Source organism: Lolium rigidum, chromosome 7 (genome assembly GCF_022539505.1).
Source record: "Lolium rigidum isolate FL_2022 chromosome 7, APGP_CSIRO_Lrig_0.1, whole genome shotgun sequence".
In the NCBI taxonomy this organism is placed as follows: domain Eukaryota; kingdom Viridiplantae; phylum Streptophyta; class Magnoliopsida; order Poales; family Poaceae; genus Lolium; species Lolium rigidum.
The window spans coordinates 359,072,839-359,144,927 of NC_061514.1; the positions used below are offsets into that span (position 1 = coordinate 359,072,839).

General features: G+C 44.3%; 3 protein-coding genes and 1 pseudogene across 3 annotated transcripts; 2 read left to right on the plus strand and 2 right to left on the minus strand.

Moving 5' to 3' along the window:
* Window positions 1–11,446: 11,446 nt before the first annotated feature.
* On the minus strand, window positions 11,447–14,360 carry LOC124678320 (LRR receptor-like serine/threonine-protein kinase FLS2). Its single transcript, XM_047214225.1, has 2 exons — window positions 14,298–14,360; window positions 11,447–13,847 (listed from the first exon to the last, which is right to left on the minus strand). The coding sequence occupies exon 2, from the start codon at window positions 13,797–13,799 to the stop codon at window positions 11,538–11,540; it is 2,262 nt and encodes a 753-aa protein (XP_047070181.1). The 5' UTR covers window positions 13,800–13,847; window positions 14,298–14,360; the 3' UTR covers window positions 11,447–11,537.
* Window positions 14,361–15,834: 1,474 nt separating this feature from the next.
* On the minus strand, window positions 15,835–43,476 carry LOC124678319 (annotated as a pseudogene).
* On the plus strand, window positions 43,406–43,988 carry LOC124678321 (SOSS complex subunit B homolog). The gene has a single exon (XM_047214226.1). It carries the CDS (start codon window positions 43,411–43,413, stop codon window positions 43,828–43,830), a length of 420 nt encoding a protein of 139 aa, XP_047070182.1. The 5' UTR covers window positions 43,406–43,410; the 3' UTR covers window positions 43,831–43,988.
* A 2,530-nt stretch (window positions 43,989–46,518) lies between these two features.
* LOC124673650 lies at window positions 46,519–47,058 on the plus strand. Its single transcript, XM_047209690.1, has one exon. It carries the CDS (start codon window positions 46,519–46,521, stop codon window positions 47,056–47,058), a length of 540 nt encoding a protein of 179 aa, XP_047065646.1.
* The last annotated feature ends 25,031 nt before the right edge of the window (window positions 47,059–72,089 follow it).

Consider the following 72,089-nt stretch of genomic DNA (forward strand, 5'->3'; position numbering starts at 1 on the left):
CGAGTCACGAAACGCGACGTGCGTGACGAGGCGAGGCGGGGCGGGCGGAGGAGGAGGAGTGCGCGAGGGCTCCTTCTATTCTCACTCACTTTGAATGACTAGAACAGCAGCCCTTATATACCACTCCAACTCTCTCCCAACTTGCAATGTGGGACTAAACTTTGTCCCCCAAGGCTGTCCCAAACTACCAACGTGATGGGCCTTGAGATTTCAGGAATTGTAGATTATATGGGCTGCCTTAATTGGGCTGCAGCCCATCTACATTCAACGCTTGCTCCTACGCTGCTACCTACTCATGGTCCTGCACTGCCTTACAACTCTTCTGCTGAAGTAACATCATCAATTCACAAAATAAAAAGTAAAACTCCAAAACTTGTCGCGAGTCTCAAGTGTAATTAGTTGTCCTTTCGAGCAAGAACAATAGAAAAGTCAGTAGTTGGCTATATATTTGTGCCATGTCATTTATAGCCTATTTGTAGTCAGCTCATACAATAGTTAGATACAAGTATGAACTAATTTATATGCATATGGTCCACCTTGCAATCTCACAAAGTGCTTAGGAGCACGCGATGCAGCTGGCTATTATCTTGTAGCCTGCTTCTCTTCTCTCTCCTCTTCTCTCTCGTTCAACTCAATAAAACTATATTATTTTAAATCTTATAGGCTGCTGACCGTACCTTATTGTACTTACTCTTATGGACTGTGATATCCTTAAACGTACATCTCCTAGCTTTATATCTAGGCTTTCTTTCCATATATAATATAATAGGGAGAGTTTTCGTCGGGTTTACCCAAACGGGCCGCAACACGTATTATGGACCATGACACATATTTATAGGATGAATGCAGTGGGATGATACCAATTTTCTAAGTGAAGTTGTGTCGGACAATTGTGTTTTCAGAAGGAAAAAAAAAGATAGTAAAGTATGTACACTCTAAGAAATCGATTTGTTCGTAGGATTTTCATAATGCGGAGACATGAGAAATGTATGAATGCAATGTCGTGGTGTGTAGAATATTACATGAACTGAAAACACCAGAATTTATCATACTCCTGACAAGTCCTAGACATAGGTCTTTAGTGGCACTAGCATGGAGCCCCCGCTTTGCCATGGATAATGTCTAAGAAAGAAAGAGTTTGCTAGGGGAAGGTAAATCCTAAAGTAATATTTTGAGTTGGAGTGTCATCCCATATTGTTAACTGTTTCAATTGTGTCAGTTGCAACAGTGTTGGTCATAGAGAGAGTAAGAGTGTGTTTTTATATATGTGTCAGTATTGGTGGTTCCACAAATAAATTCAATAAAGTAGTGTATTTATTTGTTAGGTGTCTTATGTATGAGAAAGTGTTCCCTCCTATGAATATGATTGCATTTTTATTTGTATCTTTTATAAGTTACTGGTTCCACTTATATTATACAAGTAAAAAAATGAAGAGAGGGGTGAACTCACCACCAACTTCAATCTTTATGTTCTCTCATGTGGTTTGAATTCTCGTTAGGATTTTCATGTGTTTGCTATTACTCCCTCTCAAAGTTCATGTATTTTCCGGTCATCTGTTTTAAACATATATAACTATATCCTATTTGTATATTTTTTACTCATGTGCTTCTAGAATACATGGAAAACCAAACAAATAATAATCAAGTTTGCCAATCGTTTGACATATGGACGGCGACGGTCCTCAAATTCATATGCAAGGACCGCGGGAATGGGATGGTGTCATATACAATACAAAGGATAAGCGATAACGCCAGTACGTCATGTAGAAGGTCTACCGAAACATGCCACATGAATGCATTTATTTCTTAGAGCTAAAACCAAGAGCGCAGTTCTAGGGTAAATACTAACCAGTTCTTTATCGCATATGCATTTTTAAGAGTGAATGGTGTGACCTTGTGATTATGTTGTTGGTGCGATGAATTTGATACGTGCGAATTTGTGTCAACTTTTAACATTAAAATTGTCAATTACATCTGATGAGCGCATCCCTACTACACTACTACCTCCGTCATTGCCAGATGAAGACGATGCTGCTGTGAAGTTCAAGTCCAATGAAGTCAGGATTGTACCCATTACAAGAGCTCGTGCGAAGCTACTCAAACAACAGGTGAACTTGTTCCTAAGTGATACTTTGATCGATGAGAACTTTATGCTGCCTAAGTCCTTTTACTTATGTATGATCAGGTACGAAGATGGAGCAAGCGTCGCACGAGGAGAAGAGAAGCAGCTGGACGTGAAGCTGGACATGGAGCTGGACATGAAGCTGGACATGAAGACATCCCATGAAAGCGCGAGGGAGGAGAGGGAGGCATGTGCGAGGGAAGAAGACGAAGTCCAGGCCGGCGCCAGGCCCGGTCAGACCGGCCGCCACGCCGGCGCGCCCGGTCCCCAGCCCGGTCCAACCGGACGCCACGCCGGGCCAGCCCGGCGCCGACCGGATCCTCAGCCGGTGCCATCCGGGCGGGTGTACTGAGCCACCCGTCCCGCACGCGGTCACCACCCGGTCCCTGGCCCGGTTGAAACCGGACCACCCGGTCCCTGGCCCGGTCGACCGGCCCCCAGACCGACCGAGTCCGAGTCTGTCTCGACCAGATCCACTCTAGGTCGGTTTTCTATGTATCTTTTCGACCCCTGGTCATCCTGAACCCCTATATAAGTGCCCAGGATGCCCCCAAATTAGGTTTAGACCACGTTTAAGATAAACCCTAGTTCATAGTTGATTGCTTTGCAACTCTATCGAATTTATACACCATATTGCATTGATTTGGTGTTTACCCCTGAAAGTCTTGTGTGATCTGCTGTTCCATTGGGAATTATACGGTTGCAACTTACCGCTTCGTGATCGGCGGCTACGTGCGCAAGTGTGTGGAGTTGCGAATATCTTGCAGGGTTGAGAGCTGTTGTATTGGCGATAGGGACCAATCGAGAGACTTCATTGCGTCATACAAGTTATCATCCACTTCATCATCGTGTTATCTCCGTTGTGTTCATCACGTGATCATCGTCACCACCATGCTTACTGAGAAGATCGGGCAACCCCTTATCATCTTGGTATCAGATTTCAGTGTTTTCGCGGTAAGCCATCCATAATCCACCCCATAGTTGAGTTGTGAGTATTTTCCTATCCAGAAAAAGCCTTAAAATGTTAGGGTTAGGGTTTGTCATAGCCTTAGATTGCACTAATTTCGAGTTTTAGTTGCTTTTCGTAGTTGTTTTTGCGTATCTTTTTCTTCCATCTAGTATTGTTAGGGTTTGTTTTATTGGTGCAAATAGGTAGCCCACCTACAGCCCCACATATATCCTGCTTTGTCGTGTGATTGTTCTTATACCCTTGATATTCGCTTCGCTACATCCGTGCACTAGTTTTCACTACAAGAGGTAAGCAATACTAATTCAGTTTGGAGCGGTAAGATTTTCTTTTCTTATCAGTTTTGAGTGAGTTGTGAGAGTACCACCATATATATTTGTTTTAGTGCACTAATCTACTAACCATTTCTTCTGGTGATGAAAAAATTGTTAACCAGAAAAACAAGGATGCCGCTGATGTGATGACATGGAGGGAGTATGAGGCTCTTCGTAATGAGATGCGACGTGCATTCCGCAATCAGGACGAAGAACTTAAGGGGACCGTACAGGAGGTCGCCTAGAAGCTGGGTACTACTAATGAGACCGTCAACAAAATGCAAGATCAAATGACGGATATTCAACACAATATTCAAGCGTTGACTCTAGCTGTTGATAATCTGACCCTACAACAACAACAGGAAGATGAGGATGCTGAGCTTCAAGATGAAGCACCTGGTGTTGGTCGTGGTGCTGGACGTGGTAACCGTGGTCGTGGCTTTGTTGAACTCGAAGCTCGTCGTGTCCCTCCACAACAGCAAGACGATGGTTTGGGTAAGCCAAAGTTCTCAATACCCAAATTTGAAGGAGGTGCTGATGTTGAAGAATACCTCACTTGGGAGCTGAAAATTGAGAAATTATGGCGCCTACATGATTATACCGAAGATAGAAATGTTAAGTTGCTTCCTCTGAATTTGATGGAGACGATTTAATTTTCTTATTTGTATCTTTTGTAAGTTAGTGGTGTTGCATATAAACTCATCGCAAACTTAAAACTTTATATGTCGTCAATTATGCTCTTTCACATGGTTTCAATTTGACTTGATCATGTTTGTTATATTTTCTTGTGCTTCCTATTACTTTGAATTAAATACGCAAGTTTACAAAATTCTCGTATTTTCCAATTATCTATTTTCACATATATTTATGTCCTATTTCTAGATTTTTTTGGCAATCAACACCATGATATATTTATAGTAATAAATAATACATAGAAGAGATACATAACATGTCTACAACGATTACAACAACAAAATCAAGAAACAAGAAAATCTCAAGGTCTACAAAACTATTTCTTCTTTAAGACACAATCTTGTACTTTTCTGAAGGCAACCATAGAAAAATAAGATAAGTGCCACAACATAGACCTGAAAATGACGGTATTCGTAGCACAGAAAACAGAAAATCCTACTAGAAGCAAATAAAACCAAGATCCAATCTAGAAAGAGCCAAGATCCAATCTAGGAAGATGCAAGCAACCAGAGAGATGAGATCTACATGCCCTTTTTGATACGAGCGGAAACAGTATAATACCGTGGATGATGTATTCATTCCCTCCACGATCTAATCCGATGAGCACCACAACGAGCGGTACCTCCGAGATGTGCACACGTATAGCTTGATGATAGATAATGTAGTCATTCCCTCCACGATCTAATCCGATTAGCACCACAACGAGCGGTACTTTCGAGATGTGCACACGTATAGCTTGATGATGACTCCTCTCCTTGATTCAGCAAGGAAGATGATTTGGTAGATGGGATCTAAGACCATATATTCATACCTGGATAAATTTAATTTTCTAACACCACTAATATTCGAAAGAAGATTTTTCGTCGAACGAAGGACCGAAGATCAATTATTATAGACAATAAAATCTACATTGATGCTAAGGCCAAAAAAACACTAGTACCAAAGGCCTAACCTAATTCTTAAAAACACTACTTTTAGTGATAACTTCACCCATACGATCTCCGTTTTAAGGAATAAGATGCCCTCGTTTTACGAGCTTTTTGTTTGACCAATAATTACTTCAAATAGATAAAGATTGTTTCTAGAAAATTAGTATCATTAAAGTTATTTTCAATATGAATCCAACCATACTAATTACATATGATATAATAAATATATTATTGCTTAATTTTTATGATCAAAATTCGTCTTGAAACACGTGTGCGTTTTATTTCTTAAAACGGAGGCTGTAGATCATATTCCTCACCCTCGCGGGCTGGCCAGAGGAGGGAAACAAACGTGTGGTGGGGGCCAGGCTAGATTTTTCTGATGGCAGCCGATGAGGAGAAAGACTTGAGAATGGCTTTTTTTCCTTCTGCTTCTAGACACTCCAAGCCAAACAGGTTGCTTGCCAATCGTTTGACACAGCGTCGGCGATAGGCCTGGATTTCATAAGCAAGGACGGCGATCATGAGACGGTATCATTGTATGTACACGACACAGGATAGCCGATAACGCCAGTACATCATGTGGCAAGCCTGCCGAAACATGCCACGAGCAGAAGGCATTTAGGGCATCTCCAACCGGGCGACCCATCCCGCGCCCGCGCGTCCAGATGGGTCGAAACGGACAAAACCGCGGCCCAGCGCGCGGATCCATCCCTAAAACGGATGGCCGCGGCGTCCGGGACGATCCAAACCCGGCCTAAATTTTGGACGAGTTTGCGTGGCCGCGGACGCGAAAGGCTGGTCGCTCGCGTCCTCCCTTGTCCGCCCATGGCCCGCCTGTCTGCCTCCCAAAACAGAAAACACTCCACTGTACTCCCAAAACCTAGAGATGGCCTACGAAGCGACTGCCGCCGCCACCGCCACCGCCACCACCGCCACCATCGGAGAGGAGGCACCCGCGGCCGTTGCCGCTCCTGCCGTGGAGGCGGCTCCTGAACTGGCGGTGGCCGAGCTCCCCCCCGGGCCGCCTGGAGGCGGCTCCTGAACTGGCGGTGGCCGAGCTCCCCCCCGGGCCGCCGACGAAGAAGGCGAAGGCCGACCTCACCCCGGAGCAGAGGAAGCTCGAGAGCAGGAAGAGGGCCGACCGCCGCAGGGCGCTCGACCAACGGAAGAGGGAAACCGCTGCCGAGGTGGAGCGGCAGCGGGCGGCGGAGCAGCTTCTCCAACTCAAGACGGAGGCGAAGAGCACTCTCCTTCAAGAGCAGCAGGCCATGCTATTTTACGGCCACCCAGCGCTCGGCCAGCACATGATCATCCCCGGCACCGGCGCGGCCTCGGTGGGGAGCTCGGCCTCCTCCGTGACCCGGCCCCTTCCTCCAAGGTCAATTGCCCCACCGACCGCCCTATTTGGGCACGAAATGGGGGCGCATGGGCGGCGAGCGTACCAGTCACGGGATAGGTCACCGGAGGTGGGCGAGTCCATGACGGGGCCGTCACCTTCGTCCATTGACCTGAACCGTGCGCCGGCGAACTCCAAAGGCCCGAAGAACCTGGGAGCAGCTGCGACGTCCGGTGCACGCAACCTGTTCGACGATCTGTCGGCCGCGCGCGCAGTCACCGTCCACCGTGCAGGCCCCTCCGTCTTTCGCGCAGACAATGCCGACGACCCTGCCATATCCTTCGACACAGCAGGCTCCCCAGCCACCTCCCATTGACACACAGGAGGGCACAACTGCCTCGTCCCGGCAAGCATAAACATTGAGGAGGAGCCGTTGTTCGGTGAGGGCCTCACACAAGCCGCAGCCTGCACAAGCTCGAGGTCGCCGGGTAAGCAAACGAACCGCCAACTACACGGAGAAGGAGTACAAGGTGCTCGTCGATGGATGGTTGACCATCGGGCAAGATGCGTTGACGGGTGCCGAGCAGAAGGGGTCCGCATTCGGCGCCGGATCTATGAATACTTCCATGAACATCGCAAATATGGACAGGAGCCATTTGAGAGCGACCGCAGCGAAATATCGCTCCAAAAGAGGTGGGGAGCAATTCAAACGGAATGCAACAAGTTCCACGCGGCGTATGAGCACGCGAGGCGGCTCCCCGTTAGTGGCATGGGTGTGAAGGACTTGGTATGATTCATAACCTCAACTTATTCATCCGATGTTTGCACATATGTTTATCGTTGTTGTCTCGCTTTGCTCTAGGTGTGGCGAGCTTTGGAATTCTACAAAGCCAACAATGGAGAGAAGACCTTTGCCTTCCCTCATTGTTGGAAGGAACTCCACGGCACCCCCAAGTTCCAGGAGGGGTACGAGGGCTACATGGCGACCTTGATCGGCAACAATCCCGCCAAAGATGCCACGGTCATTGACCTTGATGGTGGGCAGCCTTGCGGTAGCTCCGCTTCTCGTGCAAGTCGTCCACGCGGCCACAAGTCAACCAAAGCCGACATGAAGCGTGATGCGTTGTCCATGCTATTGTATGGCACTTTGAAGGAGATGCATGCGGACGAGAGAGGTGTCCACGGACAAGAGGGATGAGAGGAGGCGCCGGGAGAAAGAAGAGGACAGGAAGAAATTCTTTGATGTCCAGCAGAAGAAGCTTGAGATTGAAGAGGTCAAGGCCAAGACCAAAGCTAAAGAACTTGAGCTCAAAGAGAGAGAACTTGAGCTCATAGCAATGACAAGGGCCAAAGAGGTGGAGCTGAAGGCGAAGGAAGTTGAGCTCAAACGCCAAGCCGAGGATAACCTCATCATGAACGCCGACTTGACCAACATGAGCGAGGCGAAGAGAGCTTGGTTCGAGAAGAGACAGAAGGAGATCCTCGAGCGCCCAAATTGAGTTAGACAATCTCAATTGTAATTTTTATATTTTTCTCAAACTATAGCACATTTTATTTGATTTATCATGGTACATTTGATAATATTTTATGGTATTTGATAATATTTTATGTTTATTATATATTATTCTATGTTTACGAGATATTATTATATATGAAACTAAGGATCTGTGGCCAGAGGACCTATTTTCCAAAGAAATAGGCCAAATGGCCAAATGACCAAATGGGTGGCCGCTGCGTTGGGCGCAGCACGCGACCCAAACGGACGCGCGGACGCGGGGCTCCGTCCGCGCGTCCGCTCGGGCACGCAAACGGCCCAAAACGGACGGCCCAGCGCGTCCGTTTGGGTCGCCCGGTTGGAGATGCCCTTAGTGCTAGGCTGTTGCGGGCGACAGATATATATTGACGAAGCATGGTTTTTAATTATCGTAGTAGGAGTATATCATTTCCACCAAATTCTTGCCACCGAATATATCCTTCCTACTACGAAAAATGATTTCCCGCGTTCATAGGATTCACGAAAGAATCTTAGGAGAGCCGAGGAGCAAATTAGTACTTGACCCATGCTGGGCTTGCTGGCAACATTAACTTGATAACTGACGATGGCCTCCAAAATCGGTGATCCCATAACAGTTGGTCTGCATCATTCGTCATGTTCGTATTCATTGCCGTGTAGTGCACCTCCAGGATTAAAGCCGGCCATAAGCAGACAATGTCTTTACTCAATCGATCAATCGATGTACCAGCAGCCTACGAACCAATCCTCAAGTTTTTTGCTTCTGTTTTGCCTTTTTTTTTTCATCAGTGAATTACTCATCTTGTGCAAAACTAGGCAGGCAGGGGTAATCTTTTCTTTTTCGCGGGTAATTTGTTGGACTATGGGCCCCTACTAGATTGTACTATACAAGAAAAACCTATTCCAGCTATTCTTCTTCTAAACCGTGATAACCAAAACATGATCACCAAGGCTAAGAGTTTGAAGGATAACCTGAAGTCATCAAAACATGTGAACAGTGAATCAAGCCTGTTAGTAGTCCTAGACAAACATGAGTGATCGACGCCTGATTGCATTTACGCTAACCTGACGGATCACTTTATGAAAGGGCTATCATGTTTTGTAATAGATGGTCATCAAGGGTGATGAGGTTGAGATCTTGAGTTGCCCGACAAAGGAAACCTTGCCTATGTGATTAGAGATCCATTGAGTTAGGAAAAGGGTAAAGAAGTTGCTGGAGCAATTAGAAAAATACATATTTATCTTCCATTTCCAGCTAAGATGAGTACTCTTACTAATGCAGGAAATACCCCCGACCTAACCCTCCTGTCCTCCTCCCGAGCCGCCCCCGCGTGGCGGCCGGGGGGCAACTCTAGCCCGCCGTCGCCGCCTCCCCCCTCTCCCCCTCCCCTCCCTCGCCACCGCCAGGGGGCGCGGTCTGGCAAAGGCCGGCCGACGCCGACAGCGGCGGGGATTGTTTGTCATCTCGCGCGAGGAGGTCGGGCGTGGGTCGTCTTCCTCGGGCCGGAGTGCGGCCCTTTCGTCGGGGACCTCGATGGCGGCGTCTGGCCTTGGCTCGGTGACGCCATGACGGACGACGAGGTGGTGGAGTGCCTTGCCGGCGGCGGAGGGAGGGGTGGGGGCGGGCTGCAAGGGGAAACCCTAGGTCCCCTTCTCCTCGCCTCTCGGCGGCCGGCGGTGGAGGGCTGGCTTTCGGCTGCGGCAGTGCCCAGGTGTGCGCGGTGTCTTCGGACTACGCGATCTACTTGGTGTCTCCGGCGGCAACCATGGCCAGCCTGGGATGGTCGCCGGCGTGGGGGCCCGACCTGAATAAAAGCGGCAGTCCTAGGGTCTCTCTTGGGCGAAGATGAAGACCTGCCGGAGGCCTGTCCTTCATGATCTGGCCGAAGTGTTGAGTTCTGGAAGGCGCCACTGACGAATGTAATAGTGCTTCTATTGCCTGGAGTTTGCTGGATCGGTGGTATTCGGTCGTGCGCGTCCATGCTTTTATTCCGACCGTTTGGTTTTGGAGGGTGCTACGCGAAGCTCTTTTCTGTATTGACACCAAGTGACAGCTGATCCATGGTGAATTCAGAAGAAGAGAATATCATGAAGGTCGGATTCGGAGGACTAGCTAATGGAGGTTCAAGTCTTTGCGCTGTTGAGGGGCTTGCTTAGTGTTCCGGACTTTGCAAGTGGTATGAAAGTGGGGGCGGCGGCACATGTGAAGTTCGGAGTCTTACCTTTCAGGGTGAAACCCCAAGGTCTGGCCTTAACTGGTTGTGCCTCGCAATATCCTTGTTGAAGCATTGTTTTGAGAGCAGAGATTATCTTCAGGGTGAAAACCTAAGATCTTTGATCGGGCGACGACGGTGCTGGTGCACTGTTCCCTTCTTAGAGGCGTTGCTTTTGAAGAGTCTGAATTGCAGGTGTTGTCTTGGTGGTGGATGTATTACTGTTGCTAGGGCTGCACTATAGCGGGACTTTTATTCTTAGTTTTCTTTTTCTCTTTTTTGGTTGTGTGCATCCGTAATGTTATTTGAACATTGCGTTGTTGCAGAGACTGGGTGTAATTGGTATGTTTTGATATTAATATATTCCTTTTTATTGAAAAAGATGCTGGCTTTCACCTTAATGTGTTCTATGGCCAAAATGCTTTTGAAAGATACCGTCCTACGAGGTATTCTTGAAATGACACATCCATGTGATTTTGAATATTTTGTCACAATCCTTGAGATACGGGGGTCTCTAATAAGCTCATTAAAAGACCAGGGGTATTTGTGATGCTCTTTTTTTGCGAAAATTCCACCGATCTATTAATAATCATCAACAGTAGTACAAAGTGGTCCAAAAGTATAAAAAATTACAAATAGGTCATTGGACCACCTAGCGATGACTACAGACACTAGCGCGAGCCGAAGGCGCGCCGCCGTCCTCGCCCCTCCATCACCGGAGTCAGGCAAAGCTTGTCATAGTAGAGCTTGTTGTAGTAGATAGACGGGAAATCGTCGTGCTAAGGCTGCAAAGGACCAGCGCACCAGAGCAGCAACCATCGTTAATAATAACAACCGTAGATCGGAAGAGACTAGCCTGAAACCATACTACCGAACACGAAAACCGAATGGATCCCAGGAGATTCGACGGGCACACGACTTCACGCGCCCTCCGCCGCGCTAGACGCACCACCGGGACGAGGATAGGGCGGGGACTTACACAAGACTAGCAAACCCTTGGAACATACAAGAAAAATAACTGGAAAGCATCACTGATACCCTTGGATATGACCATGTGTAGCAGGTGCTTCACTGGTCTGTAGGATATGAACATTTGAAATTCACGACACACGGATGCATGTCTTTGTTGATCAGACTGATGAGCAACCAGCACATTTTGCTGAGATGGAGCTGCAAGCGCACCTCAAATTCTTTCTTTAAATTCAAGATCTTGATTTCATGTACCAATACTGGAATGATCCGGGTGTCTACAGTTATCAAACAAAAAACTAGCTAAAGATTCAAAACAAATAGAATTGATTCGAGAGATCTAATTGTTGTCCTCCAAATAGCCTAAGCTACCATTCAATCGGGGAAAACTTGCAAATTTCATCTGTAACCACATAAACTGCATGCACCCAACGTACATAGGAAATACAGGGGAAATACTACAGACACGCTTGACGTTACTTCAGCACCACATGATGCATTTCCTCGTTCTGTCATAAGGGCCTCTGCCCCGTACGCACGACTTGCAGCTATGCATCTTCTTGGTTACCTTCCCTTGCATGTTGTCCACATAATGATGGAACGAACATCTCCAGGTCCCGCTAAACATGAACATGCCCCAATACAGCCAGAACCCAAGGATGAATCCAGCAGCCACAAAGCAATACACCCACAATGCCTCCCTATCTTCAGCCTGGCTCGCATCGTTTTGCGTCGACGTCGACGAGTCCACACAGTCTTCCAATGGGGAACCACACAGCCCTGAGTTGTGGCTGTATATCGATGGATCTACAAGCGTCTGCAGCTGACTGCTGGTAGGAATCCTCCCTGATAAACCATTATACGAGAGGTTCAGAACACTGATGCTCTTCAAAGCTGCGAAACTTGGAGGAATTCCCCCGGAAAGCTGGTTGTGCGAAAGGTCCAGTGACTCCAGCAGTACCAGATTACCGATGTCTTTGGGAATAGAGCCTAGCAGATGATTTCCTGATAAGTTCAGGTACCTGAGTTGAAGAAGGGCTATAAGCCCTTTAGGGATCTCTTGTGAAAGATAGTTGTCAGACAAGTCCATACCCACCATGGATCCCTTCCACAGATTGTAAACACGACCAGCATTTTTCCAAACTATTTCAATCTCTTCTCTATCAAACTCGCCGAAACGGAAGTGAATGGTTTCCTGTTGTTGTATCATACCAGTGAAATTGGTAAAATTGTCTGCAATGGGTCCGGTGAGCCTATTTTTTGACAAGTCTAATAGCTGGAGTTGACGAAAATGAAATATCTGGTGCGGTATGATGCCGTCGAAAATGTTTGATGACAGTAGAAGAAATTTTAGTGTAGGCAAGCTCATGCTTACCCAGGAAGGTATCGTAACAGAAAAATGATTGCCTCCAAGATCTAGAGTGATAAGGCTTTTGCATTTCTTAAGACCCAGAGGAAAAGTCCCTCTGAAATGGTTATTAGCTAGGTGTAGATAGTAAAGATTATCGTGGCATGAGAATGGAACTACACCACTGAAAGAGTTCCTTGACAGATCCATGAGCATCAAACGTGGCAAGTCCCCAATACACTCGTGGAGACCTCCATTTAAGTCGTTGTTTGATAGGTCTAAGAGTGATAAATAAGTATGGTTACAAAGGAATACCTCACCCTGGTCAGTCAGAAGTGAGCCATACAGCTGGTTTTGACGGAAAGCCATAATCTCAAGCTCTGGATGCTCGCCAAAGCAATCCCTTAGCTCTGCAACAATGTTGTTTGCTGTGAAGTCAACATCTTGCAGGGTTGTGCAGTTTTGAAAGGTCTGCTGGTGAATGCCGGTAAATCCATTATATCTAGCACTGACAGTTCTCAGTGCTCTTCCTGCGCAAACCGATGACGGGAACAACCCGGAGAAGTTGTTCTTTGCAACATTGATTGTATCGAGGAGGGTGCTATTCCCAAGCTCAGCGAAGATATGGCCTCCGAGCTGATTTCCTGACAAAACCAAAAGCTGGAGTTCTGTCAAATGTGAGATGGTAGTGGGTAGCTTCCCCTCCAGGTAGTTCCACGAAAAGTCCATATGCAGCAATTTTGTCATGTTTCCGATCTCCAGTGGGATGCTGCCAGTCAGATTGTTGCCTGAGAGATTTAGAAAGCCAAGCTTGACGAGCATCCCAATTGTTAGTGGGATTGATCCAGTCAAAGTAACCGAGTTGAGACTGAGCTCCTCCAAGCTTGTCAAGTTACCCACCTCTTCAGGTAGTGTGCCATCGAGCCCCAAGAATGCCAAATTCAGTAAAGCAAGGTGTTTCAGCTGGCCAATGCTGCGTGGAATGGCGCCCCTCAAATACGGGCTGTCTGTGATCTGCAACACGACCAAGCTCGTCAGGTTACCAATACCTGCTGGAATGGTACCGTGTAGACCATTGTGGCCAAAGCTGAGTTCCTTCAGGTGAGGAAAGGCCGAGAAGTCGAGCTGGTCAAGTGTGCCGTTCAGACTTGCATTCCAGAGGTTGAGCTTTGCGATGTGCCCGGCCGAATCGCAGATGATGCCCGACCATCTGCACAGGTTGGTGGAGTTGGCCAACGACCATGATCCAAGGGACTCATCGGCACTAGCCAAGCTAGCTTTCCAATTCACGAGTGCTTCAGCTTCACGCCGTAAGTCGGCTCTCACTGGCACGACGGCGCACAGGAGAAAAAAGCAAGAGAGTAGGACAAGGCCTACAGGATGGATGAGCTTCATGATGGTTTCGGTAAGGGTGGTGTTTGGCTGTTCCAGAGAATATAAAACCTGTTGACAAGCAAGACAGCCGGACAGCCGGCAGTTACAGCTTTTGTCTTGTAGAACTTGAGGTGTCCAAATGGCATGCTAGTAATTTTATAGATGGTTTCTCAGAAAAGGTTCAGATTAAGGACAGAAGCTACATGCATGCTAGTAATTTTATAGACGAGTTCCCAATTTCCCATCAGATGATCAGAATAAGAAATTGTAAGTGACACTTGGAAGTCTTGGCACCCACATGTTCAGCTATAGTGGTCAATGTTCAGTAGGCTGAACACAGTAAACTACCAATCCATAATCCACAATACAGAACCTTTGATCCTAGAGCAGCGATTCAGCCTTCATTGGCAGACGTCTACAAAGTACAAACAACTGAAGAAAGCGCAAAAAAGACGTGAAAACTAGCCATATAACAATATAGACATTGCATTAGGTGATTCCAGCTAGCCAATCACGAACCTGGTTTGTCAGAGCCCAGCTGGAACCAAATGAGGTTGCCGCGAAACTGTTCCTCTCAGCAGGGACGGATCCAAAAATTTAAGTTTGGCTGTTCAAATTCCAACGAAAACGAAACATAAAGGTGAAATACTGAAAATGGTCCATGCATTCACGCCAATAAAAGTACAAATTGGCATTTGTAGAAACAGCGTCTCAAAGTGTTAAGAACCTTAACAAAAATAAATAAAGTAAATTATAATACGACCATACGATTTAATATAACTTGGAAGTGAGATATGACAACATAATCCTTCACTGCCAAGAAGAATTCCCACTAAATAAATGTAACCAACACTAGACTCCGCCCTGTATGGCTAGTCTGTGCCCCCTGCGGCCCTGCCACTGTGCCGGGGCATCGGCTTTCTTCTTTTTCTCGTCTCCTTGGCCCAACGCCGGTGGTTTCGGAGCCATGGGGCGCCACCTAGCCAAGTCACTGCTCTATTCTTCTTTGAGAGCATAGGCCGGTCGCTGCTTTGCCATCGCCTGATCTGGGCTGGTTGCTTATGCTAGTTGGGAGTCCCTGTGACCACCGTATGGGCTACTTGCTAATTAAAGGTTTGGTCAAAATTTAAAAGAGAAAATGCAAACTAGACGTGCTAAAAAATAACATAAGTGACACATGGACGCTATACATGATATACATGATTCTAGGTCTAGCGTGAGGTCATTCACCTCACCCACTTACAGGAACTCCCACAACAAAGCGATGGAGGAGGTATGAGACCCCATGGAGACAACGAGCCTAGGATTGGATAAGAGCTACAAACGAATCAAGGAGAAACGCATGCTACGCGGAGGAAGTTTAGAGGGGCGAGGCGGCGAGCCAACTTTTTGGCAGCTTCCATGAACTGATGCGCACTTGAGCGAAGTGAAAGAGACAGCGCATGGTGAAGAGAATCGTCTCCACAAAATATACGATGACCAGACAATGGCAAAGCTCGTCAAATTTCCTTTTATTGAGCTCAAAAACTAAATCGCAAAAATAGAGTTTCAAAATATTCTGAAGTCAGCACCGGCCGAGACACGCCTTCGTGTATAGCTTAGGACATGTTTTTTTTTCATGTTGTGTTGTTGTTTTATCGATGTAGCTTAGGAGTTAGAACTATGTCGAGTTGTTGCTCAGAGTAGTGTTCTTGTACTTAAACCTCTGACTTCTTTATAAACATGGTACACCTTTGGCATGCTCTCCTAAAAAACGTTTCAGAGTAGTGTTCTCGTACTTAAACCACTGACTTCTATATAAACATGGTACACCTTTGGCATGCTCTCCTAAAAAAACGTTGAAGTTTTTCCACAGGACGATACTGGCCAAGTACATGTAAAATCTTACATGGCACAGAGAAACGTTTTTTATGCCCTCGATTTTATGTACTTAGAAGACATAAGATGCTAAATCTGTAGAAGGGTAGAACCATTGCTTGCCGTGATGTCTGTGAGTTCTTGAGTGACAGATCACAAGATGGGTCCATTCTCCGTTAGATTCTGCCCCGGTACTCTCTATGAAAATCTTTCCCTGTTCAATTTTTTGGCGATGAAATACAACCATATTTGTAATACTCATTTTATTGTACTACTCCGTACTAGATTGCACAGCAAAGTACAACGCAGTATAAATCCTTTTACTGAACCAAAATTCTTAGAGCGCATATTTTCTCTTTTGTATGAGTGCGTGCAACCACTGTGAAACATCATGTGTGCACCTGCACAATTTCATACATAAGTAGGATCATACATGCACTACACAGTATTTTGTGCACAAAAAGAAATATAATCTAGTTTAATTTATAGTGCCTGTCATTTCTTAGCTACTACCTCCGTTCTTCTTTAATCGACACGCACTACAAGCTAGCTAGTAAAGCATGTTTGCATGTCCGGGTGTCAATTAAATGCGAATGGATGGAGTACATTTTTACGGCTTCACATCTTATAACCTGTTCACATGTCTCTATTTTCAGCTAAAGATTTTTGAGATGTGCAAGTGTGACTTCCATATTATTTGCACCTACCCATACAACTGCAAATGTTTTCCGCAGTGCAACCAGGTTTTTATTTGATCAGAATATAGGTAAATTTTATCGTTTGACATTTATATTCTGCATAATATGTTTTTTTTTACAAAATCCTTTACAACACTATGCTACACATCTAATTCGACTGACCTCTATCTATCATTCCATTTCTTTGTTGAGGGCTATTGTATTTCATTCCGAAAGCAATGGTGAAGGGAGGTAGGGGTATAACCTGTACTACAAGGGGAACCAAACGTTAACTAGTTTTAATATTTCTGGGATAAGAAGCAGGAACCCTTGGCTGCGATGGCTGAAAGATGTCAAATGATGATGACGCTAGTGATCTCCTGGATGCCATAGGTGAATCAGACAGTAGGGGCTCATAAACTGAGGTCTTATTCTTGACTGGTGTGGTCGAAATGGAATTGATCGCAGCATTATCTTTCTCTGATCTCAGTTGAGATTCAAGATTTACCAGGGTGTACATAGGCCCACGTGATCGCTCGGCCTTCTGAAGAATGTTAATGGCACTAGGTCTGTATGTAAATCTGAAATATTTCAGAGCTAGTACAGGACCCATTCCAACTCCACTGATTAGCTGAAACATTGATATCACACCATTATGAGAACATGTGTGCGGACTTATGTACAACGAAGAAAAAGAATGTGATGGCAGTACTTACCAGCATTGTTATCCAGTACAACGGCTGTCTGCAAAGGCGGAACATGATAGTGTACATCCCAGCAGATGGTATGCTGCTGATGCAGAAATTTATGATGTAGAAAGCAGCAAAGTTTCCCCATACCGCCAGAAATTGCAGAAATGTGAAAGAACTGCAAAATGGAAAGACATGTTGGAAAAAGTATAACCAACAGTGCAGAAGTTGTTGCATTAAAAGTTTTTTGCTTTCTTACTTCATCTCCAATGTCACAACAAACGCCTGCAACCAAATGCTTCCTGAGAGGGCAACCATTGACAACTCCTCCATCTCACTTTTTTCATTGGCATACACATGAATAGTGATTAGGAAAACAGCAATTGCCTGCAATATCAACCAAGAAAAGATGCAACTCTTATCAGCCACGTCAAAATCTGTGAATGGGCATTCCAAATTAGGCAGGTTCAGTCTCCATCGTTTTCTATTTTATAAGTTAACCGAGAAATATCATAATTCTTAGTTAACCGAGACATCGTTGCCGAGGCGTGGCTATGGGCGGACGCGGGAGCCCGGGGTGTACGCCAGTTACTCCCCTAGTCTAGGCTTTTTCCTTTTTCCTGGGTCGAGTTGTACGGCGTGGTGTGTCCGTCCTCGGACTTGTACATAAACTCTTCTTTATCTATCAATGCATCGAAACACAAGGCTTTTGCGTTTTCGCGAAAATTCTTAGTTGGCGAAGTAACTTCACTCCACCACAAGAAATAATGTGTGCATAACACAGAACCAACCACCGACAATACAACATACCCACATTTTGTATGAGTGTAAGAACCATGTGTAGATGATAAGTAAATATCAGGGTTAATAGATGTTGGTATGCTCCTTCTATGCGGACGACGTGGTGATCTTCTGTCACCCAGATGAGACGGAGCTGCGGGTTGTTCGTGGTATCCTGGAGCTCTTTGGGATGGCCTCAGGGTTGCATACCAACTTCGCCAAATGTTCGGTATCCCCGATCGGGTGCTCGGATGAGGAGGCCGCTGGCGCCGCTGAGCGCATGGGTTGTCAACTAGCGCCGTTCCCGGTGAAGTACCTCGGCATACCACTGTCTATCAGGAGGTTGACGGCTGCCTCTTTCCAGCCTCTGGTAGACCGGATTGCCGACAAACTTCCCACTTGGAGGGCGGCTATGATGCCAAGGGCGGGGCGTCTGACGCTTATTCGCTCGGTGCTCGCAGCGATCCCGCTGCACCAACTCGATGGTGTTGGGGGTCAACAAAACCGCTCGCAGCGGTGTCAACAAAATCCCGAGGGGCTTCCTCCGGGCCGACGTAGCCGATGCCAATGGCGGGCATTGCCACGTCAATTGGGCACGGGTCTATCGACCTCCGAGGCTTGGGGGCCTCGGGATTCCGGACCGGCTCGCACCTGCTACCAGCCTAAGGGTGAGGTGGATATGGAGGATGCATACCGACCCCCTCGCGACCTTGGCGCGGGCTGGACGTGAACTTCTCGAAGACGGAGTTGGATGCCTTCGCGGTCTCCACCACCATGGTGATCGGGAACGGGGAATCCGCCCTCTTCTGGGAAGACAGATGGCTGGACGGCAAAGCCATGAAGGATGTGGCGCCTGAGGTATATGCGTTGGTACCAAAGCGCCGGAGAAAGGCGCGTACGGTCCGCCAAGCCCTGGTGGACCGCACTTGGATCGCTGACATAGTAGGGGCACCGAGCGCTCTGGCACTATGGCGCACATGCAGCCGTGGAGCCGGCTCGGGGATACCCAACTCTCGGCGGATCCGGACAGGATGGTTTGGCGTTGGACGACGGATGGCCACTACTCCTCCGAGTCTTGCTATGACGCCCTCTTCCAAGGGGCGATAATTGCGATGCTTCCGGAAGTTGAACCGGAAATCTCGGGCGCCGCCAAGGGTGAAATTCTTCTTGTGGCTGGCCTGTCTTGACAGGTGTTGGACGGGGAGAGGCTGGCCGGGCGGGGTTGCCGCATACCCCCAACCGCCCGCTCTGCGACCAGTCCACGGAGACCATGCGCCATCTTCTCACAGGTCTGCTCGTTCTCCGAGATGGTTTGGTTTGAGGTGTCGTCGTGGATCCGATCCACTTCAAGCCCTCCCATGGCCGAGGGCGACTTCGCGGAGTGGTGGTCCCCGGCGGTGCGGACCGCTCCTCGCCGCCTACGCAAAGGCACTTCGTCGGTTATCATGCTTACGGCATGGTGGATATGGAAGCATCGAAACGCGGTGGTCTTCGACAACGCGCGGCCTTCGTGACGACCCTATTCAACGACATCGTGGCGGAAGCGCGGCAATGGGCGGACGCGGGAGCCCGGGGTGTGCGCCTTCTCGCTCCCCTAGACTAGGTTTCCTTTTCTTGGGTCGAGTTGTACGGCGTGGTGTTCGTCCGGTTTCGGGCTTGTACATATAACCTTCTTTTCTATCAATGCATCGAAACGCAAGTCTTTTGCGTTTTCGCGAAAAAGGGTTAATAGATGTTTTGCCCAATGAAATTGGGAAGTAACCACTTGCTCATCAACGACTTAAAATCTTCAATCAAAAGCAACAACAGAATGAATGCCATGTTGTGATATTGAAGAGCATGCAAGTCTAAATTCTGAGTTAAACAGTCCTAATTCTAGTAAAAATGCATGAAGTGTATTTGATAATTTTTGCAGCTATCACTTGCAGACTAATAGCATAGATGGTGCAACAAAGGTGTACTCACATGATACAATGATCGACCAAACCATCCAGCAAAAGTACTTGGATTTAAAAGCCTGCAAAATATGCACATATCAGTGAAGGAAACACAAACTTAAAAGGCTACAGACGATTTATTCAATATACTAACAGAACATCTAGAACACGTGGAAGCTGTAACGACAAATAGAAGGAGGTATAGTTGACCTTCCCGCCTGGCAGTAAAGTAAAATCTCTGGATTCTGTGTCACTGTCTTTTCAGATAGATCCTTGTCCAGAATAGTAGTTAAAACAGGAATGCTTGTGTAGAAGACATTATAAGCCATCAAACTAACTGAGTTGAATAAACTTGTTCCAGCAATACCCGAAACAAAAGAAAAACTGCATGGACATAACAAGTGAACATTGAGAACATCAACTAGTATCCAGTATGCTTTTAGCGACAGATGGAATCAGAAGAATATTCAAGATAAAACAAAAAAGGCTGCAAAAAATGCAGTTTTTTATGACTTACAGTATCTGAATAAAGCAAATTAACAATGACTTGTAGAATGAATACTGTGAAAGAAAGGCAGTGCGGTTGTATGAATATCGTCCATGGACAAGAATAAGCCTTTTCAAGAACCTGAACTCTGCAAGAAAAGACAGAAGTACTTTAGTGTATCAACCATTATGTATTATGAAATAAACAGTTGAAGAATTTCCTCAGAAACAAAAGTTATATTGGAATAACATACAATCATAATTCTTCAACTGTATTCTGAATATTTCAGGAAAATAGTTACACTGTTCTCCACATTAGCATGGCTTCGGAATTTGATTGCTAAATCTTCTGTGATCCATTTACACGTAAAACATAAAAGAAACTAAAACACAGTCACTGATATTTCAAGGAAAAATGCATATATCAATCCTGGGCATGAAACCATCTCTTATGCCTCCTAAAGTAATGATTTTGGTTCAGTAAAACCCATTGGATGGTTTCTAGGGGCAGTTTTGCCTTCCGAGGCTTCGTGCGCTTATGTTTCCAGTTGACATGTAGATTTCGGAGCAGGTAAAATACCCCTGCCTCGCTACTAAAACAATGTCCATCTGCCAACATATAGTCTTCCTTCGACTGCGCTTTATCTATTAGTCAAATGCATCCCTATGATTTGCCGCATCCATGAACGGACTGCACGTGTTTGCTTTATCTATTATCCGATTGTGCTTTATCTATTAGTCAAACACATCCCTAAAATTCGCCACCAAATTGATAAGTCTTAACAAAGAAAGCCAGACATCTTTCCTCACCCTATTGATGTACAGCTATTCTTCGTGGCCCCATTCTCACTCAGGTTTTCACCGCCGCTGAGCACAATGGTGAATTGGCCACGCCACAATAGTCGGTACCAGATTTTAACAAAGAAAACCAGAAGCCTTTCCTCATCCTACTGATGCTACAGCTCTTCTTATTTGCCCCATCCTCTCTCAGGTTTTCACCAAAGCTGAGCACGATGGTGAAGGTGCGCTCCTCCACAGCCAAGCCATTCCCACCAACTCCACCAATTTACCGCTTTACAACAGTCAGTACCACACAGGTACCCAGTGGTTAACACCCATCAATTGAAGCTCCATCCCAGAGGCAAATGTTCCCATGTTCCCTTCCATAACCAAACATTCAGCCATACGTAAGAGTCATCAAGGGAGTGGTGCAAGTCTGAGTGGCAGGTGCCCACAAGGCCAAGGAAGAGGCACAGGCAAGGAAGAACTAAGAGTCGGTATAAAGGGAGAGAAGGGAATGACAAGAGAAAGTGGGTTAAAGGAAATTACATTGACACTTGGGCCTGATTTCAATATTAGTTTTCACCGACAAGAATCTAGCTGATATAATGGACAGTCCACACCAAGATTTTGTTAGTACATTCGTCATTCATTGAAAATAAACTTATTATCCAGAATAATCAAGAAAAAATAGCAACACATGGTAGATTGAACTTCTTTGTTGTACATGAACGATCGGAGGTGCAAAATTTACGAGGTAAGAATGTAGTCATTGTAAGAATAGTGATAAGATAGTTCAATTTGAAGAGAGCTTACTGCCAATGCTATAGTCAGCAGCCCTTGCTGCTTGAAGACCTTCTCTACCACTAATTCCTACACCAATGTGGGCCTGCTGTATCATTCTGACATCATTCCCACCATCGCCAATTGCCAAAGTTCGATAGTCGCATGACTTCAGAAGCTTGACAAGCTACACAAAAAATGAAAACAAATATCACCCCACTGGAGAAACAAATCCATATGAAAGATATGAATGATACGTAGGTAGATGTACAGATGGATTAATGAGGATTGTGCACACTGGTCAGCTCCTCAAAACAAATTGGTGGATGTGGGTGATATATATCAAAACACATGAAAATAGTATCTCAGTGCTAGACAATAAGATGATCATGGTGCATATGAAGCCCATTCTCCTTCCTATAAACAAGTGCATGGAGATCAACTCGTTGGTTCTCTTTCTCATTCTTTTATACGCACCATAATTGATGTATTGCATTTTTGGACTTGTGAGGTCTATCAATCAAAGTAACTAATAGTGATTAATGTATATGGCTTAGATAAACATGAGAAAATCAGGGGCAAGGATTTACCTGTGCTTTCTGTGAAGGTGTAACACGACAACATATCGCTGTCTTTGAAAGAACTGCTAGTTCAGTAAAAGCTTCCTTATAGCGCGTTAGAATAATTTCAAGAGCCCAACCATCCACAACGAAAGCTAACTCCTGTTCCGAGAAAATAGTACATCAGCAGATTAAACACAAAATAAACGTTTTCATGATATATGCCATCAGAATCTACGTCAAACATATAAAGGTTTCAACAATCCAAAAAGTGGTTTTAGCTCCTGAGCTCCAGTGAGCTCGTTTAAAAAAAAAACATAAAAAAATTGTCTCAAAAAATTCTGAAAACACAATATGCAAGTACATATACATGCCTACTATGTACGAATTTTTTTGTATCAAAATATTTTATAGTATGTGTCCTGCACAAAAAAGACAAACGTTGGATGCAAATTTGAGTTATTTTTTACCTTTTGAAAGCCATGATTTCGTGATTTCAGTGTAGCCTAGAATACAATGTATTATTTAGCAAAAATCTGCAAACATGTAGAGAACATGTGCATGTTCCACAATTTTTTTTTGAATTCTTTTTTAACTTTAAAATTTCAAATACCAAGATCACTGCAACTCAGGAGCACAAACGCCGCACTCTCAATCATCAATATAGAAAACTTTAAGAATATTTACAATACCATATTGATAATACTACATCCACCTACTTTCATAATGTATACTTTGATTCTAAAAACATATTTTCACAGAAATAGATGCGCAAAGTGCAACCATGGAGACCGTGTCGATGCCCAAAATATGGCATGGTGGGAGTAGCAAATTTCTTCAGGGTGTTAATTTCACCGTGAAGGCATGAATGGTACTAATTATTTCGATCTACAATTTAACTAACCTTAGGTTCAGAAGACGTTATCCGCATAGTGAGTAAAACTCTTTCCAAGCTCCTAGCAACTTCATCTTCGGTTTTCCCATTGATATACAAGAGTTGACCCTTGGGCTCTAGGACAATAGAACAAAAGTCAAACAGCAGTGTTGCCTTTTGTTAGTTCTATTTAACATGAAAAGGAATTGCACCAAAGGACCCTCGCCCTGTCGTCCAACTGAGTTAATGTACCCTAAACTAGTGCATTTTTGTGCAATCAAGATAATCTACCTGAAATTTGTGCCATCAGACCCCTTTTATGATTTGGATCATATCAATGTTAAGTTCTACTTGACCCCCAATGTATGGGCTTAGTCATTTAAAAGAATAGAACAACACATATCAAACAATAGAAGAGGCTTGGTCACACAGAATTGAATAACAGGAGGCAGAGATAATTTATGGTTGCGCATTGGGTTGGCAAGTTCTGATCAATAAATAATAGTAAGCTATTGTATGAAGGGCCCAAAGAGCCTTCTAGGCAGTTAAAATTATTCAGTAAAAGACAGCTACCTGAAGAAATCAAGTTGCACAAAAGAGCTATTTGAATAGCAGTGCTTTGTTTATCTCCAGTTAACATCCAAAAGTTGATTCCTGACTGTCTCAGTATTTCAATAGTTTCTGGCACACCAGCCTATATAGACGAATGAAGCCAGAAGACATGGTAAGAAAATGCCAAAAACAAACTAACAATATTGGCCTGTTTCATGAAAGACAAATTGAAGGCAAAGTTAATACCTGCAGGCGATCCTCTATTGCACTGATACCTAGAATATCCAGGGTGTGTTCTAATTTCTGGCAAACCTCGGCAACTTTCCACTGCAAAAACAACCATTACAGTTTCAGTTTGCATAATACAGTATATATTTAGATAAAGGAAATCACTATGAAAATTACCTCCCGATCAATTAACGCGCTGCTGGCTTCCTTAAATAACCGAGACCATTCTAGATACTCCTCCAAACTTAGCTCACGCCATCCCAAACAGAGAGTGCGTAAGCCCAGCTGAGCATATTTGTCAACCGCGTCAACGAATGTCTTTATCTGCTGCCCTGAAAAGTTAAAATCCTTAAAATCCTGAAAAGGTCAATGCATGTGGAGACTTCCAATTGGGCTGAGAAAGCTATGAGTTTTCTATCTTATGCTTTGACAAAGGCAAAGAGTCAAGACAGAACTGGTTAGCATCCATACACAGAATTTTTTTAAAAAATCAAGTCAACAAATAAAGAACAAAAATGTGAATTTTGAACTGAACAAAAAAGGTGATTACCAGGATAAGCCAAAGGAAGAATAGCCTCATCTGCGCCTTTGGACAAGAGGAAAATCTTGCCACTTTGACTGTCCGATACCACAACAGACATTCTTTTTCGATCAGAGGTAAATTCTAGAATGTCAAGTATCTCATACTGAATCACCCGTCTGTTGAAGTGAATTTCTGCTTAAATGCATGATTTATTAATGATCTGTAACAACCACAAGAGAAGAAACAAACAATTTTACAAGCCAGGAGACCATGGTGAAATGTACAGAAACCTACCAGCATTGTTTCCATTTTTGCCGACCAGCACAACATGCAAATTAGAGGCTGCATTAACCAGAGCATCCTCATCCTGGGACTGAGCTTTATATGATATTGCTCCGCTAGGACTGAGGTTCATAAAAAAGGAAAAATAAGATAAAAATGAATCAAGATGAGCTGTGGAGTGTTACTGCAGCATGGGAAAAGATATAACCTTTTTATAGGAATAACTGTATTGCAGAGTGCCATGACTGTCAAGAATTTAATGACATTGGGCGAATTATTGGCAACAGCATTCAGCAGTTCAACATCTAAAGACATAAAACAATAGATCAGTAAACATGATAACAAACTAACAGCAGCTTTTTTGCAGTTCAATATCAAAATTAAAAGTAGTTTTGAGAAATCGAGATTACATGATTACTACTATTAAAAGATGGCAGTGGTTAACTGTTGTGTACTAGCACTAGGGAGAGAATCCAAATAGAAGTGTCAGTCCAATTTTTGCTTGATTAATTCCTCACAGAGGGTCCCTTATATAGATGCCTAATAATTCAATGTAAGTAACAAACTGGCTCAAGTGCCAAGCTAAAACATATCTTCCTAAGTGGTTGGGGATCATATCCCATAGTTGGGAGCTGATCTCATTGCCATGGTGAGGCCATGTACTTCTGTATATAACATTAACCAGGAGCAACATACAAATGTAATTTACTGGAAAATCTTGCAAGAGTTCGATTATGAAAAAAAAAATAGTGCTCACATGCTGGCATCTTTGCCGCTTTTAAGAGGATGGATGCAATTAACCAAGTGCAACAGAAAAGCAATTTATTAGGCAGTCTCATGAAACGATTAATGACCCACTAGTTAACAATAACGGCTCTTAAACTTAGTGATCGGAGTAAAGACATGTTACTATTCACATTATCTTAATACCACCCTAAGCTCACTAATGAAATAATACTTCAACAGACAATCATTTTAACAAACATGCACATGACCCAAGCTTTATGAGATATTTACTGGCAGAATTAAGAAGAGAAAACTTTATGAGGCTAAATATGACCTTTCAGCGCGTCTCCACTTTCGTTTCCGTACAAGGTGCCCCCAATACAGCACCTTCTGAAGATCATCTTGTTCTCTGTTAGCGTCCCCGTTTTATCTGTCAAAATATACTCAACTTGTCCCAAGTCTTCACTGATTGCTGTGCTGAAAGTTATTGAGAGATGATTAGATTTGGAGAATGAAAACAGCAACTGTCCAACTTATCAAGATTAATGCAAATGGTCGTGTACTTTGCTGCGTGGGCAGGTGTATCTGTTTCCCGGTCATACATCTCCTCGTCCCAATCTATGAACTTTGCATACAGACTTTTAACAAAGTCCAAAGAAACCTACATGGCACATAGAAAGTTCTCTTAAAAACTGCACAGGAAGACGTCATCTGCAATTCTGTATTACTACTAGACAGCATTTACTGTAGATAGAGTACCCCCCCCCCCCCCCTGAAATCGAATTTGACTCAATAACAGTTCCTAACAGAACCCACATGATGCATGTAGGACAAATTTCTTTTATTCCTCACTGAATAAACCTAGCTGGCTTTGAAATCCTATCTGTGTTGGGAATTCAAGACTCGTGGTTGGCGACGGAACATCTTCTCTCTTCTGTGAGGACCGCTGTCTTGACGGACGGACCATCTCCGAGATTGCGCCCAACCTTTTGCTTGTCTTGGGGCGCATTCGGTCCAGAAGGCGCTCGTGGACGACTTGGATCACGGACATCAGAGGGGCTATTATCTCACCGTCTCTGGCAATATATCCATATCATGGCCTTGCGTTAGACATCTGGCTGGCAGTATTCTTTCAAGACCTGCTACAACATCATTTTTCCAGGTGGGTGATTATCTAGAGATCTTGGAAGCATAACTAGAAGTCTTGGGTCCCACAGCAGGTGAAGTTCTTCATCTGGTTGGCTTGCCAGGATCGTTGTTAGATGGCAGCATGGCCCGAGGTGCTGGTTGTGCGATCAATCGGGGAATTATGGCCCACCTCCTCACTATCTGCGCCTACTCGCGCACCTTATAGCATGAATTCATTTCATGGATTTGGTCGACCACTCGACTACCCATTGTCAGAGAAGACTTTGTGGATTGGTGGCAGCAGGCCATCCACTCTGTCCCCACCACCGCGCGGAACAGCGCCTTTTCAGCGATCATGTTCACGGAATGGTGGATCTGGAAGCAGCATGATGCTGCCGTCTTGCAGCCCAACACGCTAGCTTGCTTGACAAGATCAAGGCTGAGTCCCGTTTGTGGGCGAAAGCAAGAGTGGTGGGTCACTCTGTTGATCCTGATGGTGCCTAGCACTTAGGAGTGTAGCATTGTATATTTGGTGTGTTGCCCTTCCATGGGCTTGTACATAAACTTTTCTTCTATCAATTGACTGAGACGCAAAGCTTTTTGTGTCTTCTCTAGAGATAAATGAAACACTAGTACCAACTAGCAGAAACGGACTTGTGTTATCCCACATGCTTGCTACTTTGCTAGTACTCAGTGCTGTACTATATAGTATGTTCTATTTAATTAGGGTATATCAATGCTATTGATTCAACAAAGGGAGACATCAACCATTGTTGCGATGGAGGTCCACTTTACTAATATATTTTTGTTATTTTGTTTTCCACTTTCTGTAGAAATTATAAAAATAAAACTGTGATCTTACATAAATGTAACTCCAGAAACCTTGTTCTGATAATCTTCACCTCGGATATATATAAAGATATGGAGCCAACCGAATGCAAGTATGCACTGCGTGCATTTTACTGTACTAAAACAGGGACACAAATCTCATGTGCATCGGTTGGTAAGGGTCCAGACATAGGGCACCTGCCCTTATCTTCAGCGCTGTGGGTGAGAGGCTATGGGCCTTAGTTGGTCTTTTGACTATTCCATTGCTTAATTCAAAATTAAATTATGGGTCAGCCCACACCCAAGGACTGTCATGTGGTGGGTGCTAGAGAAACATAAAGTCCCAACAAAGTACATTACCTCACCAGAGATATGTACAATGATGTTGTGACAAGTATTTGTGCAGGTGATAAGGAGACCGGTACCTTTCCAATCACAACAGGACTACATCAAGGGTCAGCCTTGGGCAGTTGGGCCCATAGTTTTTGCCCTTAATGATGGATGAGGTGACAAAGGATATAAAAGGAGATATTCCTTGGTGTATACTCTTTGCTAATGATGGGGTGCTAGATGAAACCAGGATGCGTCAATAGGACTTTGGCTCTATGGAGGCAGACCTTGGAATCTCAGGGGTTTATTCTTAGCAGGACCAAGACCGAGTATATGAGGTGTGACTTTAGTGGTGTTGGGTGCGGAGAGGGAAATGTTAGTTTAGAAGGACAAGCAGTGCCTAAGAGGAACACCTTCCAATACTTGGGATCAATGCTGCAAAGCAATGGTGATAATGAGGATGTTTGCCACAAAATCAAGGTGGGGTGGATGAAGTGGCGTCAAGCATCGGGCGTCCTATGTGACAAGGTCCCACAAAAGCTAAAAGGCAAGTTCTATAGGACGGCGATCAGACTTGCGATGTTATATAGATCACAATGTTGGTCCACTAAAATTTATCCTGGCTGAAACAAAAATGATAACCAAAAGAACCAGCCTATGGCACTTCAAATTGAAATATGAAACTTATTTAACTAAATTGATGGGCAGTAACTCATGTAGTTTCTGGTAAAATCACTTTTGTTTATATCAAATAACCAAAATCGCCCAGAAGAAAAGCCACTCACCAGTATAGCTGGCTGGGAACCAGTACCTGTCATGGTTTGGGTTTTCCCATAACAAATTTAGAGTCTTGACTGAAATGCATGTGGTTTGCAACTGCAACTGATGATCTTGAAAACGAGTGATATCCTATTTGACTAAGTTGATAGTGTAATAAACTATGATATTGACAACATGATATAGCGAACATAATCGCATTTTAGAAGAAAAGGAATTATATCAGAGTGAGATGAACTGGAAGGGTCATACCTTTATTGAAATGGGAATCATGATGGAGCACAATAACTCAAAGCGGAGAGGGATAACCAGAATCTGATACCATGGTTCGTCATCATCATACTTGACATACCATTGCTATAAAACAATGTGAAGAACTATCAGATAATCATATAACAAAGTATAAAAAATGTAACTGGCATATGATTGCTGAAGAATTGCAGAGGACCAGATTAAGAATACATAGAAGGCTCATGTTAGCCATGAGATCTTGTATATGGAGGATAAGAAAATATACTCACTTAGTGATTAGCTTACTAAACAATAAATTAAGCCACATGTTTGATCCAAGCTGGGAAGTTTGGATTAGAGATTATCCAACCAAGTTTTAGATCAAATTTGGGAGGTTGGGGTGGAGGGAGGGAATAAATCTATCAAACTGGATTAGCAGTCATTTCTTTGGAGTTTGGTTTGAAGTTACTACACCATAACAGTTCAGCCTATAGGTTTTCTGGAACAAATAGTTTTAACTTGGCCTAGCTAGTGACTAGTATGCTAGCTGCTTACAGTCTGACGATAATTTCTAGAAAAGGAAAAAAGGAAGAGGAATAATAATGAAATGAATGTGAGGCTAAGAGCAACAGTGATTCGGAATCAGTTCAATCCAGATTACAAAGCCCATTAACTCATGATGAAGCAGCCTAAACCATTAAAGAAACCAGTCAAGATTTTTAAACCAAATTGGCTCGATAATAACAATGGCGCTAGGCTTATCAATACAGAACTAGAACGCAGATACATGCAAAGGCCAGTCTTTCTGAGAAAAGCAGCATTACAGCTTCTGAACATAAAGTAACTTCATTAAGTACTGTATTAAACAACTTTGCTGTAATAAATCAACCACATACACAACCGATCACAGTCAGACATTCGTGCTGAGTGGCTCGTCATGATTGTTTTAGCTGGTTATAAATCATGTGGAGAAACCATACTCAGGTTGGAGTCCAACACGAAAGAAGAAAACCATTAAGGAATATAGAATGCGCATGTTCCACGATAATTACGAAAAGAAAATCTGAAAAGTCGTCTTCAGATCCTAAAACATAGATCATGTGGAAAAAGCTGTTTCTTAAGACTTGCACATCGACACGACTTTTGCTACATGTTTGTGCAAGATACATCATCATAGGTTCATAGGAAGTAATATATATTCAGTTTAAATAAGTAATAAATAAATATATATATAGAAGAGTCGCGCTATTTGATCCCCAGGGTGCAGAATAGTTATTCTACACCACCCTCTATCTTTGTAACCGTAAATGGGTTTTACGTAAATTTTTTCTTACTTCATAAGTCAAGTAGAACATAAGAAAAAAATAGACATGGCCAATATTTTTTTGTTTACATGACGTACAAAAAAAAAAAAAAAAAAAAAAAAAAAAACTCCGCCTATGTTGTCTCAACATAGCCGGTCCCAAGCCCGGGTAAAGGAGGAGGGTTGTGATAGGCGAGGCGAGCCAACGTAAAAAAACCCAGCCACTCTTATGGAGATGAAACCCAAAGGAACCTCGTTGGGGCGTAACCCTCTTAGCGACGCGCCACATCGGAACCCGGGTGTGGTGTCAAATGGGCAAGGGCCGGGCCGTCACCCCCTTGGTGGCGCGCCGTATCTTGATCCGGATACGGTGATAAGTGAGCAAGGGTCGGGTCGCCGCATCCTTAGTGGCGCGCCGCACCGACGCCCCGGTGTAGTGAAAAATGAGCAAGGGTCTCCGCATTTGACTCGACGAGTGCGGAGGGTAAGGAAGTTAGCCGAGCCTAGGAGGATACGCTTAGGTAGGCTGGAACGTAAGGTCCCCGACGGGTAAGTTACGGGAGTTAGTTGATACAGCGGTGAGGAGGCGTGTTGATGTCCTATGTGTCCAAGAGACCAAATGGAAGGGACGAAGGCGAAGGAGGTGGATGATACCGGTTTCAAGTTGTGGTACACGGGGACAACTTCAAACAAAAATGGAGTAGGCATCTTGGTCAATAAGAGCCTCGGGGATGGAGTTGTGGACGTCAAGAGGCAAGGGGACCGGATGATCCTTGTCAAGTCTGGTTGTTGGGGACTTAGTCCTCAATGTTATCGCCGCGTATGCCCCACAAGTAGGCCACAATGAGAGCACCAAGAGGGAGTTCCGGGAAGGCCCGGAGGACTTGGTTAGGAGGGTACCTATTGGTGAGAAGCTCTTCATAGGAGGAGACCTCAATGGCCATGTGGGTACATCTAACACAGGTTTTGAAAGGGTGCATGGGAGCTTTGGCTATGGCATCAGGAACCAAGAAGGAGAAGATGTCCTGAGCTTCGCTCTAGCCTATGACATGGTCGTAGCTAACACCCTCTTTAGGAAGAGAGAATCCCATCTAGTGACGTTCAGTAGTGGTCTACACTCTAGCCGGATTGATTTTGTCCTCTCTAGAAGAGAAGACAGACGCGCTCGCATTGATTGTAAGGTGATACCCGGAGAGAGTGTTGTCCCTCAACATAAGCCGGTGGTTGCTTGACTTTCTCTTTAGGATCCGTGTCCGGCGGGGTAAGCGCGCCAAAGTCGCTAGAACAAAGTGGTGGAAGCTCAAGGGGGAGGCATCCCGAGGCTTTCGGGGAGAGAGTTATTAAGGAGGGCCCTTGGGAGGAAGGAGGCGATGCAAACATGATGTGGACGAGTATGGCGACACGCTTGCGGAAGGTCGCCGTAGAGGAGTTTGGGGTGACTAAGGGAAGTAGAAGGGAAGAAAAAGGACCAGTTTCGAGTGCCTATATCCGGACGGAGTGCGGCTAACATGGAGAAGTACAAGGTGGCGAAGAAGGCTGCAAAGCGGGCGGTGAGTGAAGCAAGGGGTCGGGCGTATGAGGACCTCTACCAACGTTTAAACACGAAGGAAGGCGAAAGGGACATCTATAAGATGGCCAAGTTTAGGGAGAGGAAGACGAGGGATGTCAACGAAGTCAAATGCATCAAGGACGGAGATGATCGGCTTCTTGTGAAGGATGAGGCGATCAAGCGTAGATGGCGGGAGTACTTTGACAACCTTTACAATGGAGAGGCCGAGAGCTCTACCATTGAGCTAGACGACTCCTTTGATGATACCGCGCATGTGCTTTGTGCGACGTATCCGGGAGTCCGAGGTTAAGGAGGCGTTAAGGAGGATGAAAGGCGGCAAGGCGATGGGTCCTGATGGTATCCCCATCGAGGCGTGGAGAGGCCTTGGGGACGTAGCGATAGTATGGCTAACTAAGCTTTTCAACCTTATTTTTCGGTCAAACAAGATGCCCGAAGAATGGAGGCGGAGTATTTTAGTACCAATCTTCAAGAACAAGGGGGATGTTCAAAGTTGTACTAATTACCGGGGAATCAAGCTGATGAGCCATACTATGAAGCTATGGGAGAGAGTCATTGAGCACCGCTTAAGAAGGTTGACAAGCGTGACCAAAAACCAATTTGGTTTCATGCACGGGAGGTCTACCATGGAAGCCATCTTCTTGGTACGACGAGTCGATGGAGAGATACAGGGAGCAAAAGAAGGACCTTCATATGGTGTTCATTGATTTGGAGAAGGCCTATGATAAGATACCTCGGAATGTCATGTGGTGGGCCTTGGAGAAACACAAAGTCCCAATAAAGTACATTACCCTCATCAAGGATATGTATGATAATGTTGTGACAAGTGTTCGAACAAGCGATGGCGACATCGATGACTTTCCAATTAGAATAGGGCTACACCAAGGGTCGGCTTTGAGCCCTTATCTTTTTGATTTGGTGATGGATGAGGTCACAAGGGATATACAAGGAGACATCCCATGGTGTATGCTCTTTGCGGATGATGTGGTGCTAGTCGATGATAGCCGAACGGGGGTTAATAGAAAGTTAGAGTTGTGGAGGCGAACTCTCGAATCGAAAGGTTTTAGGCTTAGTAGAACTAAAACCGAATACATGAGTGCGGTTTCGGTTCTACTAGGCACGAGGAGGGAGAGGTTAGCCTTGATGGGCGGTGTGGTACCGGAGAGAGACACTTTTCGATATTTGGGGTCCATGTTGCGGAAGGATGGCGATATCGATGAAGATGTGGGCCACCGAATCAAGGTCGGTTGGATGAAGTGGCGCCAAGCTTCGGGCGTACTCGTGACAAGAGAGTGCCACAAAAGCTAAAAGGCGGGTTTTATAGGACGACTATCCGACCTGCGATGTTGTATGGCGCCGAGTGTTGGCCAACGAAGAGACGACATATCCAACGGTTAAGTGTAGCGAGAGATGCGCATGTTGAGATGGATATGTGGCCACACAAGAAAGGATCGGGTATGGAACAACGATATACGGGGAGAGAGTTGGGGTAGCACCGATTGAAGAGAAGCTGGTCCAACATCGTCTCGGATGGTTTGGACATATCCAACGGAGGCCTCCGAAGCGCCGAGTGCATAGCGGACGGATAAAGCGTGATGAGAATGTTAAGAGGGGTCGTGGTAGACCAAACTTGACATGGGAGGAGTCCGTTAAGAGAGACTCGAAGGTTTGGAATATCGACAAAGATTTAGCCATGGATAGGGGTGCGTGGAAGTTAGCTATCCACGTTCCGGAGCCATGACTTGGTTTCGAGATCTTATGGGTTTCAACTCTAGCCTACCCCAACTTGTTTGGGACTGAAAGGCTTGGTTGTTGTTGTTGTTGTTGTTGACGTACAAAAAAAGACATAAAATACATATTTTTGGTGTTTTTTACACTGTAATGACTAAAAAATGTGTTTTATGTCAATTTTTTTTGTTGTAAGTTAATATGATCGTAATTATGTGGATACAAAAACATAATTTTATGAAGTAATCTTACTTCATAACTTTTCTACACCCTGTGGTTCAAATAGCGTAAAAGTTAAACGCTATTACACCCCAAGGTGCAGAAAAGTTATTTTGCACCCAACATTATAATAGAAACGCTATTTGACCCCAGGGTGCAGAAAAGTTAGTTTGCACCCAACATAATTTTACGCCGTTACTTACATAAATTTTTTTTGTATACATATAATTACGTTCATATTGACTCACAACAAAATAAATCGACATAAAAACGTATTGTATGAGTAATTGTAGTGTAAAAAGCATCAAAAAATACTTATTATATGTCATATTTTTTACGTCACATAAACAAATATTTTTTTGCCAAATCTATTTTTTCTTATGTTCTACTCCACTTGTGTATTAAGACAAAATTTATTTACGGTTACAAAGATAGAGGGTGGGTGTAGACTGTAGAATAACTATTTGGCAGTAAAAGGAGGCTGAGATCAACAACAGCCATGAGATAAGTTGCAAAAACATCACCTTACGAGCTTCAGTGTCCTTCCAGACATTGCCTGCAGATCCAAGAACAACAACAACTGCAAGTTGAAATAAGAATATTGCACCAGTAAGCTTATCAATCATTGCATCCATGGCAGTAAGCTTGGGCTCTGGGACACCCCTACTCATCCCCAACTTAGTCTCATTGCCTAAAAATTGAGATAAAACAGTCAGTACCCTATGACCACAAGATAAAGAAAATATCAAGACAAGACAAACATGCTTTGTGTTATAGGATCAGTCAGGACTACAATAACAAATTGTGCACCATTACAGAGCTATCAAAATTAAATTGAATTGATATACAAATAAAACTATGTTTTGTAAAAGAGAGTAGATCACAATTATGTCCTCTAAATAATAACTGACACTCCTCTTTTGTACTCCCTCTGATTCATATTAGTTGCTACTAATATAGATGTATCTAGACATATTTTAGTTCTAGGTACATCCATACTAGTAACTCCGCCTATGTTGTCTCAACATAGCCGGTCCCAAGCCCAGGTAAAGGAGGAGGGTTGTGATAGGCGGGGCGAGCCAACGTAAAAAACCCAGCCACTCTTATGGAGATGAAACCCAAAGGAACCTCGTTGGGGTGTAACCCTCTTAGCGACGCGCCACATCGGAACCCGGGTGTGGTGTCAAATGGGCAAGGGCCGGGCCGTCACCCCCTTGGTGGCGCGCCGTTTCTTGATCTGGATACGGTGATAAGTGAGAAAGGATCGGGTCGCCGCATCCTTAGTGGCGCGCTGCACCGACGCCCCGGTGTAGTGAAAAATGAGCAAGGGTCTCCGCATTTGACTCGACGAGTGCTGAGGGTAAGGAAGTTAGCCGAGCCTAGGAGGATACGCTTAGGTAGCTGGAACTCAAGCCGGCAGTTTGACCATTGGTACGCACGCCCACGGGCACCCGTCCCGAATGGGTAGGGTATGGGTTCTTAGTTGCGCCCATGGGTGAGACCCGCGGGCGACCCGATTAGTTGTGGGTCGGGCATGGATATAAGCCTATGCCCATGGGTTACCCGATGGACGACCCGATTAATATAACAAGTGGGTCACATGCACATGCATATACACACTCACTGGTCTAATTTAGCATGTATCAGTCCTATATATGCGTAGAAGACACAGGGTAAAAAAGATAGAAAAAGAGAAACGAAGATGAGTGTGGTGTCCAGGCATAGTAACGTGTGAAGCTTCTTGTGGTTCTTGAGCAGGCCAATTCGTGGCTGGGGGCAAGAAGGAAGTGATGTTCTTATTTGCGAAGAAAAGAAGGCAGCCCATTTAGTCAAGAAGCAATAGGCCCATATTCTCATAGCTCGCGTAAACCGTAGAACTTTCTTTATGTTTAGTACCACCTCGGTAAGGAACATAAAAGGGCGCGGGGCTGGTGCCTATTATATAATATAGCAAGATATTTGAAGCATCAGCAGACCAGACTTTTGTATATGGAGAACAATATAGTCTGTTCGTTTGGAACACAACATGGTGACAAAAAACTACTTCAAAATTTGTTCGTTACTTAAATATGTAGAACAAATCAACTATTTTTGTACGACCCGATGGGTGCCCGATTGGGGCGGGTCGCCTGATGGGCATGGGCATGGGTTAGAGACAAGACCCATGGGCCGGGTCATGGGTTGGCAGTTGACCCGATAGTGGGTTCGGGCATGGGTCTGGTTAAGGTCGACCCGACCAAACCCGACCCATTGCCAGCCTTAGCTGGAACGTAGGGTCCCTGACGGGTAAGTTACGGGAGTTAGTTGATACGGCAGTGAGGAGGCGTGTTGATGTCCTATGTGTCCAAGAGACCAAATGGAAGGGACAGAAGGCGAATGAGGTGGAGGATACCGGTTTCAAGTTGTGGTACACGGGGACAACTTCAAACAAAAATGGAGTAGGCATCTTGGTCAATAAGAGCCTCAGGGATGGAGTTGTAGACGTCAAGAGGCAAGGGGACCGGATGATCCTTGTCAAGCTGGTTGTTGGGGACTTAGTCCTCAATGTTATCGAGCGCGTATGCCCCACAAGTAGGCCACAATGAGAGCACCAAGAGGGAGTTCGGGAAAGCCTAGAGGACTTGGTTAGGAGGGTACCTATTGGTGAGAAGCTCTTCATAGGAGGAGACCTCAATGGCCATGTGGGTACATCTAACACGAGTTTTGAAAGGGTGCATGGGGGCTTTGGCTATGGCATCGGGGAACCAAGAAGGAGAAGACGTCCCGAGCTTCACTCTAGCCTATGATATGGTCGTAGCTAACACCCTCTTTAGGAAGAGAGAATCCCATCTAGTGACGTTCGGTAGTGGTCTACACTCTAGCCGGATTGATTTTGTCCTCTCTAGAAGAGAAGACAGACGCGCTGCATTGATTGTAAGGTGATACCGGAGAGAGTATTGTCCCTCAACATAAGTCGGTGGTTGCCTGACTTTCGCTTTAGGGTCCGTGTCCGACGGGGTAAGCGCGCCAAAGTCGCTAGAACAAAGTGGTGGAAGCTCAAGGGTGAGGCATCCCGGGCTTTCGGGGAGAGGGTTATTAAGGAGGGCCCTTGGGAGGAAGGAGGCGATGCAAACATGATGTGGACGAGTATGGCGACTCGCTTGCGGAAGGTCGCCGTAGAGGAGTTTGGGTGACTAAGGGAAGTAGAAGGGAAGCTAAGGATACCCGGTGGTGGAACGATGAGGTCCGGAAGGTTATTAGGGAGAAGAAGGACTGTTTCGGATGCCTATATCCGGACGGGAGTGCGAGCTAACATGGAGAAGTACAAGGTGGCGAAGAAGGCGCAAAGCGGGCGGTGAGTGAAGCAAGGGGTCGGGCGTATGAGGACCTCTACCAACGTTTAAACACGAAGGAAGGCGAAAGGGACATCTATAAGATGGCCAAGTTTAGGGAGAGGAAGACGAGGGATGTCAACGAAGTCAAATGCATCAAGGACGAAGATGATCAGCTTCTTGTGAAGGATGAGGCGATCAAGCGTACATGGCGGGAGTACTTTGACAACCTTTACAATGGAGAGGTTGAGCTCTACCATTGAGCTAGACGACTCCTTTGATGATACCAGCATGTGCTTTGTGCGACGTATCCAGGAGTCTGAGGTTAAGGAGGCGTTAAGGAGGATGAAAGGAGGCAAGGCGATGGGTCCTGATGGTATCCCCATCGAGGCGTGGAGGGGCCTTGGAGACGTAGCGATAGTATGGCTAACTAAGCTTTTCAACCTCATTTTTCGATCAAACAAGATGCCCGAAGAATGGAGGCGGAGTATTTTAGTACCAATCTTCAAGAACAAGGGGATGTTCAAAGTTGTACTAATTACCGTGGAATCAAGGCGATGAGCCATACTATGAAGCTATGGGAGAGAGTCATTGAGCACCGCTTAAGAAGGTTGACAAGCGTGACCAAAAACCAATTTGGTTTCATGCCCGGGAGGTCTACCATGGAAGCCATCTTCTTGGTACGACAGTTGATGGAGAGATACGAGGAGCAAAAGAAGGACCTTCATATGGTGTTCATTGATTTGGAGAAGGCCTATGATAAGATACCTCGGAATGTCATGTGGTGGATCTTGGAGAAACACAAAGTCCCAATAAAGTACATTGCCCTCATCAAGGATATGTATGATAATGTTGTGACAAGTGTTCGAACAAGTGATGGTGACACCGATGACTTTCCAATTAGAATAGGGCTACACCAAGGGTCAGCTTTGAGCCCTTATCTTTTTGATTTTGTGATGGATGAGGTCACAAGGGATATACAAGGAGATATCCCATGGTGTATGCTCTTTGCGGATGATGTGGTGCTAGTCGATGATAGCCGAACGGGGGTTAATAGAAAGTTGTGGAGGCGAACTCTAGAATCGAAAGGTTTTAGGCTTAGTCGAACTAAAACTGAATACTCGCGTAATCACACTTTCAGAGGACAGTTGTCAGATATTACTTTCCTGAGCAGATTATTGTGCTATACAATTATACATAAAAAAGAATATGCATAATATTGACTACATTGTCAACAAACCTGTTTCTATGTACATATCGTTGTAACTAGTGGTATACTTAACAACATATATTTGCCAAAGCCTCCCCTACAGTTTTTCCTTCAAATATATACTGTGATTATGTTGCTCTCCAGGCACAGAATTCAGTATGAATTGATACTAACACTCAAAAAAACATACTATATAAATTTCAACTACAATCTGGTTTGTTGTAGTGGTAGACAAGATCATGACCAAACTATTTCAAAACTTACCTGTATAAACTGCCACTCCGCAAGCCCATTCTGTATTTCTCAAGTAGCATGATTGTAGCAACGTGTTATTAATAGTCAATGGACAAATGTCGTTATCGATAAATGGAGGAAACAGCCTGATATTTGCATCGAATCTTCTTATGTCTTTGTACTGGGATTGGGCACTCAATGACCCCCTGTTTGGTTAATGCATACAGGTAAGGAGGAATAGCAGGCCGAATCATAAACATATAATACAAAATGTCAAACCTTTATTTTGTGCAATTGTTCGAGTCCAGTCCTACACATGTTGGTGGGATTACTCTTGTCTTCAAGTCAATTTCCCCATCAAGAGCAGCTGTCTACAAAAACTCAAGAAATCTACGTTAACAGTATACATGCATCTGCTGTGTTTTATTTTGTACAAAAACAAGGTTTGAAATATAACTAGGTACTATACAAGGAATAAAATTCATCAAGGTATCACAAATGATGTTAAAAACTTGACTACCAGAATTGGCAGCAAGGACCAATATTGTTAATTGAGTCAACCTCAGTTATATTAAGAATAATATTGGGCCAGTCAGATCGCACATCATAGAATGCAAAATTCATGACACCCCTTGTCAAACAAAAACATTTGACATTGCTAAACTATTCTAACCAGTAACCATGTAGGGGCTGATCAAGAACAGCAGAATCTAAACAGATTTGAAACACAAATCACAACTACAAGTGTGTTCTACCAATAGACCGAAACATTTGAAATTAAAATATTGCTCTTGAGTTACATGAAAACCATTTCAGGAAACAGAAACAAAAGGTACACAGATATTAAATTCTATGATAGAGGAATCTAAGACTCTCTTTCCTTTCTTGGACAGATTGTCTAGCCTAATAGTAGTAATAGTCTTGCTGCCTGTTGTAGATACTCTTGTTTACTCCTTTGTATTAAATAACGTACATACTGAGGGGATAAGATGAGATGCTTCACCTCAGCTGATAGGAATACTTGCTATTCTCGTGCATTAGTTCACAGTTAAACACTTCACAGTGGAATATCAAGTTGGATAATATAGCATGCCTATCAGTTTGTATACACAATGGAATTCCCCTTTTTAAAGCAAAATGTATTTAAGTTGCTCTAAGGGCATGTAGCCATGTACAATACAAGGTGCTTAGGGAGATTCTTAGAAAAATAAACCGGTTTTTGCTTAAGCACAAGTGCTTATTTATAGAAGAAAGGTTCTTAACTAGGCACCTTTCCTATAGAAATAAGCATTGCTGCTTAAGGACAAAATTGGTTTATTTTTGTAAGCACCCTTCTAGGCACTCCCCATTGTACATAGCCTAAGTCCACATGTTGAGTGCAGTTCAAGGTTAGTCATTAAACAAAAGTGGGAGGTAGCACTTTTGGTTTCATCATGTTTTACCTCAACATAACAAATGCCTTGTGGTTCAGAAGTTCCTGTTAAAACAAGGTCGCATGGAACTTCTTCATTCTCTCGAAGCCATACTATGTTACCAACACGGATATCTTGTGCTTGAATCTACATCGAAGAATCGGGAAACACCATATTCAGAGGTGCAATATTCAAAATTGTACAGAATAAATATAGTTGGAGATTACAACAGAAAAAACATATAGTGGTAAGGTTATTGACAAAAAGGTATGCATCTGTGGTTTACGTCTATGCACCTCAAACAGTAAGAACCAAAATAAGTATTGGGTTTGCAAAATATCTGACATCTCAAATAGACTACTACGCAGACAGAGAGGCGTATAGTACGGTTGGTAAAAACGTTTACAACGTAGTCCCTAAGCGAAGACACAAGGATAGGACGATGGCTGACAGCCTTGGTGTACAAACACATTCATTTCACCGCTACCATTTCTATATATTTTATTAATATAATATAGAAATGGTAATGGTGAAACGAATGTGTTTGTTATCATGCCAATATCTGAACGACAAGAGAATGAGGTATTACTAAGTAACTAAACAGTTCTATTTATACAATTTCATCTGCTACGAAAATTAAACATTTATTTATCCACTTTCATAAAACAGCCTTCTTTATCCATTTACACCAATTAAAAATTTCTGGCATGAAAAAAAAACCATTCCATTTGTATTACTCAAAACAAAAAACAAAGTCAGGTGCGATATATTCACTTAGGAAAATTCAATATGTGTGACAATGTGGTGAACTATTGCGCAATTTTGGTTCAGTGAGGTATTTTTTATGTTCTATTTTGATGAGTTTGATCACAATATTCTTGTACATGGGACTTGGTTGATACAGTCTAATATTAGCTGGGTATCACATTCGCTGGGTATCACATTCACACGAATAGTGAATGGGTATACAGCTAAGAAAACTGGACAGTAAAGAACCGAGTGGATCACTGGTTCTTGGAGTGCAAAGGGAAAAACCGAGAATTTATCATGAGACGAGAAGAAGAAAATGAATAGAGAAAAAAATGGTGCACCGGAGGACCGTCGGTTCAGGCCACACACGCGAGATGCACCTTGATGCAACACCCGGCGAGTGTGGAGCACCAGCTGCGTGCACCCTCTGGCGCAAGCGCTCTTCCCTTAACCGCGCCCTATTTTGTTTGCTTAGTTACGAGTGTCCAGCGGCAGCAGCAACTCGGTTACCAAGTTAAGATGAATTAGTTGGCATCTTATCTCATTAGTTGGTATCTTATCTATTAAGTTAGGAAAGTTATTATTAGACTGGTATTACCTATATCTGCCAGTAGAGCGGACGAAGATTTGGTGCACATGAGCACCACTGCTCCCGGTGTTTGAAATATTTGAAAACTGTATTTTTATGTTTCAAAAAATAATAAAAATTATTCCATGAATACATACATATGTCATGAATACTCGTGCGAAGTTTCGGTGAAAATTATGTTGTATTTTTAGCTACAGAAAAAAAAAATTATGGCTGTGTATAGGGACAATTTTTGTCACAAATTTGTCTTTTTTATATAGTTCATAATACAACATATTTTCTTCCGAACTTTTTACAGTACATTCAAAAGATTTCTATGTATGTGCAGATTTAAGCTCAAATTTTTTGAAATCTCAGAAATATGCTTTTTTAAACCGGGAACACTGGTGCTCACTTTTCGCAGTACAGCCCTCTGTATAACACCTATTTTTAAATAAATAAAGAAATAAATAAAGAAAGAAAGAACAAGTTCATCACTGACTCAAGTCCGATGTTATCCCCCCTAGAGAAGCATTCACAGCCTAGGTGTCGATCCGTGATATTTATAATGATCTTACAGTATAAGAAAATACAATGGCATAGAAACGTACATGTTTGCGGGCTCCATTCTTTACGATCCACACTTTCTTTTCATTCGCCTGCTTGTCTGAAATGAACCTATTGTAGTCATCCCAGGCCTCTTTGGTTGCTGAAACCGCGAAAATTATTATAAGTGGGCCCCATGTGCTTGCAGGATTTACAGGAGTAATAAGTGACCATAGTTGGAGACACGCTATCAATAAGAAATATTGATTCATGAAACGCCTGAAACACCGAATCAAGGATTAGTTCTACAAACAACTCGACTTAAGCCAGGGCTTCACGGTAAAGTACCGAGAAAAATGCTTGCTCCCATTTTCGAAGCCAGTACAGAATAAGTGAATCTACGAAATACAAACCTGAATTGCTCCCATAGGTTCTTCGGCAGGAAGTTCCACAGGTTATACTTTGTGTTAGAAATCTGGTTATCGCAGTAGTCATTCTGGTAGGACTCGTCGTTTATGTACACAAAGCGCTTCATTGCTAGAAACAACCATGCACTCTATTGCAATGTGTGCGGTTGTATTGTCCGCGTGAGAGGAGCTGAGCAGGCCTGTTGAAAATACAGAGAGCACCAGCTTAAGAAATCGGTAAGAGGGAAGCTCTGAGTGAATAAGCATCAATCGCTGTAAACTGCTGGCAGTGGATTAAAAGTCAAGATCTAAGTAAGGGGAAGGAATTTGTAAGAGAATCCGAGTTCAGTGTAGTGCAACCAAGCTCGAATGGAATTTGTACCTATGGTTATTTGCTAAGTTAGCAGTGAACTAAGCTTAGTATTCTATGCACTCGATCTGCACAACTAAGTAAAGTAACCCAGGCAAGTTAGGAACGAAATCATCTAACAGCTATACAAAAATCAAACTACAATCTGGTCATTTTGAAACCGCCACCCAACGGCGACGGAGAGCTGCTCCACCACAAGCATGTACTTCACCATTCATGTCGGTTTCGTTTCCGATCGCCCGCGCCCGCGCCCGATCTGGTCGTGCGCGCGTGCGGGTGCAGGGATAGCGCGGGATCGCACGGATCGGCCGAAGTGTTGGGGGGAGAGGTGAGGAGTGCTTACCGAGTTCGGAGAATCCCAGATCTCCGACGGAGGGTGGCTGCGGCGGCCGGCGGCCGGCGGCGAAGGTGGCGGTGGGGATTGCGCAGGGCAGGAGGAGCCGAGTGAGGACGAGTCGTATCTCGGGCAAGACGGAGGTGGGTTCGTCTGACGGCTCCGGTCCGGTCGGACGAAGTGGGTTCCGACCCTGGCACGATCAACACGACCGGGCTGCTGCACCAAAAGCAAACAAAAAGTAGGGACGGGAGGAGCAGACGCGCAGGCGAGGCAGTTTCGCCGGCGGGGAGAAACTGCGGGGAGCGAGGGCTACGAACTCAGGCGGCGGGAAGGCGAGCTCGCCGTCATCCCGATGGCGCACAAAGGGGTGAGCCCGCCGCTCTCTTCATCTTCCTTCTCCCCTCCTTTCTCACGCGTTTGGTTCCGTTGCCCGCAAGTTGGTCTGGAAAACTTTCTTTGGACACAAGGTGTTCGTTCAAATGCTCGATGGAAATCGAGCGCTGCTTCACCAAGAACACTGAGCACGAATCCGATGTAGCGAGATCGGAGTACTGCAATGCGAAAAAAGATAGTTCGTGGACGGTGCACTTACTCTGCATTTTGCAGGGCGACGCGCCACCTGCTGGCGGCGGCAGGAACGGGATGCAGCTCAAGGACCTGGTCCCGGCGGCGACCAACAGCGTGAACACCACGTTCATCGTGCTCGACAAGGCGGCCCGGCCGGCCCACGCGAACGGCAGGGAGGAGACGTGCCTGTCGCTGGTGGCCGACGAGACGGCGGCGGCGCACTTCCTGCTGTGGGGCGCCGAGTGCGACGCCTTCGAGCCCGGGGACATCGTGCGGCTCACCAGCGGCATCTTCTCCTACCACAGGGGCAGCAGCCTCGTGCTGCGCGCCGGCAAAAGGGGGCGCGTGGAGAAGGTGGGCGAGTTCACCATGCTCTTCGTCGAGACGCCCAACGTGAGCGAGATGCGGTGGGGGCGCGATCCGGCCGACCCGAGGAAGATGGTGCAGGAGGCCGTCGTCTCGCACTACTCCCAGGTCTTCAAGCCGCCGCACTGACGATGATGATGCCGGCGCCGGCGGCGTTGCAGCCAGGCTCCCACGGTAGATGCCGTTGTGCAACAAGTGATTGTGATGAACGTTCTATGCGGAGTATATTTCGCTTTGCACCGAGTATATCTAACTTGTGACAGTTTGCATCAGATTTCAGATTTATATATGAGTATATGACCGCACTGCACCAGATTTATGTACTCAGCATTTCACTGACGGACGCATCTAATTTTCCCTGCAACCTTCCCAACACCCCACCTCTCCCGCCGCCGCCCTGAGATGCAACTCCTCCACCCTATTCTTCGTCTCCTCCGACGACCTGGCGTCGCCGCCTCTCATCACCCAATGCACCGCCTCTCCTCTACCTCTCGCCCTACCCTCACTTCCATGGCCTCTGCCCCGCCTTGCTTGTTGACACCAGCGCTTGCGCGACGAGTTTCCCCATTCAATGTGGCTCCCAGTCCACCTGTCCGTTGTGTTTCCCAGTATGTTTTCTTGATCTGATGCTGACTTTTGCGCCCTTAGTTCGTTGCTATAATTTTGGATCTCGGCTCTGAACAACGTTAGGTTATTAACTTACCCTTCAATCCTTCATGTGTCTATCTTGTGTAATCCCCAAGGATCGCAGCCAAGGATCCTGACGATGTAATCCCCATGGAATTGGAAAAACTTGCAAAAGGCAGACACAGTGATGGTTCTATATACAGAGCCAGTCATAGTTGGAAAACATACTATAAGGTTGCGGACCGTAATGAGAGTAAGTGATCAACAACTTCTTTCGTGTTTTTATTTGTTATCAGTGCAGTTTCCAAGTAATAGGGTCAACTGACATATTCTCTGTTGAAATCATGAGGCTAATTTCCTTTACTTTATTTTTTTTCCTTTTATACAAGTTAAATGTCGATGCATTGCCATATATAGAAGGGAAACTTGCTAAAGTGGTACTCAGGGGTTGTATTCGTTAGATTTTGCAAAAGTAGGAGAGGAAAATAAGCTTACCGTACTTTAGGTTGTGAATTCATTTGGCATCATATCTCCCCTGAAGTCTTTTGATTTTCCATACAACTACCTTTCACCTCCCCTACCCCCACCCCCACCGCACACAAGTTCATTTTTTTAGCAGAAAGGGTTCAGTTCTCTTCATGATGATATTTATTTATCCTTTTTTCTCATTACTTTTATGTTCAAAATTTTAGAGCCGATGGAATATATGTTCTGTTTATCATGTATTTTCGTACCATGTGTGTTAAATAGTTTTAATTGCTCCCACCTAATGCTAATAGCCATATAAATTTATAAAAATATATTTTAATAGGGTATGCTGTTATCTGTCAAAAAAAGTCAACTTAGAAGACGACTTCTAGATAGAGTATTTTCATCAAGGTTGTAATAACTTGTCTAGTATACTTGGGGGTAAACTTCACCAATAAATTGTTTTGGGGGCTATGAAATATTCTGGGAGAGTAAAATGGACATTTCCTTTTCAATGGGGATTAAACTTTACTCTCTTATTTTGTTGGATTCCCTAAAACAAGAACCATTGAGGGAGCTGAATTCCAGGTAAAAATAAAGTGATAATTTCCACTGAGATGAAAAGGTTAACTTCCAATAGGGCTATGGAATCATCAAGCAGCACATTTACTTTTCATATAGCAAATACTTTTACATGTATTGATTTCAATTACAATATGACTTTTTTTTATGAAGCTCGGTTGCCAGATCCCACAGATTGTGTCTTTTATAATGGAACTTGCATACGGCATATACCTACTCGCTTGTTGCAAATTTTCTCATTAAAGTTGGCTGAACTTTCTGGGAATCTTGGCTCAGTAGAGCTGTATGGATACGTAGCAGTGCGGGATCATATGGATCCATTGCTTAATTATCTTGTCAATATAAGCAGGAACGATCCCATCATCGTCAAGCAGGTGCAGTTCCATACTTATCTGTAACTATTTCAAGGAATAAGTCTAGCGCCCCAAATTACATAACCCCATCAAGTATAAAACTAGGTATTCGCCCCCTAAGTATTCCATACCTCATAAGTTATCCCTGGCTCGGATGCTGCCAACCGTAGCGCATGGATAAAATATATGAGATTATATCAATACATACTCCCAATAGCATACAACAGCCACTTAATCTCTTTAGCATCATTAAAGATGCTTCCATGTGATTAATCTGCCCAACTGTAGCAGAGCAGTAGTTTGGATTGTAGCAGCCACCCTATACCAAATGAAATGATGTTTTCTATGAATATTCTAAGTTGTGAAACTATTTGAGTATCATGTATGCCAAACAAAATCAAATAGAGTAGAATAGTTTTGGACTCTTTGGCAGTACACCACAGTTCTGTTTACGGGCATATGAAAACGCATAGCATGAATGACTGAATAACTACAAGTAATTTATCTTATCTTTTCATTTTGACAGGCTTATGTACTAAATATTTGGGATTCTAACAGTCAAATAAATATCGAGGGGCGATTTCCCTCCCTGACACCATTGTGCACGTTATAACCAGTCAATTAGATATGTGACAAGTATCTTGGTCATCAATTGTAAACTATCCATCAAGTAAATGTTGTTACAAGTAAAAAATATATATAAGAGAAGTATTTAGCTTTAGTTGTTTCTTACTTTTATATGAACAGCTACTAAATAATAACGATTTTGTAGGGTTCTCTCATCAACATGACTGGCCCTAAGAGAGGGATAGATTTGTATGGCACTGCTCTAGTCGAATATGACATGAGGTGCAAGACGGCCTGTGGTGATCTGCAGCTGATCGATGGTATATCAGCCATAGACGACCTGTGGGGCACATGGAATCGTGCATTCACGAAACGCATATATGGGGATTGTGGCTCAGTTGACATAACTGTATCACGTATTGATGATGCAGTCCAGGCGACCATAGAAGTTGTCATATCAGAAGTGCAAAGCAGTTTCAATTTGTGTCTCGCTTGTTTTATAGGTGGGTACAACGATGAAGAAATCCGGCTCTTCAATGGTGCCATTCATGAGTCACGTGGCTTAAAGAGGTCGGTGGTTGCTGCAGTAGATGGTTCCACTATGAATTTGAAGTTGAAGGTAGCCTCGGAGTCATCCAGTACAGATGAACACTGTTGTTCCTTCAAGGCGGACACGCATGGGTTTGCTACTGAAGAGATAAAGACTAATTTTGGGTTGATCTCGGTGAAGGTGAATTGGTCGACTCTGCTTTCCTCATAGGCTTACTGCAGTGTATCCCAACATTGAATAAACTACGAAAGTGTCCGAGGAATGGGACAACACTGAGTTAGCAGTCTAGAGTTAGACAGGGACTTGTGGCATGTTTCACCAGTATTACCTGACAATGGTATACCCTGCACCATTGTTTCTAACTAGGTAGGAAGGCGTGGCTTGCCGCGTGCTTGCCTGCCTACGACGAGCAAGCGTATACAAAGAGCCGATGAAAATGTGAATCTGGATTTAACATTAGATTGGCAAGAGAAGTTCATGTGTTAAGTCCATCTAGAGCTTCCGAGGGGTCGTATATGAGCTGGTGAATAAGTTTTGAAGAACTAGATGACACCCCGCGCTTTGCAGCGGCAAATCATATCAATAATATGGTAATCTGCTTTAAATAATGAATTAGCAACCGTGTTTTGTATGAGAAAAACATAGACTCAGAACATTGCGGGGCAGGCACAACACCATGTTATATAACAATTAATTAGTAAATCAAACTTGAATTTTGTGCATCGGCACGATATCTTTTCAGTTCTATTAGTGCCCAAGAGCAGTAGATAATACAAAGGCAAATGATTTACAGATGCTGAAGAAATTAGTCAATGAATACTTAATCTGGACTTGGTAGTACCAAGTATAGAAAAAGGTCATTCAGATACAGTAGGAAAGGGAAGAGGAGCAATATGAATGGTTAAGTGCAAGTATAGACAGAGCTCATTCAGATACATCAGGACAGGGAAGAGGAGTATTACCGTACCTAATTATGGATATCCTATTTGTGCTAGTCTGAGTTCAGTTAGAGTACATATTGTATCTAATTTTTCATTCATCTGTAGAGAATAATTTTAGATTCCATAACAAAATTGGTCTAATTGTGGTAAATATAACAAATTTCCATAGAGCTAACATATATCTCCAGGAGTATACTACAGAAAGGTATAACTGGTCAAGGTTAAAAAGTAAAGCTGTAAGTATATTGTCATTGCATGGCAAGCCTGATAAGCAGTTCAAACTAACCAACGATATAAGGTTGTAAATACCCAAGGTGAAACTGATTTCTTTCAGTTTATAGAAAATAGAGAAGAAAAGTAGGATGAGGCTTTGGTTAGACCTGCACACAACCAAGACAATACAATGTGTTAAAAAAAACATAATTAACCATGCCATATGCAACGTTCATGTGACAGAACAAAGTTTCTCACCAAGAAGAAAGCCCTCTGAATCGTTTTTGCTTACCTACTTGGTTGAGCCATTCCATCGAGCAACTATGAGGCATTCATGTAACTTACTACAAAACAATAGTGTATTGCTCTAAAATTTTCAGCATGAAAAATGTGCAAAGTTTTTTACAAAAACTACATAGAAAATTATGTTGATCCATAGTGGATCCACTTTGCTTCTGCATGCATCCAATTTAGCTGTACACACAGAAAAAAATAAGTGGGGAAAGAGAGCTGACCGGCAGCCTTAACAGAAGCTTCATTGCTAGCGGCTGAATATCAGAATATGTTGATCTTTTGGAGAATTACCAAAAGATACGCAATATTTAAAGAGGGGCATGATACTCACCCGGCCACTGGAGGTCTGATTTTGGAGAACTAACAAAGATACACAGTATTGGAGTATTGTTTAGCTTCTAAACCCGCAGCTGGGCAGCCGCAGGGGTGGCCTCCATGTGGGCAAAGCTCCGCATTGATGGGATTCTTCAGTGCTCCTTCCACTCAAGGAGTCCTGCGACCTCACCTCGTGGATATAGAACTTTGTGAGAGAGCACAAAAGGATTGGGAGGGGATAAATAGTGATTAAACGCAATAACTACGGGAGATGAAGGAGATAGCTGAAACCCAAGGTGCGTAAGGGCGGCCATTAGAGAATTGATTGAATTGGAGATTTATTGCATGGTAAAGAGGATAATGAGCAATTGATGGCTTCAGTTTTCTCTTATAGAGAGATGAACTGATCGTCGCATGGGTGCCAAGCTCTGTATTATCTGTTTAGGGTGACGTGGCATTGTAGAGAAATCTTTTAAATGATATGGCAAGTTATGATTGGCCAGAGATACTTGATGAGGTGGATAGGCTGCATGTGAAGAGAAATGGGATCACCTATTAAGAATAGAAAGATAAGCGTAAACCATGAAACAGTTTTTCGATATCCATTAGCCTAAGAAAAGCATACTGCTACTGCTACGTTAATTAATGCCTGTGTTAGAAGCTTGTGTATAGTATTTAAACCCTATTAGTATGGTTGTCCAAACCAACTATGATTTGCATGTATATAATATTCTATTAGAATAAACCTGTACAAAACACAGATGGAATTCAAACTATAACTGGCAAGCCCAGTAAATAGAAGCGTGGACATTCCCTTTCTCTAGTTTTATTTTCTATCTTTTCGTAGCGGAACGGAGACACTGGACTGAGGTGCAGGAATAAAGGTTGAGAACTTTGTAATTCTTGATCCCTTTATGAATATTTTTGAATTGGTAAAGCAAAAAAGATATACTAATTGGACATAGTTCAGTTGATAGCTTGACCTTTATAAGTCAATCCAAGTGCCATGGACAATCAGTTCAAAAAAAAAAGTGGCATGTACAATAGCCAGATGAAGCAAAGGTTTCTACCAATTGACACATAATTATATTACTAGTTGAATGCCCGTGCGTTGCTACGGTTTCACTTTTTTTCTCACAATGTAACAATACAATACAATAGTTGTAAAAATTTACCGTGTATCAAGAAAACTAATCACAAGATATTAAAAAACACTCATAAGGTTCTAACCCGTCTGAAATATATTTGACAACCATTATATTTGACATCGTTTGAATATGAAATAAGTACTGCACTAATTAACTATTTTATATAAAAAAAATGTCCTTCTCGATGCTCGTTAGAGTATGCCGTACAATGTATGGAATATTTTCTAGTGCTTCATTTTTATGGTAGTTGAGAAAGCGTACCATAAAAAATCTTTCCGCACAACAATATTTGTCATTAGCATGTATAGTTTTAGTGAAAAAATAGAAAGTGCATCGTAAAATACCCACCGTGTATATTGGATGAACCACCTCTTTACTATTCCATGAGAGCATAATATAAAAAATAAAATAACCAGATGATTTCCTATAGATAAATGTCTCGTCATTATCTTAATTACCAAAGAAAGTAAAACATATGAGTTTTATTTTAGAAATACTCACATGCTGCAACTTTGCGGAATACCGGTTGGTGACTTGCGTGGCCAGAAAAATATATCGGCATCCCATCTAGGTTTTAGGTAGATTGTAATTCTTCGTATTTTTAGGCGCTGACATGATAGATTCACTGGTGCAGACGTAGTCTGCCATCATATATAAGTTAGGTAAAAATAATCAAGCAAAAAGAAAATAATGACAATAGAGCGGAACTGAGTACCTTTAGGTATAACATGTGTGTTCGCTTTCTTGGTCTTATTATGCCGTAAGTGCACCACCTTTGCATGTGTAAAAGCATGTGAAGTATCTTCCAAAAATATTGTGTTGGGCTCTATGATGGTACCTTGTTCCGGAACATTGAAGACATCCATATCTATATTGTTCATTACCTGCAAAAGTGCAATAATTTTATGTGCAAAATTTATCGAAACAAAATAAAACTTAAACACTGGCATATAGAAACATGCGTAGAAAATAAAGACAATCACCTTATTTTGTTGTGGTTGTTTAATAGTCGATGAACCTATGGAGGTGAGTTCTTTTGGAGTATGGATAATATGTGTTTTGGCCCCAGCCATGATCTACAAAGGTGAAACATATTATCAAATAAAAACTCTACATATCGAAATATGAAAAATGCATTTAAACACAATTTTTTTATTGCACCTCTTTTGGATATGTCAAACTCGGTGAGCTTTTGTTTCCGGCAAGCATCATCCCGTCGGGGCTTATTGTCTCCATGTGTTTATGCAATCTAAAAAGCAGAGTAAAAAATAACTGAAATAAATGACAATCTCTTGAAAAAAACACTCTCACTCTCTCTATCCTATTCCCTCCTCATCCTAACATTTCTCTTCTTCTCTGCCCATGCCGGAGCGGTCGCTACTCACCCTACCCAAATCCTCTAGCCCGCCCGGCAGTCCTCCGCGCCACCACGCCTGAGCCCACCCGCCCGTCCTCCTCTTCCTCCCTTTATCAACCCCGCCAACCCAATCCTCGAGCCGGCGTCGTATCGCCGCTAGTCAACCTATCCCGCGCGGCCGTCTTCCAGCTCGCCAGCACGGCCCCTTCACGCCGGAGCCCGGGCGCGCGGCCAACCCCCGCCTAAACGTAAGAATATGATCAAAATGTATCAAACTTACCGTTTGTATTGACGGTATAAGCTTGTGTGCTCTCTAAGGTTATCTGGGGGCGATGCATGTGTGCTTGACAATGGGTTGGGCGCAGACGATGTACCTATATCGGAGCAGGATATTGTGATGGACTCGGCGGCTAGGGTGTTATTCTTAGTCGCGAAGCGAGCATTACAACGTTCGTGTTGTGCATGCCTCTCCCCGTGTGGTATGATTTGCATGTTTGCTCTTCGGTGTGCAATCTGACGTCATCTCTCAGTATCGTCCAACAATGCTATTCTGCTCGCTCCCGAGCCCTTTGTTGAGATCTGCTAAATGTTACACCACTGGTAGAATTGATTCAACAGCTAAGAAGCATACATAAACCTGATAGACAAGCAGCATGTAGTAAAACATCAACAAGAGAAGTAAATGGTACACTACTCTTTATGCATATTGCAAAGTACGTGAACATTTTCTCATTGCCATCATCGTGAGAAGTACCGATTATCAGCCGGCTTGAACATGTAGACCATAAAGACCATCGAGAGAAGTAAACCTGAAGTGTGCTCCGAATACCTGGAATGGCAGGGAGAAAAAACGAAGACACGGTTCATAGACGATGACGGACAACGACCTAGTGCGACATCGTTCTTCCTGGAAGGATCTTTGTACTTTTTTTTTGTTGCACTCAACGCACTTTGGTGGTCGTCATTGAAAAGATCCTGGCCATCCAATCTATTCTCCCTACTCCGCTTCGTCCGATCAAGTCAGATCCCACAAATTATCAAGTCAGATCCCACGGATAAGCTAATTATGGCAAGATACATTTCCAGGAATAATGACCTCAACGTCAATCACGATACCTTTCCAGGAATAATGACCTGAAGGTCAATCACGATAGGGATCCAGGAATCACGATACCTTTCCTATTATACACCTCATTGCAACATACCTTCCTGAAATAACGATCCTTCTAGCACCCAACCGAAAATAAAGGTCGCACCAGGTCGTTCTACCACCCAACGGAAACAAAAAAAAAGTACAAAGATCCTTCCAGGAAGAACGCTGTCGCACCAGGTCGTTGTCCGTCATCGTCTATGAACCGTGTCTTCGTTTTTTCTCCCTGCCATTCCAGGTATTCGGAGCACACTTCAGGTTTACTTCTCTCGATGGTCTTTATGGTCTACATGTTCAAGCCGGCTGATAATCGGTACTTCTCACGATGATGGCAATGAGAAAATGTTCACGTACTTTGCAATATGCATAAAGAGTAGTGTACCATTTACTTCTCTTGTTGATGTTTTACTACATGCTGGTTTATGTATGCTTCTTAGCTGTTGAATCAATTCTACCAGTAGTGTAACATTTAGCAGATCTCAACAAAGGGCTCGGGAGCGAGCAGAATAGCATTGTTGGACGATGCTGAGAGGTGACGTCAGATTGCACACCGAAGAGCAAACATGCAAATCATACCACACGGGGAGAGGCATGTGATACGTCTCCGACGTATCGATAATTTCTTGTGTTCCATGCCACATTATTGATGATATCTACATGTTTTATGCATACTTTATGTCATTATTATGCGTTTTCCGGAACTAACCTATTGACGAGATGCCGAAGGGCCAGTTCTCTGTTTTCTCGCTGTTTTTGGTTCCAGTAAATCCTAGTAAGGAAATATTCTCGGAATCGGACGAAATCAAGACCCGGGTTCCTATTTTTCCACGAAGCTTCCGGAACACCCGGGAAGGACCGGAGGGGGCCACAGGCCCACTGCGACCATAGGCCGGCGCGGCCTGGGTGTGGCCCGCGCCACCCTATGGTGCCGCCGCCTCTTCGACCCTCTGACGCCGCCTCTTCGCCTATAAGAAGCCCCTCGACCTAAAACCTCGAGAGGAAAAGAAGAACCACGATACGGAAAACCTTCCAGAGCCGCCGCCATCGCGAAGCCAAGATCTGGGGGACAGGAGTCTCCGTTCCGGCACCCTGCCGGAGCGGGGAAGTGCCCCGGAAGGCTTCTCCATCGACACCGCTGCCATCTCCACCGCCATCTTCATCACCGCTGTTGCTCCCATGAGGAGGGAGTAGTTATCCATCGAGGCTCGGGGCTGTACCGGTAGCTATGTGGTTCATCTCTCTCCTATGTACTTCAATACAATAATCTCATGAGCTGTCTTACATGATTGAGATTCATATGATGATGCTTGTAATCTAGATGTCACTATGCTAGTCAAGTGAGTTTTACTTATGTGATCTCCGGAGACTCCTTGTCCCACGTGTGTAAAGGTGACAAGTGTGTGCACCGTGTGGGTCTCTTAGGCTATATTTCACGTAATACTTACTCACCGTTATGAATGGCGTAGTGAAGTGCTTATTTATATCTCTTTATGATTGCAATGTGTTTTGTATCACAATTTATCTATGTGCTACTCTAGTGATGTTATTAAAGTAGTTTTATTCCTCCTGCACGGTGTAATGGTGACAAGTGTGTGCATCCGTGTTAGTACTTGGCATATGCTATGATCATGATCTCTTGTAGATTGTGGAGTTAATTATCATTATGATAGTATTGATGTGATCTATTCCTCCTACATAGTGTGAAGGTGACAAGTGTGCATGCTTCGTGTTAGTACTTGCTTTAGTCGTGTTGATCTTTCTTGCACTCTAAGGTTATTTAAATATGAACATTGAATTGTGGAGCTTGTTAACTCCGGCATTGAGGGTTCGTGTAATCCTACGCAATGTGTTCATCATCCAACAAGAGTGTAGAGTATGCATTTATCTATTCCGTTATGTGATCAAAGTTGAGAGTGTCCACTAGTGAAAGTCTATTCCCTAGGCCTTGTTCCTAAATACTGCTATCGCTGCTTGTTTACCGTTTTACTGCGTTACTACTGCTACCATATTACCACCATCAACTACACGCCAGCAAGCTATTTTCTGGCGCCATTACTACTGCTCGCATTTATTCATACCACCTGTATTTCACTATCTCTTCGCCGAACTAGTGCACCTATTAGGTGTGTTGGGGACACAAGAGACTTCTTGCTTTGTGGTTGCAGGGTTGCATGAGAGGGATATCTTTGACCTCTTCCTCCCCGAGTTCGATAAACCTTGGGTAATCCACTTAAGGGAAAACCGCTGCTGTTCTACAAACCTCTGCTCTTGGAGGCCCAACACTGTCTACAAGAATAGAAGCTCCCGTAGACATCAAGCACTTTTCTCGGCGCCGTTGCCGGGGAGGAAAGGTAAAAAGGCACTCATACTCCGGTTCCAATGAATGCATTTTTCGGCGCCATTGTGTTTGTGCTCGAAGCTATTTCCTTTAGATCCTGCAATTGCATCTTTTTGTTTCTTGTTTACACTAGTTTGGCATAATGGACAACAGTGAGCTTCTTATTCTATTTCCTGATTTAAGACATGGATGGTTTGATGCGGAAATTTAAAAACCTATGAAATCTTATTTGCATGCTGGTAGTAATATTAGTATGAACGCTTTGAACACCATTGTTGATAATAATATAGAAAGTTCTAAGCTTGGGGAAGCTGGTTTTCATGATCTTTTTAGTCCCCCAAGCATTGAGGAGAAAATTTACTTTGATGATACCTTGCCTCCTATTTATGATGATTATAATGATAGTGGTATTTTGGTGCCACCTACTATGGAGGATAAAGCTTGTTATGATTATACTATGCCTCCTATATTTGATGATGAGAATAATAATGATAGCTACTTTGTTGAATTTGCTCCCACTACAACTAATAAAATTGATTATGCCTATGTTGAGAGTAATAATTTTACGCATGAGACTCATGATAAGAATGCTTTATGTGATAGTTATATTGTTGAGTTTGCTCATGATGCTGCTGAAAGTTATTATGAGAGAGGAAAATATGGTTGTAGAAATTTTCATGTTACTAAAATGCCTCTCTATGTGCTGAAATTTTTGAAGCTACACTTGTTTTATCTTCCTATGCTTGTTACTTTGTTCTTCATGAACTTGTTTATTTACAAGATTCCTATGCATAGGAAGCATGTTAGACTTAAATGTGTTTTGAATTTGCCTCTTGATGCTCTCTTTTGCTTCAAATACTATTTCTTGCGAGTGCATCATTAAAACTGCTCGAGCCCATCTTAATGGCTAAAAAGAAAGAACTTCTTGGGAGATAACCCATGTGTTATTTTGCTACAGTACTTTATTTTATATTTGTGTCTTGGAAGTTGTTTACTACTGTAGAAACCTCTCCTTATCTTAGTTTTGAGTTTTGTTGTGCCAAGTAAAGTCTTTGATAGTAAAGTAAATACTAGATTTGGATTTCTTTGCTGTCACGAATCTGGGTCTAATTCTCTGTAGGTAACTCAGAAAATTAAGCCAATTTACGTGAGTGATCCTCAGATATGTACGCAACTTTCATTCAATTTGGGAATTTTCATTTGAGCAAGTCTGGTGCCCTTTTAAAATTCGTCTTTACGGACTGTTCTGTTTTGACAGATTCTGCCTTTTATTTCGCATTGCTTCTTTTGCTATGTGGGATGGATTTCTTTGTTCCATTGACTTCCAAGTAGCTTTGTGCAATGTCCGGAAGTGTTAAGAATGATTGTGTCACCTCTGAACATGTGAGTTTTTGATTATGCACTAACCCTCTAATGAGTTTGTTTCGAGTTTGGTGTGAAGGAAGTTTTCAAGGGTCAAGAGAGGAGGATGATATACTATGATCAAGGAGAGTGAAAGCTCTAAGCTTGGGGATGCCCCGGTGGTTCATCCCTGCATATTTCAAGAAGACTCAAGCATCTAAGCTTGGGGATGCCCAAGGCATCCCCTTCTTCATCGACAAATTATCGGGTTCCTTTTCTTGAAACTATATTTTTATTCGGTCACATCTTATGTACTTTACTTGGAGCGTCCGTTTGTTTTTGTTTTTGTTTTTGTTTGAATAAATGCTTGTGTGGGAGAGAGACACGCTCCGCTGGTTCATATGAACACATTTGTTCTTAGCTTTTAGTATTCATGGCGAAGGTTGAAACTCGCTTCGTTCATTGTTATATGGTTGGAAACGGAAAATGCTACATGTAGTAATTGGTAGAATGTCTTGAATAATTTGATACTTGGCAATTGTTGTGCTCATGTTTAAGCTCTTGCATCATATACTTTGCACCCATTAATGAAGAAATACATAGAGCTTGCTAAAATTTAGTTTGCATAATTGGTCTCTCTAAGGTCTAGATAATTTCTAGTATTGAGTTTTGAACAACAAGGAAGACGGTGTAGAGTCTTATAATGTTTACAATATGTCTTTTATGTGAGTTTTGCTGCACCGGTTCATCCTTGTGTTTGTTTCAAATAACCTTGCTAGCCTAAACCTTGTATCGAGAGGGAACACTTCTCATGCATCCAAAATCCTTGAGCCAACCACTATGCCATTTGTGTCCACCATACCTACCTACTACATGGTATTTATCCGCCATTCCAAAGTAAATTTCTTGAGTGCTACCTTTAAAATTCCATCATTCACCTTTGCAATATATAGCTCATGGGACAAATAGCTTAAAAACTATTGTGGTATTGAATATGTACTTATGCACTTTATCTCTTATTAAGTTGCTTGTTGTGCGATAACCATGTTTCGGGGACGCCATCAACTATTCTTTGTTGAATATCATGTGAGTTGCTATGCATGTCCGTCTTGTCTCGAAGTAAGAGAGATCTACCACCTTTATGGTTGGAGCATACATATTGTTAGAGAAGAACATTGGGCCGCTAACTAAAGCCATGATTCATGGTGGAAGTTTCAGTTTTGGACATATATCCTCAATCTCATATGAGAATAATAATTGTTGCCACATGCTTATGCATTAAAGAGGAGTCCATTATCTGTTGTCCATGTTGTCCCGGTATGGATGTCTAAGTTGAGAATAATCAAAAGCGAGAAATCCAAAATGCGAGCTTTCTCCTTAGACCTTTACAGGCGGCAAGGAGGTACCCCATTGTGACACTTGGTTAAAACATGTGTATTGCAATGATCCGGTAGTCCAAGCTAATTAGGACAAGGTGCGGGCACTATTAGTATACTATGCATGAGACTTGCAACTTGTAAGATATAATTTACATAACTCATATGCTTTATTACTACCGTTGACAAAATTGTTTCATGTTTTCAAAATAAAAGCTCTAGCACAAATATAGCAATCGATGCTTTCCTCTTTGAAGGACCATTCTTTTATCTTTTATGTTGAGTCAGTTCACCTATCTCTCTCCACCTCAAGAAGCAAACACTTGTGTTAACTGTGCATTGATTCTGACATACTTGCTTATTGCACTTGTTATATTTCTTTGCATTGACAACTATCCATGAGATATACATGTTACAAGTTGAAAGCAACTGCTGAAACTTTATCTTCCGTTGTGTTGCTTCAATGTCTTTACTTTGAATTTATTGCTTTATGAGTAACTCTTATGCAAGACTTATTGATGCTTGTCTTGAAAGTACTATTCATGAAAAGTCTTTGCTTTATGATTCAGTTGTTTACTCATGTCATTTACCATTGTTTGATCGCTGCATTCATTACATATGTTTACAATATGATCAAGGTTATGATGGCATGTCACTCTGGAAATTATCTTTGTTATCGTTTACCTGCTCGGGACGAGCAGAAACTAAGCTTGGGGATGCTGATACGTCTCCGACGTATCAATAATTTCTTGTGTTCCATGCCACATTATTGATGATATCTACATGTTTTATGCATACTTTATGTCATTATTATGCGTTTTCTGGAACTAACCTATTGACGAGATGCCGAAGGGCCAGTTCCTGTTTTCTGCTGTTTTTGGTTCCGAAATCCTAGTAAGGAAATATTCTCGGAATCGGACGAAATCAAGACCCGAGTTCCTATTTTTCCACGAAGCTTCCGTAACACCCGGAAGGACCGGAGGGGGCCACAGCCCACTGGACCATAGGCCGGCGCGGCCTCGGGTGTGGCCCGCGCCACCCTATGGTGTCGCCGCCTCTTCGACCCTCTGACGCCGCCTCTTCGCCTATAAGAAGCCCCTCGACCTAAAACCTCGAGAGGAAAAGAAGAACCACGATACGGAAAACCTTCCAGAGCCGCCGCCATCGCGAAGCCAAGATCTGGGGGACAGGAGTCTCTGTTCCGGCACCCTGCCGGAGCGGGGAAGTGCCCCCGGAAGGCTTCTCCATCGACACCGCTGCCATCTCCACCGCCATCTTCATCACCGCTGCTGCTCCCTTGAGGAGGGAGTAGTTCTCCATCGAGGCTCGGGGCTGTACCGGTAGCTATGTGGTTCATCTCTCTCCTATGTACTTCAATACAATAATCTCATTAGCTGCCTTACATGATTGAGATTCATATGATGATGCTTGTAATCTAGATGTCACTATGCTAGTCAAGTGAGTTTTACTTATGTGATCTTCGGAGACTCCTTGTCCCACGTGTGTAAAGGTGACAGTGTGTGCACCGTGTGGGTCTCTTAGGCTATATTTCACAGAATACTTACTCACTGTTATGAATGGCGTAGTGAAGTGCTTATTTATATCTCTTTATGATTGCAATGTGTTTTGTATCACAATTTATTTATGTGCTACTCTAATGATGTTATTAAAGTAGTTTTATTCCTCCTGCACGGTGTAATGGTGACAGTGTGTGCATCCGTGTTAGTACTTGGCATATGCTATGATCATGATCTCTTGTAGATTGTGGAGTTAATTATCATTATGATAGTATTGATGTGATCTATTCCTCCTACATAGTGTGAAGGTGACAAGTGTGCATGATGTGTTAGTACTTGGTTTAGTCGTGTTGATCTTTCTTGCACTCTAAGGTTATTTAAATATGAACATTGAATTGTGGAGCTTGTTAACTCCGGTATTGAGGGTTCGTATAATCCTACGCAATGTGTTCATCATCCAACAAGAGTGTAGAGTATGCATTTATCTATTTTGTTATGTGATCAAAGTTGAGAGTGTCCACTAGTGAAAGTCTATTCCCTAGGCCTTGTTCCTAAATACTGCTATCGCTGCTTGTTTACCGTTTTACTGCGTTACTACTGCTACCATATTACCACAATCAACTACACGCCAGCAAGCTATTTTCTGGCGCCATTACTACTGCTCGCATTTATTCATACCACCTGTATTTCACTATCTCTTCGCCAAACTAGTGCACCTATTAGGTGTGTTGGGGACACAAGAGACTTCTTGCTTTGTGGTTGCAGGGTTGCATGACAGGGATATCTTTGACCTCTTCCTCCCCGAGTTCGATAAACCTTGGGTAATCCACTTAAGGGAAAACTGCTGCTGTTCTACAAACCTCTGCTCTTGGAGGCCCAACACTGTCTACAAGAATAGAAGCTCCCGTAGACATCAGCATGCACAACACGAATGTCCTGCTCCGATGTAGGTACATCGTCTGCGCCCAACCCATTGTCAAGCACACATGCATCGCCCCCAGATAACCTTAGAGATCACACAAGCTTATACCGTCAATACAAACGGTAAGTTTGATACATTCTGATCATATTCTTACGTTTAGGCGGGGGTTGGCCGCGCGCCAGGGCTCCGGCGTGAAGGGGTCGCGCTGGCGAGCTGGAAGACGGCCGCGCGGGATAGGTTGACTAGCGGCGATACGACGCCGGCTCGAGGATTGGGTTGGCGGGGTTGATAAAGGGAGGAAGAGGAGGACGGGCGGGTGGGCTCAGGCGTGGTGGCGCGGAGGACTGCCGGGCGGGCTAGAGGATTTGGGTAGGGTGAGTAGCGACCGCTCCGGCATGGGCAGAGAAGAAGAGAAATGTTAGGATGAGAAGGGAATAGGATAGAGAGAGTGAGAGTGTTTTTTTCAAGAGATTGTCATTTATTTCAGTTATTTTTTACTCTGCTTTTTAGATTGCATAAACACATGGAGACAATAAGCCCCGACGGGATGATGCTTGCCGGAAACAAAAGCTCACCGAGTTTGACATATCCAAAAGAGGTGCAATAAAAAAATTGTGTTTAAATGCATTTTTCATATTTCGATATGTAGAGTTTTTATTTGATAATATGTTTCACCTTTGTAGATCATGGCTGGGGCCAAAACACATATTATCCATACTCCAAAAGAACTCACCTCCATAGGCTCATCGACTATTAAACAACCACAACAAAATAAGGTGATTGTCTTTATTTTCTACGCATGTTTCTATATGCCAATGTTTAAGTTTTATTTTGTTTCGATAAATTTTGCACATAAAATTATTGCACTTTTACAGGTAATGAACAATATAGATATGGATGTCTTCAATGTTCCGGAACAAGGTACCATCATAGAGCCCAACACAATGTTTTTGGAAGATACTTCACAGGCTTTTACACATGCAAAGGTGGTGCACTTACGGCATAATAAGACCAAGAAAGCGAACACACATGTTATACCTAAAGTTACTCAGTTCTGCTCTATTGTCGTTATTTTTTTTTTGCTTGATTATTTTTACCTAACTTATATATGATGGCAGACTACGTCTGCACCAGTGAATCTATCATGTCAGCGCCTAAAAATACGAAGAATTACAATCTACCTAAAACCTAGATGGGATGCCGATATATTTTTCTGGCCACGCAAGTCACCAATCGGTATTCCGCAAAGTTGCAGCATGTGAGTATCTCTAAAATAAAACTCATATGTTTTACTTTCTTTGGTAATTAAGATAATGACGAGACATTTATCTATATGAAAGCATCTGGTTATTTTATTTTTTATATTATGCTCTCATGGAATAGTAAAGAGGTGGTTCATCCAATATACACGGTGGGTATTTTACGATGCAGTTTCTATTTTTTCACTAAAACTATACATGCTAATGACAAATATTGTTGTGCGGAAAGATTTTTTATGGTATGCTTTCTCAACTACCATAAAAATGAAGCACTAGAAAATATTCCATACATTGTACGGCATACTCTAACGAGCACCGAGAAGGACATTTTTTTATATAAAATAGTTAATTAGTGCAGTACTTATTTCATATTCAAACGATGTCAAATATAATGGTTGTCAAATATATTTCAGACGGGTTAGAATCTTATGAGTTTTTTTTTAATATCTTGTGATTAGTTTTCTTGATACACGTTAAATTTTTACAACTATTGTATTGTATTGTTACATTGTGAGAAAAAAAGTGAAACCGTAGCAACGCACGGGCATTCAACTAGTAGTAAAGATATGCCATGATGTGCCTTACAAAGATACAATTCGTTGTGAAAACATAGTAGGCACCACAAGGATAAATTTCACAATGTTAAATGCAAAAGAGCTGTACTGTATACATATTTTAAACTAAAAAACATTAGCATTCGATGTGATTATTTTCTTCTAAGAGTGCATTCTTATCTTCTCCAGCTTAGTCTATGTGAAATTCCATTTATATTTGAAAAAGCTGCTTTCATATCATCATATATGACCCGTCCACCGAAGTAGCTGAGGATCTGCAAATTATGAATCTGGGCTGAAAATGAGCACACGTGCCTCACAGATAGTACCTTAGTGAGCTCAGCCTACGACGGCGCATCTCCAGGTATGTGGCCGATGTGCCTTCATTGCAATCTCGTTTGCCTCCATCTTTAACCCGTACCCATATGTATCACTGCCGGTAGATGTGTTGACGCTTGTGCTTTATTTAAGTCGCATGTGCAGGATCCCTCCTTGACCTAGCCGCCGCCCCTCCCAGCGCCGCCACCGCCCTTCCCTCCCTCCACCACCGCTCCCTCCCATCCCCTCTCCTCCCTTCCCACCTTCACCCCGGGTCGTCTCGCGCGAGGCGGCTCCGGGCGATGACCCGAACCCAAGAAGAGGCGGCCCATCTTCCTCCTACTGGCCGCTGCCGCCGTCGCGGTGGGCGGTGGGCGGCCGCATCCGGCTGCCAAAGGCAGGGGCGGTGGCGGCGCGTCCATGGACTCCCCTTCGCGCGAAGGCGGGGTCTTCCAGGGGCGGCGACGGTGTACGGCGGGTCTAGTGGTGGTGGCCTTCGGCTTCTTCACCTAGATCATGGCGGGAGACGCGGTGGTGTGTCGGAACTCGGCGGGGAAAGGGCGGCAGCGGGATCGCTACTGACCTCCACCGGCCGGGTTGGAGGAGGAAGATGGATCGCGGTTCCAGCCATGGCGGCGGCGTGGGTGCCGGCCGTTCCGGCTTTCATGGTTGTGGTCCTAGGGTTTTTTCTTTCGCGAAGATGAAGACATTCCGGATGCCGATCTTTTTTCATCTAGCCGTAGTGATGAGTTCCGGAAGGCTCCAACAGCGAATGGAACAGTGCATCTTTTGCCTGAAGTTCACAGGATCGGGTGGTATTCGGTCACGCGCACTCATGATTTTATTCCAACCGTTTGGTTCCGGAGGGAGCGGTATGAAGCTCTGTTCTGTGTTGACATCAAGAGACTTTTGGTCCATGGTGAAGTCAGAAGAAGAGAATTTCATGAAGGCGAGATTAGGGGATTAGCTAAAGAAGGTTTAAGTCTCCGCGATGTTGAGGAACTTGCTTGGTGTTCCGGGATTCGCAGCAGTGGTATGAAAGTGGGGGCGGCAGCACAGGTGAAGTTCAGAGTCCTACCTTTCATGGTCAAAACCCAAGGTCTGGCTTTAACTGGTTGTGCCTGGCAATGATCTTGTTGGAGGCATTGTTTTGAGAGTGGGCACTATCTTCAGGGTACATCTGGGCATGGACAACCCGGCCCGGACGGCCCGGCCCGACCCGGCCCGAAAATCCCGGGCCGGGCCGGGTCGGGCTTGCACTTCGGGCCGGGCTCGGGCCTGAAATCTGAGCCCGAACGCCGAGCCGGGCTCGGGCCTTCATTTTCGCGCATTTTAGCCTGGTCGGGCCGGGCTTCTCGGGCCGGGTCGGGCTTTTTGGTCGTTCGGGCCGAGTTCGGGCTTAAATTATAGGCCCGACGGTCGGGCCGGGCCGGGCTCGGGCCTGACTTTTTACCCGCGGGCTTTCTTAAGCCCGGCCCGAAGCCCGGCCCGGCCCGAGCTTTGCTCAGGCTGGCTTCAGGGTGAAAACCTAAGATCTTTGATCAGGCGACGACGGCGCTGGTGCACTGTTCCCTTCTTGGAGGCGTCGCTTTTGGAGATTCTGTATTTCAGGTGTTGTCTAGGGGGTGGATGTATTACTGTTTCTAGACATGGGATACTATAGAGGGACTTTTCTTTCTTAGTTTTCTTTTATCTATTTTGGATGTGTGCATCCGTATTGTCATTAGGGTGTTGCGTTGTTGCAGAGGCTGGGTGTAATTGGTATCTTTTGATATTAATATATTACCATTATCGAAAAAAATCACATTATTATAGTAGACGGGTATAAAAGGTTCTACCAAGAGGAGTAAGGCACATACAATGCAATTACCCAGCTATAGTAATTTTAATTATGTTTATCGAGAATTAGTTAACAGTATAATGGAACCACCAGGAGCTCACCACAACGATTTAGCATCCTGAGCCGTCGGATCTCGCGTACGTACGGTCAAGATCTTTCTTTTCTGCCGAAACGTCACTGCTCGTCGAAGAACCAGCCCAACGTTACTTGGGCTGCTACTCCGCAGGTGGACCTATGTGTTCTCTGGTTAGTCGGGCTAAGAATAGAATCAAATGGGTTAGATGTATGTTTGAGGCCCGTCCGTGTTTATCCCTGTAACAGGCCTCGTACACAGATGACGACGGTGACGCGACGCATCTTCTTCCCACTCTCGCCGCACACATTCAGAACATGGACGCCCTCCGGCGGCGCGCACTCAGCCTACCTCCGAGGCAGGAGCACCGGCTCACCCTGCTTCTCCCTAAAAAGAAATTACGTGAAGCACTACCAATCCTACCAATGAAGACTACAGGGCGGTGGCCTATGCGAGCAATGGCGATCGAGTTCTGCAAAGCCTCGGTTCCGTGCCATTGGTTTGCTCTCTTCCAATTTCGTCTCAGCCTATTCTGCACCATGTCTGATATTTCGCTTTAGTCTCCTGCATGCACTCTGTTGCTATTGATCCTTACTTATTTAGGGATTAGGAATTATTTCTAGGGTTTACTCATGATGGTGAATTGGGGAAAGAAGGGCTGCTCCATGCCACTGTTCGAATCAGGAAGCAGGTAGTATCTAAAATGATTTTTCTAAATTATTGGTCATGGATAGGATTTACTAAATCAGTTGCTCCTTGTATATGTATTTTTTTTCAATTCCTCGTGGATGTGCCGTACTATTGAATAAAATTGTCATCGTGTGACTAGGAAATCCGATGGATATGGATATTCATAAAGTTATGCCTACAGACGACAACATTGGAGAAAATGAAGGATGAGGTAAATTATGTCTCCTCAGTTCATTGTATCTGTAGATATTGCAAAAGCCAGGTTACTCTCTTCTGCTGACAAATTTTTTTCAGTTATAATTATTTTATCTGGTTGATGGAAGGAACATATGGTGCACTATATATGCAAACAATAGATGATCTGTTGCCTATGCAAACTTATTCGGTCTCATTTCTTGCATTCTGGGTTTATGATGTTAAATGGAGCCTTTCATATATAGCCTAGGCCTAAGTTTTCAGATGCCGTCGTACATTAAATTTACCCTTGTCCTGCCAAAAAACATTGTTCTTTACTAATTAACTTACTGCATTCTTTTGCCAAATTTCATCATGATATAAGCTATTTTCATCAAAGACGATGCATGCTAGCAAGATTCTTTTCATGGTCTGTTTGATTGTTGAAACCTAGATGAGCAGGCTAGCTAAGTATGTAGTAATGTGTCATGTTGCTTGGAATAGTCATATTCTGTAAGCAAATGATTTCCTACTTCTATCATAATTTTGATGTTGTATGTACTACCTTACAAATGCATATGTTCCTTTGTACATCTTGCTAGCAGTTTCATAAAAGCTTGAGCAAGTACCAATTGATTTTGTTAACTTTAGCAGCTCTAGCAATCAACAGACCAGCTATATATATTATGTTTGTTCTTCATTTGGGATATGAAGTCGAGGTCCACTTACATAGTTCAAATTTCTATACCTTTGGAGTTTTTGAGGAGCTTTCCTTTTACGTGCTCATTCTTTATGTGCGGTATCCATTTGATCTAACGTCCCTTTGCTTTTGGTGTTGATATTAGATGTGCATATACCTTATTTTATATATATTAGAAGTTCCTCTACTGTTCATATAATCATATGTGAACTTAGATGGTCTCATGAGGCTGCTCATAGTTACCCGGTTGACAGTCACATGTGCTGCAAAAGCTCTAGCTAAGCACGATGGCTGGCATGCATCGAAGTTTTCACACTTTTGCATCAGATCTTCCTATCATAGCGTCATCCAATTTGACAGGTGTAGTTTCACTTCAAATTGTACATTAAATATACTGATGTTCAGATTTTAATCCAGTATTCTATGTTATTTGTCTACTTCACATCACATCTTATAGTTGTCTCTCATGATCATCTGCATGGTTTTGCTTATATACCTTCTATCTTATGGATCCACGAACTATTCGTAATTTCTGGCAAGCTGACTCGCACGGAAGTGCTCCTGCTCTGTATAGGGGTATTTCGAATATTTGTAGTCTATGCTAGAAAGCGAGGTATTGTAATTCATTTGTTCACAGATATTTGTGTTGTTTGTTTTCTCTTAAATATTTTTTACTCTCATTTTCTCCAGAAGGACGGGCGCGGCAAAGCGCGCCTTCATGGTCTAGTCATCTATGAACATGCATGTAAGTAGAGCTAGATAGAGGTATTTTCCCCATTTATTGTGCAGGTCTCTTGGGTTTCCTTTTCCCGGGGTCTAAACTAGTTGGGATAAAACCTTCCAACTTGATCCATTGCCAACAAAAGTTGTAGTATAGCAGTAGTTTTCCGCTCTTCTTTGTAATAGAGAGTCTCCTATCTTAAGTGGTATCCTTTTCTTTTAACTTCGGCACATAAAAGGTTGCACTTGTGTTCTACATTTTGTCTCACATGCACTTCATCCAAATCTAAGAGGGGCACCTCCTAGATTTAGTTTGTTGACTTAAGCATCGTTCTTAGGTAGACGAACTGACGCTACGAGACTCATGATTCCATCACTTGTGAGCTAACTCTTCGCGCCTCAAAAACAAAATAAAATTAGAAAACTACAAAAACACAAAAATATTTGTTTTATTTTCTAGTTTTGTTTTCACTAGTTTCATGAGGAAGGAGACACCGGACCACATCAAGTAATAATCATTGAAGCAAATGTCCTTGTCCATTGACAAGGAGAGTTTGTGCCTTATAATGGTAAAAGTGTATCCCCCTCACTTTAGTCAAGTTGGGGGAGGTAGCTTGATGAGCGTAGATTGCACACCGTTGGGGAACCCCAAGAGGAAGGTATGATGAGCACATCAGCAAGTTTTTTCTCAGTAAGAAACCAAGGTTTAATCGACCAGTAGGAGAAAGGTGTGACTTCTGAAGGTGTTGCTAGCTGACTATTGGCAGGACGCACTACCGGCGTCAGCAATAACGTGGAATCTGCACACAACACAACCAAAATACTTTACCCCAACTTACAGTGAGGTTGTCAATCTCACCGATTTTGCTGAACACAAAGGATTAGACGTATCGAGTGGAAAGAGATGTTTGCAGTAATTAAAGAGAACAGTGCTTGTGGAAAGTAAACAGAGCATGATTACAGTGGATGAATTTATCAGTGTAAAGGAAAGGACCGGGGTCCACAGTTCACTAGAGATGTCTCTCCATAAAGACAAATAACATGCTGGGTGAACAAATTATAACTGGGCAATTGACAGAATAACTATCATACACGACAAGATGATTACTATGAGATTCGTTTGGGCATTACAACATAATACATATACCGTAATCCAACTGCGTCTATGACTAATAATCCACCTTCCGGTTATCGTCCGAACCCCTTCCAGTATTAAGTTGCAAGCAATAGATTATCGCATTAAGCAATGTGTGTAAAGTAAACAATAGAATTATCCTTAGATAAAACATTGTTGTTTTCTCCCTAGTAGCAACATCACATCTACAATCTTAGAAGTTATTGTCACTCTTCCAGAAAATTAGAGGCATGAACCTATTATCGAGCATAAGGGCATCTCCAACGGGGCGACCCAAACCGCGCCCGCGCGTCCGTTTGGGTCGAACCGGACAAAAACGCGGCCCAGCGCGCGGACCCATCCCTAAAACGGATGGCCGCGGCGTCCGGGACGACCCAAACCCGGCCCAAATCTGGGACGAGTTTGCGTGGCCGCGGACGCCGGATGCTGGTCGCTCGCGTCCTCCCCTTGTCCGCCCTCGGCCCGCCTCGTGTGTCTCCCAAAACACACCCAGTCCACTCCACTCCCAAAACCTAGAGATGGCCGACGAAGCGACTGCCGCCGCCACCGCCACCATCGGAGACGAGGCACAGCTCGCGGCCGTTGCCGGTCCTCGCTTGGCGGAGGCTCCTCAACTGGACCGGCCGGTGGTCGTGGAGCCCGGGCCGGCGACGAAGAAGGCGAAGGCCGACCTCACCGTGGAGCAGAGGAAGATCGAGAGCAAGAAGAGGGCCGACCGCCGCAGGGCGCTCGACCAACGGGAGAGGGATGTCGCCGCCGCGGAGGAGCGGCAGCGGGCGGCGGAGCAGCTTCTCCAACTCAAGACGGAGGTGAAGGCGAACGTCATGCAAGAGCATGCCATGCTCTTTTATGGCCACGCAGCGCTCGCTCAGCACTTGATCCTCCCGGGCGCCGGCACGGCCTCGGGGGGAGCTCGGCCTCGTCCGTGACCCGGCCCCTTCCTCCAAGGTCAACATCCCCGCCGACTGCCCCGTTTGGATACACGCCCGGCGCGCACGAATTGGGGACGCAGTCGGCGCGGTACGTGTACCCGTCCCGTGATGGGTCACCGGAGGTGGGCGAGTCGTTCACGGGGCCGTCTCCTTCGTCCATTGACCTGAACCGTGCGCCGACGAACTCCAAAGGCCCCAAGCACATGGGAGCAGCAGCGATGGGCGGCGCACGGAACCTGCTCGACGATTTGTCCACCGTGCAGGCACCGTCCACCGTGCAGGCACCGTCCACCGTGCAGGCCCCTCCGATGTACACGCAGCCAATGCCGACCACCATGCCCTCTGCTTCGACTGAGCAGGCTCCACAGCCACCTCCCATTGACACACAACAGGACAACACTGCCTGTCCCGGCAGCATTAACATCGAGGAGGAACCGTTGTTCGCTCAGGAGTTCACGCAAGCCGCAGCTGCACAAGCTCGAGGTCGCCGCGTAAGCAAAAGAACCAAGAACTACACGGAGAAGGAGGACAAGGTGCTCGTCGAAGGATGGTTGACCATCGGGCAAGATGCATTGACGGGTGCCGAGCGTAAGGGGACCGCATTCCGGCGCCGGATCTATGAATACTTTCATGAGCATCGCAAATACGGACCGGAGCCATTCGAGAGCGACCGCAAGCGACATATCGCTCCAAAAGAGGTGGGGAGCAATTCAAACGGAATGCAACAAATTCCAGCGGCGTATGAGCACGTGAAGCGGCTACCCGTTAGCGGCATTGGCATCAAGGACTTGGTATGATTCTTAACCTCAACATATTCATCCAACGTTTGCACATATGTTTATCGTTCTTGTCTCGCTTTGCTCTAGGTGTGGCAAGCTTTGGATTGGTACAAATCGGCCAATGGAGAAAAGACCTTTGCCTTCCCTCATTGTTGGAAGATACTCCAAGGCACCCCCAAGTTCCAGGAGGGGTACGAGGGGTACCTTGCGACCTTGACTGGCAACAAGACCGCCAAAGATCCGACGGTCATTGACCTTGATGGTGGCCAGCCTTGCGGTAGCTCCGCTTCTCGTGCAAGTCGTCCTCGCGGCCACAAGGCAACCAAAGCCGACTTGAAGCGTGATGCCTCGTCCATGTTATTGTTTGGCACTTTGAAGGAGCTGCATGCCGATAGAGAGGTGTCCACGGACAAGAGGGATGAGAGAAGGCGCCGGGAGAAAGATGAGGACAGGAAGAACTACTTCGATGTCCAAAAGAAGAAGCTTGAGATTGAAGAGGTCAAGGCCAAGACCAAAGCTAGAGAAATTGAGCTCAAAGAGAGAGAAATTGAGCTCACAAGCATCGGCAAGGGCCCAAGAGGTGGAGTTGAAGGCGAAGGAAGTTGAGCTCAAACGCCAAGCCGAGGACAACCTGATCATGAACGCCGACTTGACCAACATGAGCGAGGCGAAGAGAGCTTGGTTCGAGAAGAGGCAGAAGGAGATCCTAGAGCGTCCAAATTGAGTTGACAATCTCAATTTGGAATTTTTATATTTGTTCAAACTATGGCACATTTTATTTCTTCATCATGCAACATTTTATTTGATATTATTTTATGCTATTTGATATTATTCTATAATTGTTAGATATTATTTCTATATTTGTTACATACTATTTATAAGTATGTGTGGCCAGATGGCCTATTTCCCAAAGAAATACGCCAAATGGCAAAATGGGTGGCCGCTGCGTTGGGCGCAGCGTGCGACCCAAACGGACACACGGACGCGGGGCGCTGTCCGCATGTCCGGCCGGCCACGCAAACGGCCCAAAACGGACGGCCCAGCGCGTCCGTTTGGGTCAGCCGGTTGGAGATGCCCTAAATACCCCCTCTTGGAGTCACAAGCATCTACTTGGCCAGAGTATCTACTAGCAACGGAGAGCATGCAAGATCACAAATAACATATGGCATGAATATATAATCGACCTTAACATAGTATACAATATTCATCGGATCCCAACAAACACAACATGTAGGATTACATAAGGATGATCTTGATCATGTAGGTCAGCTCACAAGATCTAAACACGAGGCACAAATTGGAGAAGACAACCATCTAGCTACTGCTATGGACCCATAGTTTAGGGATGAACTACTCACGCGTCACTTCGGAGGAGGACATGGCGATGTAGATGCATCCGGCGATGATTTCCCCCTCCGGCAGGGTGCCGGGAAGAGCTTCAGAACCCTCCCGAGCTAGGGTCTGCAATGGCGGCTGCGACGAGACTTTTCGTGGATGGAGGCTCGGGTGTTTAGGTTTTTCTCGATACCGTGAATAAATAGACAGAAGGGCGAGGTCGGTGGAGGCCAGGGGGCCCACACCACACCTTTGCGCGGGCCTAGGCATGGCCGCTCCAAGGTGTGGCGTGGCCACCCTGTGGCTCCTCTTCGACCCCCCTCTGGACTCTGTCTTCGTTACGGAAAAATATTTTCTTTGGCTTTTATTTTATCCAATTCCGAGAATATTTCCTGTACAACTTTTCTGAAATATAAAACAGCAGAAAACAGGGAACTGGCACTATGGCATCTTGTTAATAGGTTAGTGCGGGAAAATGTATAAAAATGCAACGAAGTATGAGCAAAACATATATAATTTGGTGTAAAACAAGCATGGAGCATCAAAAATTATAGATACGTTTGAGACGTATCTGTTGTGGGTATACTTTATGGGTATATCAACGGCATGGCCTAGATCCGGCAAGCCCGGGTGGCCCATAGATGGTGGTGAGGCATGTGGCCCATCGGGCGGCCCAGTTGTTGTAGATCCTGAAGGATGAAGTCCAGCCCAGAACAGAAGCCGGATCTCAACCGACCTACGAAGGAGGCCGGATCCGTGACAGCCCATGAAGTATCCGGATCCAACGACGTACTTGGAGGAAGGCGGATCCTTGACGTACACGGCAAGACATTGTACCGTAGTTAGGCAACTTGTATTCCGGCTAGGACTCTCCATGTAAACCCTAGATCCGTGCGCCTTTATAAGCCGGATCCCGGAGCCCTAGGGGCACAACCACAACTCATTGTAACAACGCGAAAGCGCCCAGATAATTCCAGACAAGCAGCAGTAGGCCCTGTCATCGTGCAGGTGTTCCGAAGCTGGGTAACTCGCGTACCACCGTCCCGTGAGCACTGATACGTCTCCGACGTATCGATAATTTCTTATGTTCCATGCCACATTATTGATGTTATCTACATGTTTTATGCACACTTTATGTCATATTCGTGCATTTTCTGGAACTAACCTATTAACAAGATGCCGAAGTGCCGCTGTCGTTTTCTCGCTGTTTTTGGTTTCGTAAATCCTAGTAAGGAAATATTCTCGGAATTGGACGAAATCAAAGCCCAGGGGCCTATTTTTCCACGAAGCTTCCGGAAGTCCGAAGGAGAGACGAAGAGGGGCCACGAGGGGGCCACACCCTAGGCGGCGCGGCCCCCCCTGGCCGCGCGGCCCCGTGGTGTGGGGCCCTCGTGCCGCCTCTTGACCTACCCTTCCGCCTACAAATAGCCTCCGTGACGAAACCCCCGCACCGAGAGCCACGATACGGAAAACCTTACCGAGACGCCGTCGCCGCCGATCCCATCTCGGGGGATCCAGAGATCGCCTCCCGCACCCCTGCCGGAGAGGGGAATCATCTCCCTGAGGACTCTACACCGCCATGGTCGCCTCCGGAGTGATGAGTGAGTAGTCTACCCCCGGACTATGGGTCCATAGCAAGTAGCTAGATGGTTGTCTTCTCCTCATTGTGCTTCATTGTTGGATCTTGTGAGCTGCCTAACATGATCAAGATCATCTATCCGTAATTCTATATGTTGTGTTTGTCGGGATCCGATGGATAGAGAATACCATGTCATGTTAATTATCAAGTTATTACATATGTGTTGTTTATGATCTTGCAT

What these genes read in the sequence shown, in the direction of transcription:
- LOC124678320 (XM_047214225.1), bottom strand. Translation starts at nt 13,799, where the DNA reads ATGAAGCTCATCCATCCTGTAGGCCTTGTCCTACTCTCTTGCTTTTTT.
- LOC124678321 (XM_047214226.1), top strand. Translation starts at nt 43,411, where the DNA reads ATGCAGCTCAAGGACCTGGTCCCGGCGGCGACCAACAGCGTGAACACC.
- LOC124673650 (XM_047209690.1), top strand. Translation starts at nt 46,519, where the DNA reads ATGACTGGCCCTAAGAGAGGGATAGATTTGTATGGCACTGCTCTAGTC.